Source organism: Oncorhynchus clarkii, chromosome 5 (assembly GCF_045791955.1).
Source record: "Oncorhynchus clarkii lewisi isolate Uvic-CL-2024 chromosome 5, UVic_Ocla_1.0, whole genome shotgun sequence".
NCBI classification, from domain to species: domain Eukaryota; kingdom Metazoa; phylum Chordata; class Actinopteri; order Salmoniformes; family Salmonidae; genus Oncorhynchus; species Oncorhynchus clarkii.
The window spans coordinates 23072715-23144620 of NC_092151.1; the positions used below are offsets into that span (position 1 = coordinate 23072715).

General features: G+C 41.6%; 4 protein-coding genes across 6 annotated transcripts in view; 3 read left to right on the top strand and 1 right to left on the bottom strand.

Annotated features, from left to right (window-relative positions):
• Positions 1-1322: 1322 nt before the first annotated feature.
• Positions 1323-29843, bottom strand: LOC139409658 (uncharacterized). The gene is made up of 10 exons (XM_071155076.1): positions 29806-29843; positions 19142-19535; positions 18617-18677; positions 14979-15287; positions 9858-11799; positions 9653-9709; positions 9234-9438; positions 6036-6169; positions 5850-5921; positions 1323-1749 (listed from the first exon to the last, which is right to left on the bottom strand). The coding sequence occupies exons 1-10, from the start codon at positions 29841-29843 to the stop codon at positions 1479-1481; spliced, it is 3483 nt and encodes a 1160-aa protein (XP_071011177.1). The 3' UTR covers positions 1323-1478.
• An 857-nt stretch (positions 29844-30700) lies between these two features.
• LOC139408549 (vesicle-associated membrane protein 5-like) lies at positions 30701-35955 on the top strand. The gene is made up of 3 exons (XM_071152566.1): positions 30701-30858; positions 32012-32155; positions 32397-35955. The coding sequence occupies exons 1-3, from the start codon at positions 30856-30858 to the stop codon at positions 32625-32627; spliced, it is 378 nt and encodes a 125-aa protein (XP_071008667.1). The 5' UTR covers positions 30701-30855; the 3' UTR covers positions 32628-35955.
• A 1657-nt stretch (positions 35956-37612) lies between these two features.
• On the top strand, positions 37613-45307 carry LOC139408548 (StAR related lipid transfer domain containing 4). 3 transcript variants are annotated; one of them, XM_071152565.1, is made up of 6 exons: positions 37613-40651; positions 40928-41052; positions 41287-41336; positions 41609-41735; positions 43394-43508; positions 44173-45307. In XM_071152565.1, the coding sequence occupies exons 2-6, from the start codon at positions 40948-40950 to the stop codon at positions 44409-44411; spliced, it is 636 nt and encodes a 211-aa protein (XP_071008666.1). In that variant the 5' UTR covers positions 37613-40651; positions 40928-40947; the 3' UTR covers positions 44412-45307. The 3 variants fall into 3 exon arrangements, with proteins under 3 accessions (XP_071008666.1, XP_071008665.1, XP_071008664.1); XM_071152564.1 differs by having other exon boundaries at positions 37615-40651; positions 40941-41052; XM_071152563.1 differs by lacking the exon at positions 37613-40651 and having other exon boundaries at positions 40706-41052.
• An 8453-nt stretch (positions 45308-53760) lies between these two features.
• The window catches only part of LOC139409659 (uncharacterized), a 22207-nt gene continuing 4061 nt past the window's right edge, over positions 53761-71906 (top strand). The window contains exons 1-14 of the mRNA XM_071155077.1: positions 53761-53863; positions 56208-56320; positions 57913-58914; positions 59160-59380; positions 60623-60658; positions 60813-60955; positions 62032-62203; positions 62676-62726; positions 64203-64317; positions 66145-66205; positions 67167-67268; positions 67633-68281; positions 68412-68579; positions 70573-70706. Of these exons, the coding sequence (XP_071011178.1) occupies positions 57930-58914; positions 59160-59380; positions 60623-60658; positions 60813-60955; positions 62032-62203; positions 62676-62726; positions 64203-64317; positions 66145-66205; positions 67167-67268; positions 67633-68281; positions 68412-68579; positions 70573-70706 (2837 nt within the window). The 5' untranslated portion in view covers positions 53761-53863; positions 56208-56320; positions 57913-57929. The remainder of the gene's footprint in view (positions 53864-56207; positions 56321-57912; positions 58915-59159; positions 59381-60622; positions 60659-60812; positions 60956-62031; positions 62204-62675; positions 62727-64202; positions 64318-66144; positions 66206-67166; positions 67269-67632; positions 68282-68411; positions 68580-70572; positions 70707-71906) is intronic.

A 71906-nucleotide genomic window follows, 5' to 3' on the forward strand; every position in this document is an offset into this window, starting at 1 on the left:
TTTCCATAGGTACTGAGTTCTTTGCAGTGAGCCAAGGGACTTAAACCTTGAGGCCTTTCAACCCAAAATGGCCCCGTAGTACGACTGTGTAGCTAGGTCAGGGAAAGGCAAACTTTTTGGCTTCAGGGCCACATCAGGATTTCGAAATTCAATGGAGGGCCGCACAGATTTTTTGGGGACGGAGGACGGGTTTGTTCAAATCAATTTGCGGCCCAGAAAAACTTCAGTTATTTGGAAATATATAGGCCCATTATAATTTCTACATACCATCTAGATTTAAATGACCAAGAGTGGCCTTGAGTATTTTATCTAACCCAAAATAATAATTTTTACTTTAAACTTGTATTACTCAAACATCCCGTGGGCCAGATTGTATGGGCTCATAGTTTGTCCAGTCCTGATCTAGGTCCTCAACACTGAAGTAGAGATAATATACCATCTATAGGAAAATAACATTTTCACATATGTATCAAATTGTGTTCGCACATCAGATGGACCGGATGATGCACATCAGGTGAAAAAGACTGTTAATCATGGACTTTTCCTTTTCTTTACAAATACTGCAAAATATATGTATTGTTTCACTATGATTCAGGATGGGAAATCCTCATCATCTAGATCCCAGTCGGGTTATCAGGGAGATGTACTGAACTGATGCCCCCACATGTAGCATCTTTCCCAACAATGCATGAGGAGGTAGAGAGACATGGGGCACCAATCCAGTTGGTCAGTTACTGCCATTCCTAAGGCCAGGCTAGCAGTGAGGCTGTCATCAGGGGAGTAAAGCTGCAAATATACCATTGACTCTGTCAGAAACGGTTGTGTCCTCACAAGGTCCCGTTCAAAACAACAATTTAATGAATGAGTTGATGAGAAATCTGAATGAGGTAAGAGGGAAAGTGCTCAGGTATGGGTTGTCAAACTTGTCTTCCATGTGTTCACAATGCGAATGTTCCATGTGTGTGTACGAACGCACACATCCAAGTATGAGCACCCACAATTCTGTTATCACAGGTTCAATTATAGTTCCTAAGAACAAAGTAGTAATTGTTCAACCACTATTCATTATCTATCATAAAAATCCTGTCTTTTCTGGATTGAGAAAAGGCACACATTAAGTCCATTTTTTCTAGCACTTCAAAGTCTGCCAGTTCTAAAACAAATCATCTGAATGGGCATTTCAGCGGCCCCGAAGTAGAAAAACCTAACACGATCATAGAAATCTCTTAACATGCTCTAATTATTAAAATCCAGTTTCATAAGCCCAATCAATTTACAAAACAAGCTGTCCAAAAACTGAGAATGATGAACCGTATGCAATGCATGTGTGTAGCATGTCACAAATGATAACTTGTTCACTCTATAATATGCTACTTTGACCCGATGGGCTTGGGTCAAAAGTAGAGCACTATGATGAATAGGGTACCATTTGTGAGAGTTTGTATTTGGATGTGAAATAGGGGGTATTGTGGGACTGCTCAGTCCTCCAGGCCTTGGCGGGTGAAGAAGTCTTCCAGCTCGCTCAGCCTCTCGATGAGCATGACATCCAGGTCGGCATCGTCAGGCCTCCCCCGCCGACTACGCCCCCTGGGGCCCTTTACGCGCAGGGGAGCCATGTTGGCCCGGACTTTGCGTTTGCGCGGCAATGTGAAGTCGGGGAAGTCCAGTACACGCTTCCTCTTCTGGTGGCCAATGCAGACCAGAGATCCGTTCTTCTCCTTGGGCTCCTCGAAGATGGTCTCCAGGCTCCTGGTATGGGAAAACAATGACAAACCATATACTAGACAATATGATAAACCATATACTAAACCATAATACTAGACAATATGATAAACCATAATACTAGACAATATGATAAACCATAATACTAGACAATATGATAAACCATAATACTAGACAATATGATAAACCATAATACTAGACAATATGATAAACCATAATACTAGACAATATGATAAACCATAATACTAGACAATATACTAAACCATAATACTAGACAATATGATAAACCATAATACTAGACAATATGATAAACCATAATACTAGACAATATGATAAACCATAATACTAGACAATATGATAAACCATATAATAGACAATATGATAAACCATATACTAAACCATAATACTAGACAATATGATAAACCATATACTAAACCATAATAGTAGAAAATATGATAAACCATATACTAAACCATAATACTAGACAATATGATAAACCATATACTAAACCATATACTAGACAATATGATAAACCATATACTAAACCATATACTAGACAATATGATAAACCATATACTAGACAATATGATAAACCATAATACTAGACAATATGATAAACCATAATACTAGACAATGATAAACCATAATACTAGACAATATGATAAACCATAATACTAGACAATATGATAAACCATAATACTAGACAATATGATAAACCATAATACTAGACAATATACTAAACCATAATACTAGACAATATGATAAACCATAATACTAGACAATATGATAAACCATAATACTAGACAATATGATAAACCATATAATAGACAATATGATAAACCATATACTAAACCATAATACTAGACAATATGATAAACCATATACTAAACCATAATACTAGACAATATGATAAACCATATACTAAACCATATACTAGACAATATGATAAACCATATACTAAACCATATACTAGACAATATGATAAACCATAATACTAGACAATATGATAAACCAAATACTAGACAATATGATAAACCATATACTAGACAATATGATAAACCATATACTAGACAATATGATAAACCATATACTAGACAATATGATAAACCATATACTAGACAATATGATAAACCATATACTAGACAATATGATAAACCATATACTAGACAATATGATAAACCATATACTAGACAATATGATAAACCATATACTAGACAATATGATAAACCATATACTAGACAATATGATAAACCATATACTAGACAATATGATAAACCATATACTAGTGCTGAGTGAAGTGCTTTTTTGAGGTCGGTCCAGTTTCGATTATTAAAAAATAAATTACTGTTTTCGATTCCTGTTATTTAAAAAAAAAAAAAACATTAAATGCACTATGCATTATATGTGTCGAATGCTTTAACACAGAATAAAACAATTAATAAAAGTCCCATGATGGTAGTGACTGCCCATTACTGCTTATCACTTAAATCAGAATATATTGACATTACTTAAAAAAAAAAAAATCAGTTGTGTATTACATTTGTTTTAGTTATTATTTCATTATAAGCCATCTCTATAGAGCTGCTGTCTGACAAAATCACTATTTTAGAAGTTCTTCAAAGTAAATAAGGCATTCTGGTATGACTGCTGAATACAAACTATCAATCACTAAGATCAAGTATTTTCAGGTAGAGATACCTCACAACTGCTCCCCTCATGATGACCCATTTTTCTGTCTCTTTTACATAACATGCGTAAAAGCTACACAGACCGAACAAGTAGGTGCATAATGGATTATGGTCATTGTAGTTAATTACCATGTTTTCTGCGCTAAACTACAAGCTCACAAAAAAAAGACCGAAATGGAATTCAAAGAACAACCAACATTAGTCAATAAGTTGTTTAAAAAATTTAAATAACAGAAATGTCAGTTAACTGCTAAGCAATACCACGCACTAAACAAAATGGTAAACCATATGATGAACAATATTAAAGCGGAAATTACACTGAGATCAAGATTTTTCCACATTAAAATGTATACCAAACAAAAACCATTGAAATCAAAGTTTAATAAACCATTCAACTACAGTGCCTTGCGAAAGTATTCGGCCCCCTTGAACTTTGCTACCTTTTGCCACATTTCAGGCTTCAAACATAAAGATATAAAACTGTATTTTTTTGTGAAGAATCAACAACAAGTGGGACACAATCATGAAGTGGAACGACATTTATTGGATATTTCAAACTTTTTTAACAAATCAAAAACTGAAAAATTGGGCGTGCAAAATTATTCAGCCCCTTTACTTTCAGTGCAGCAAACTCTCTCCAGAAGTTCAGTGAGGATCTCTGAATGATCCAATGTTGACCTAAATGACTAATGATGATAAATACAATCCACCTGTGTGTAATCAAGTCTCCGTATAAATGCACCTGCACTGTGATAGTCTCAGAGGTCCGTTAAAAGCGCAGAGAGCATAATGAAGAACAAGGAACACACCAGGCAGGTCCGAGATACTGTTGTGAAGAAGTTTAAAGCCGGATTTGGATACAAAAAGATTTCCCAAGCTTTAAACATCCCAAGGAGCACTGTGCAAGCAATAATATTGAAATGGAAGGAGTATCAGACCACTGCAAATCTACCAAGACCTGGCCGTCCCTCTAAACTTTCAGCTCATACAAGGAGAAGACTGATCAGAGATGCAGCCAAGAGGCCCATGATCACTCTGGATGAACTGCAGAGATCTACAGCTGAGGTGGGAGACTCTGTCCATAGGACAACAATCAGTCGTATATTGCACAAATCTGGCCTTTATGGAAGTGGCAAGAAAGCCATTTCTTAAAGATATCCATAAAAAGTGTAGTTTAAAGTTTGCCACAAGCCACCTGGGAGACACACCAAACATGTGGAAGAAGGTGTTCTGGTCAGATGAAACCAAAATTGAACTTTTTGGCAACAATGCAAGACGTTATGTTTGGCGTAAAAGCAACACAGCTGAACACACCATCCCCACTGTCAAACATGGTGGTGGCAGCATCATGGTTTGGGCCTGCTTTTCTTCAGCAGGGACAGGGAAGATGGTTAAAATTGATGGGAAGATGGATGGAGCCAAATACAGGACCATTCTGGAAGAAAACCTGATGGAGTCTGCAAAAGACCTGAGACTGGGACGGAGATTTGTCTTCCAACAAGACAATGATCCAAAACATAAAGCAAAATCTACAATGGAATGGTTCAAAAATAAACATATCCAGGTGTTAGAATGGCCAAGTCAAAGTCCAGACCTGAATCCAATCGAGAATCTGTGGAAAGAACTGAAAACTGCTGTTCACAAATGCTCTCCATCCAACCTCACTGAGCTCGAGCTGTTTTGCAAGGAGGAATGGGAAAACATTTCAGTCTCTCGATGTGCAAAACTGATAGACATATACCCCAAGCGACTTACAGCTGTAATCGCAGCAAAAGGTGACGCTACAAAGTATTAACTTAAGGGGGCTGAATAATTTTGCACGCCCAATTTTTCAGTTTTTGATTTGTTAAAAAAGTTTGAAATATCCAATAAATGTCGTTCCACTTCATGATTGTGTCCCACTTGTTGTTGATTCTTCACGAAAAAATACAGTTTTATATCTTTATGTTTGAAGCTTGAAATGTGGCAAAAGGTCACAAAGTTCAAGGGGGCCGAATACTTTCGCAAGGCACTGTATGTACAAGGACTACTTTTAACAATTTCCCCAGAAAATGTTACAAAAACACATTTACAGGAAGAACTGTGCAGATACAAAGTTTGGTAACAGAATAAAACTCAGGGAAATTTTACAGTAACTGTTACCAAACTTTGTATCTGCACAGTTTTTACAGTTAATGTTTTTTTATTTACTGTATAAATTGTTCAAAGTAGTCATTGTGCATAGAGGTGTATGGTTTGTTAAACTTTGAAATCAATGGTTTTTGTTTGGCATACATTTTAAAGTGAAAAATCTGAGCCTCAGCGTAATTCTGTTAACTTGGAATTGCCTATGCCTATTTTAATAGCCTATTGACTAACAACAAGCGGTCTCAATATACTGTCAATTGTCATTCTCCAACTTGAGGTACAGTTTGAATAATAAAAATGATGATGGCTGACCTGTTGGGAGTGGGTGATTTGTAATTCTTGTTGGTGTAAATCTCCTCCAAGCTGAACTCCTTCTTCTTCAGTCTGATGGGATGTACGCAAAAAACCATGTAAAACACAGTTGGCACTCTGTGTGATCACATGAGCTGTGGTATTTCAATAATCCCATTGTTTTGTTAGTTACTGAGTTTAACTTACCTCTTTGGTTTGGGCAGGCCCATGGGAGTGAGGTTGTTGTCTGGTTTGGGAACAGTCTTCCGAATGCGGATCTGGGATACCCTCTTGGAGCGCTGGCATGGCTGGGTTCCCACACTCGCATCATACAGACCACCCTACAGAACAAAATAAAGAAAAAGTGAGCAAGATCAGAACCAGAAAATAATTGTATTTTAATAATATAGCAAAGAAGTCACAAGGGAGCGGTACAACTAGCTGGATTGCAAGAGTTTGTGTTCAGACAATGGAAGAGGTGCTTCCTTGAAAAAGACTGCAGAGACTGCAACTAAGAATTAGCTAAATTGCTCAAATCTGGGTGGAACGTTCGTTGTGTATGATCCCTATAAATTGTAAGGATTGAGAGCCACACCTACAGGTAACTGCCAAAATAAAGGAAACACTTGAGTAAATGGATACAAAGTATATTGAAAGCAGGTGCTTCCACACAAGTGTGGTTCCTGAGTTAAGTAATCAACAACAAATTCTGTGCGGGCCATTATTTTGGCCCCCATAGGTTGACAATGCCCCCATCCACAGGGCACGAGTGGTCATTGAATGGTTTGATGAGAATGAAAACGATGATAACCATATGCATTGGCTGTCTCAGTCAGCAGATTTCAACCCAAATTAACACTTATGGGAGATTCTGGAGTGGCGCCTGAGACAGTGTTTTCCACCACCATCAACAAAACACCAAATTCTGGAAATTATTGTGGAAGAATGGTGTCTAGGGATGTGCATCTCTTCTTTCATATGCATCTATATACATGGGCTCCAATAGCAAACATTTTCATTTGGAACAATTTGGTTTGATTAGGGGAATGAATTTATGTGATTTGGATCAATTCAATACAATTACATGCATTCTTTTGCATAAACACATTCATTTTCCATTTATATCTGCTGCTGATGGGAGCTCAGGAGCTGGGCCTCTGAGCTGGATCTGTCTGAGCTTTGGATTTCTTCTCTAAGCTGAGTGGCCCTCAGTGTGTGTGTGTGTGTTCCTCAATGTAAATGGTGTGTGTGTGTGTGTAGGTACCTGAGCTGAACCATAGGGCAGCTCCGGTACCTATGCTTTTTGTCCCCCTACTTTTTTTTAAATCGGAAAACCACCAATTTGTCATTTTTGCAGATAAAATGTTGAGTTGACACAATGACAATACTAATCTTTAGAAATTAGAATGGCATTTAGCCAATTAGTATACTGCAGCTTTGGATTTTACCCAGTCTCAATAGCAAATGGTTTAGACCGATTGGAATTTTAAGGAGAGTTTTTCACTCCAACCAATTAATGTGACCATGCACAGCTCCAAAAAAGTATTGCTGTCATTTATAAAATTACCCTGTTCATGTAACAATGACCAAATACACTGACCGTTTAAAGCAAAAACTACCAAAACGATTTCTTATAGTGAACCTAAACAACTAAATCAAATCTGAATGATTGAAAACCCCAATCAGCTGTTGGATGGGAGTTGCATCCACTCCGGTAGGCTACACAACTCCGGTAAAACACAATTGGTAACATTTAGTTGAGTTACAATTAGTTGAGACAATTACATTAATTGTTCTATATAACTAGGCAAGTCAGTTAAGAACAAATTCTTATTTACAATGATGGCCTACACCGGCCAAACCTGAATGACGCTGGGCCAATTGTGCGCCGCCCTATGGGGCTCCCAATCACAGTCGGTTGTGATACAGCCTGGATTTGAACCAGACGCCTCTAGCACTGAGACGCAGTACCTTATACCGCTACATATATCATTAAAAATTGCAAACATTTCTCCCCACCTTATGACAAAATGTGTAGAACTGCAGGAAATTGGCTGTAAAACAGCTAATTTTCCTATCCGCCCCATGGCAAAATGAGTAGAATTGCAGCAAACTTGCTTTAAAACTTAAAACGTAAATGTTTTTTTCTAGGGCTGCACGATTTGGACAAAATATATCATTGCGATTTTTGGGCCAGATATTACAATTTCTATTATGAATTGCAACAAGTGGGTGAAAACTTGGTAATTCCATCAGACATGGTTAAAACAACTGTCTGGGTAGAGAACATCACTTCTAACATGAGATCATGTGAATTAACACTGTGCTAACTGAACACAAAACCAAATGAAACTCATCTTTCCCAACATTGTTATAGGCTACATATGATAAAAGATGGGATTATAATGCCTACATATTAACAAGCCAAAATATATTATTGATTCATTCATGAATAACATTATGAGTTCCTATTTCCCAATACGAGTTCTTAATTAAGTTAATTATTTATTCAAGCAGCCATGGGCTGCAGATGGAATATGAATCTAATGATTGTGTAATTATGTATAAATAGGCTGAAACATTATTATAAGTCAAAGTGCCTTTAAAAAATTGAAACACGTAGCCTACTGATTGCAAGGTGCAGTCTGTGTCCAAAACATTGGCGTCTGTTCCAGTCATTCAATGTGACATGTTTAAACTCCTCCCTTAATTTTGATATACAGTGTTGGGATGGTGATTTGGGAGAAATATGTATACTTCTTATCCAGCTTGTTAATCATCTTCTTGAAGCCATCTTTGCTGACTGTGTAAATAGGAACCATGTCTTTGGCTCTCTGATAGCCTCGGACTTCTATGCGGGGTGTTTTTTTGTAGGGTGTTACACTTGAAAACGCATCATCAACCAATGCATGTTTCACGTAGGCGGCTGGTTGTGGCTGAGGGGCTTTGCTGCTGTCGGGTGCTTTTTTTACTATTCAATCATCATAAAGTAGTGGATGGTTATTCTTCAAATTATTAAATCAATTGTCGAGACAACTCAGACAGTTTGAGGTTTGCATGTACCGAAATACTGCCATAGCACTGAAGATGCGCCCTTCTTGGCACCAAATTGACATTCTTGTTAGCACTAGCAGCACCGGACACACTGAGGTAAAGCCACAGTTGCTAAACCTCATACTGTACTGTCTTTGGTGAAGCCCTTTCTCTCCTCACCAGCATCTAAATGTGCGCTCTAACCAGGGATGCTTGTGATTGGCCAGCATGTGCATGCCATGCAGAGTGTGAGAGACACCCGCAAGCAAATGCGGCCCCTCGTGAGTGTGGCCCCCACACCCATCAAAGTTGCCCATCCCTGTCTAGTCAAAGTCCATTCTAAGACAAAGTTACTGTACATGCCAGGCTCACCTCTCTGGTTGGGCTGCGGCCATGCAGACCAGGGTATTTGACGTTGGCACTGGCGATGGCAAAGCTGGGCACAGGCTCGGGCTGGTTATCCAGACGCATGGTCTTGGGGCTGTGGCTATGACTGGTCTTGGGGCTGGAAAGGGCCCGCTCTGGGGGGAGTCTGACCCAACGTCGCCTTGTCGGTGAGAAGGTGAGAGACGTACTGCTGGGCAGAAAACAGAATGGAGACACATAGTTCGTGATGATATTCAATAATAGGCATAGGTTGTGCATCACTTATACATGCTGTTTATCCTTTGAGATGCCACTGACAACAGCAGTAACAGATGTAATGTAGCCAGCCCATATTCGTTTGCCAATCAATTATTACATTGCATTTCATGGACATTCAATAGTGCCATGTCTAGACATCTGCTCACCTTGCTGTGCTAGACATTCTGACAGAGGTAGCTTCTTGACTGCACGATTGAGCATAACTGCAATTACAAACCAACAAGCAAGCAAACAAGAAATCAGCAGAATATCTTCAAATGTTTACTATAATAAGTAAATATTTATTCTCTCTATTAACATATTGCTTATGAAAACGGCTCTTAGCACATGAAAATGCCTATCAATACTGACCTGTGGTCATTGTCCAGGCCAGGAGGGCCTGTGTAGTCCTTGAGGGGAGGATACATGTACTTCTTCTGTGACTCTATAATCTGACACATCACCGTCTCCACCGCTGTGGCCGACAACCTCATGAGGGGCATGGGGCACTTGTGTCTGAACCAGTGGCGGAAGGAGGCGGGGGAGGATGCAGCCAGCACGGTGCTCAGACCCGCCTTGGAGAACTTGGAGAAGCCCATCTGGCTGAAGAGGGACATGGGGAACTGGCCTGTGGCATGGAAGAGGCCGTGCTGCAGGGTAGAAGAGTCTCTGTCCAGGGCCTTGCTGCTACAGCATAAAGAGGAGAAGGTCTGGGCTAGGGGCCCTAGCTGCAGGGGGGACAGAGGCAAGACTGGGCTGCCCAGAATCACCAGGGGCTGCCAGTGGTGCTGCGACGTCTCCTCCTCCAGCTCCGGGAGAGACATGGCTAGAGCACCACTAGTGCTGCGAACGCCTTTCAGGGGCCTCTTCTTACAGGAGGACCGGTCCTTATTCCAGTGGTTCTTGAGCTTGGAGTTGAAGACGCACGGGATGTTCCCCCTTCTACTTTGACCACCATCCGGGGGTGAGGGGAGCTCCGGGGATGGGCTGGAAGGTACAAGCTGGCTGGCTGTGTCCGACAGCTGGAGTAGGAGGGCCTGGCCTTGGGGGTGGATGGATCTAACACCAACCATGAGAGATTTAGAAGAGCCATTTCGGGGAGAGGAGAGCTTGGAGGCTACGGAGGAGTCTAGAGAGGGGCTGGAAGAGTGGAAGTGCAGGAAGGATCGATCCGTGGCTTGTTTGCCCTTCTGAGGGTCCACGTAGCCAGACATGGGTGGGGAGGACAGAGGGGACCAGGAAGAGGGTGCAAAGACTGAACCTGATAGTGATGATGCTCCATCTGGAGACTTCAGCTGGGTGTGGGACAATGGATTGTGTTGCTGATGAGGTATTGTAAAGTTTAGAGTCTGCTTGTGTTGTTGACTCTGCTGCCTCTCCTCGGCTGCCTCCCTGCCCACACCAACCTGTGGTTGGTCCTGTATCTGAGCGGAGAAGCTACTCTTGACGGACTTAGTGGCGGAAGAGTTAAACTCATCGACCGAGTGTGCCTTCGCTTCCCTCTTGTTCCGCCTCTTCCTCTCAGGCTTCTGGTCTTTCTCTGCCTCTTTGGAGAACTGAGTGTAGGCCGTGTGGTCAGTGCGAGGTGGGCTGGTGATCCTAAGTTGGATGTTAGTTGAAGCAGGAGCTATTCTTCCCGTGTGCTCAGGCCTAGATGACCTTACAACTTCAACGGAATGTGGCGACAGAGAGAAAGCTCCTATAGGGCTCAACTGTACCCCCTCAGGAAATGCAGCCATAGTCCTACCCTTACCCGTAAGTGGACACTTATGGACCTCAGTGCTTTTGGACAGGCCTTGGGATTCAGTGGGGAAGTGTACATGAGGAGAGAGTGGATGGGTCTCTATACTCTCTCTCCTGTTCCCAGATTGTGCCTTCTGAGAAGGGGATGGAAGGGGCACTTCCTGGCTGTCACTAGACTCTGTGTCTGCCAGGGCAGAATTGACCAACCAGTTAAGAGCGTCCCGCCCCTTCTCGGCCGCCAGCTCCATGTCCAGATCTTCAAAGTCCGACACAGGGGAGTAGTTCCCTTGTTTGCACCCCTCAGTGACCGACTTAGAGGGAGCTTTTCCCATGGAGGATACGGACCGGCCTGACGCTGTTCTTTTCATTTTCCCACCTAACCCCTCTTTGTGGTCACGGCTCGGGGCCGGACTGTGGTTGGGTGAAAATGTCGTCGTCATCATCCATTGACATCCAGTGACACTCCCCTTGTCTAAGTCTGCTCCTGAGGAGCCCATATTGCGCAAAGGGTTAGGACTGTGTGGTAACAACTTGGTGAAGTCCTCTTCTTTCAGCACTATTGGTTCCTTTCCTGTACAACACAAGAAACATTACTTACCAACAAAATAATCTTCAATCAAGTAGTTAAACACTGGCAGCCCGCGGCCCCCATGTTTGGCGTCACTCAGAAATGTCCTTGTTTTTGAAAGAAAAGCATATGTTTTGTCCATTAAAAACACAGTGCAGACAGTCATTTACAACAAACAATTATAGCTGGAAACAGTGATTTTTATGGAATACCTACAGAGGCCCATTATCAGCAACCATCACTCCAGTTTTTCAATGGCATGTTGTGTTAGCTAATCCAAGTTTATCATTTTAAAAGGCCAATTGATCATTAGAAACCCGATTTGCAATTATGTTAGTACAGCTGAAAACTGATTAAAGAAGCAATAAAACTGGCCTTCTTTAGACTAGTTGAGTGTCTAGAGCATCAGCATTTGTGGGTCTGACTACAGGCTCAAAATGGCCAGAAACAAAGACCTTTCTTCTGAAATTGACAGCTTCATTAAATAGTACCCGCAAAACACACGTCTCAACAGCAACAGTGAAGAGGCGACTCCGGGATGCTGGCCTTCTAGGCAGAGTTGCAAAGAAAAAGCCATATCTCAAACTGGCCAATAAAAAGAAAAGATTAAGACGGGCAAAAGAACAGACACTGGATAGAGGAACTCTGCCTAGAAGGCCAGCATCCCAGAGTCGCCTCTTCACTGTTGACATTGAGACGGGTGTTTTGCGGGTATTACTTAATGAAGGTTCCAGTTGAGGACTTGTGAGGCGTCTGTTTCTCAAACTAGACACCTAATGTACTGGTCATCTTGCTCAGTTGTGCACCAGGACCTCCCATTAATCTTTCTATTCTGGTTAGAGCCTGTTTGCGCTGTTCTGTGAAGGGAGGAGTACACAGCGTTGTACGAGATCTTCAGTTTCTTGGCAATTTCTCGCATGGAATAGCCTTCATTTCTCAGAACAAGAACAGACTGACGAGTTTCAGAAGAAAGTTCTTTGTTTCTGGACATTTTGAGCCTGTAATCGAACCCACAAATGCTGATGCTCCAGATACTCAACTAGTCTAAAGGAGGCCAGTTTTAGTGCTTTTTTAAAAATCTGCACAACAGTTTTAAGCTGTGCTAACAATCTCAAAAGGGTTTTCTGATGATCAATTAGCCTTTTAAAATGATAAACTTGGATTACCTAACACAACGTGCCATTGGAACACAGGAGTGATGGTGGCTGATAAAGGCTATGTAGATATTCCATTAAAAAATCAGCCGTTTCCAACTACAATAGTCATTAACAAAGTCTACACTGCATTTCTGATCAAAATGCTGTTATTTAAAAAAAAAAAAAAGTGCTTTTCTTTCCAAAACAAAGAAATTTCTAAGTGACCCCAAAATGTTGGACATTAAGTGTGTGTACACACATACACCTTAGCCAAAAATATTTTGTGTATGTAAACCTCAGACTTCAACTGTATACACACACATATGTATGTATGTGTGTATATATATATACACACATACATGTATGTATGTGTATATATATATATACATGTATGTGTGTATACAGTTGAAGTCGGAAGTTTACATACACCTTAGACAAATATATTTAAACTCAGTTTCACAATTCCTGTATTTAATCCTAGTAAAAATTCCCTGTCTAAGGTCAGTTAGGATCACCACTGAAATGTCAGAATAATAGTAGAGTGAATTATTTATTTCAGCTTTTATTTTTTCCCATCATATTCCCAGTGGGTCAGAAGTTTACATACACTCAATTAGTATTTGGTAGCATTGCCTTTAAATTGTTTAACTTGGGTCAAACGTTTTGGGTAGCCTTCCACAAGCTTCCCACAATAAGTTGGGTGAATTCTGGCCCATTCCTTCTGACAGAGATGGTGTAACTGAGTCAGGTTTGTAGGCCTCCTTGCTCGCACATGCTTTTTCAATTCTGCCCACACATTTTCTATATGATTGAGGTCAACCTTTACTTTGCTGTCCTTAAGCTATTTTGCCACAACTTTGGAAGTATACTTGGGGTCATTGTCCATTTAGAAGACCAATTTGCAACCAAACTTTAACTTCCTGACTGATGTCCGGAGATGTTGCTTCAATATAACCACAATTTTCCTCCCTCATGAAGCCATCTATTTTGTGAAGTGCACCAGCCCCTCCTGCAGCAAAGCACCCCCACAACATGATTCTGCCACCCCCGTGCTTCATGGTTGGGATGGTGTTCTTCGGCTTGCAAGCTTCCCCCTTTTTCCTCCAAACATAATGATGGTCATTATGGTCAACAAGTTATAATTTTGTTTCATCAGACCAGAGGACATTTCTCCAAAAAGTACGATCTTTGTCCCCATGTGCAGTTGCAAACTGTAGTCTGGCTTTTTTATGGCAGTTTTGGAGCCGTAGCTTCTTCCTTGCTGAGCGGCCTTTCAGGTTGTCGATATAGGACTCGTTTTACTGTGGATATAGATACTTTTGTACCCGTTTCCTCCAGCATCTTCACAAGGTCCCTTGCTGCTGTTCTGGGATTGATTTGCACTTTTCACACCAAAGTACGTTCATCTCTAGGAGACAGAACGTGTCTCCTTCCTGAGCGGTATGACTGCGTGGTCCAATGGTGTTTATACTTGCGTACGATTGCTTGTACAGATGAACGTGGTACCTTCAGGCGTTTGGAAATTGCTCCCAAGGATAAACCAGACTTGTGGAGGTCTATACTTTTTAGGCCTTGAAATACATCCACAGGTACACCTCCAATTGACTCAAATTATGTCAATTAGCCTATCAGAAGCTTCTAAAGCCATGACATCATTTTATGGAATTTTCCAAGCTGTTAAAAGGCACAGTCAACTTAGTGTATGTAAACTTCTGACCCAATGGAATTGTGATACAGTTAATTAATCTGTCTGTAAACAGATGTTGGAAAAATGACTTGTGTCATGGACAAAGTAGATGTCCTAACCGACTTGCCAAAACTATAGTTTGTTAACAAGAAATTTGTGGAGTGGTTGAAAAACGAGTTTCAAGAACTCCAACCTAAGTGTACGTAAACTTCTGACTTCAACGGTATATAATCCATAATCCATCCAAAACATTAAACTTTGCTCCTTTTTTAAATGACTTAATAAAATGTAGCAGGGAGGCATGCACACACATTTCAGCGTGGCGCCTTCTAATCTTTAGTGCGTCAACTTCAACTCACCCAGACCATGGAGAGGTGACAGGTCCTGTTTGGCGACAGCAGCAGTCATCCCTCTTGCCAGCTGGCCCACCTGGATCCTGAGCAGAGCCAGGCTGTTGCCATGTGTGGTGCCCTGCTCACAGAGCTGCTCCATCCTCCTCTCCACCACCTCCAGACGCTGGCACAGGGAGCCGAGGGAGCCCGTCAGCAGCCGCTTCATCTCTGCCTGGTGGGCTTCCAGGCAGCGCTTCAGGGTCCCCAGCTGCTCTCCCGTGGGGCCAGCCGGGGGAGTAGGATCAGAGGGGCACACCTGAGGAGGGGAGGTAGGCTCTGTGCACAGAACACAGTCACAGATAGGGTGAGTTGGAACTGGGGAGGTTGATTGTCAGGTTTGGGCAGCTAAAGGAGACCTTTTCATAATTTCACCCGATCACTTCTCCTCGCGTTTCAGTCTGATCATTTAGATTGCTGCTGCCTCCTGTTAGCCTACTACTATGATAAATCAATTGGTGAGGAACATATATAGCCCTTGGTTCTCCCCAGACCTGACTGCCCTTAACACAAAAACATCCTATGGCGTTCTGCATTAGCATCGAACATCCCCCGTGATATGCAGCTTTTCAGGGAAGCTAGAAACCATTATACACAGGCAGTTAGAAAAGCCAAGGCTAGCTTTTTCAAGCAGAAATTTGCTTCCTGCAACACTAACTCAAAAAAGTTCTGGGACACTGTAAAGTCCATGGAGAATAAGAACACCTCCTCCCAGCTGCCCACTGCACTGAAGATAGGAAACACTGTCACCACTGATAAATCCACTATAATTGAGAATTTCAATAAGCATTTTTCTACGGGTGGCCACAGCAACTTGCCCAAGCCTTCCCCATTTCTCCTTCTCCCAAATCCAGTCAGCTGATGTTCTGAAAGCGCTGCAAAATCTGGACCCCTACAAATCAGCCGGGCTAGACAATCTGGACCCTTTCTAAAATGATCTGCCAAAATTGTTGCCACCCCTATTACTAGCCTGTTCAACCTCTCTTTCGTGTCATCTGAGATTCCCAAAGATTGGAAAGCAGCTACGGTCATCCCCCTCCTCAAAGGGGGGGACACTTGACCCAAACTGCTACAGACCTATATCTATCCTACCCTGCCTTTCTAAGGTCTTTGAAAGCCAAGTCAACAAACAGATTACCGACCATTTCGAATCTCACCATACCCTCTCTGCTATGCAATCTGGTTTCAGAGCTGGTCATGGGTGCACCTCAGCCACACTCAAGGTCCTTAAAGATATCTTAACCGCCATCGATAAGAAACATTACTGTGCAGCCGTATTCATTGATCTGGCCAAGGCTTTCGACTTTGTCAATCACCACATTGGCAGACTCGACAGCCTTGGTTTCTCAAATGATTGCCTCGCCTGGTTCACCAACTACTTCTCTGATAGAGTTCAGTGTGTCAAATCGGAGGGTCTGCTGTCCGGACCTCTGGCAGTCCCTATAGGGGTGCCACAGGGTTCAATTCTTGGACCGACTCTCTTCTCTGTATACATCAATGATGTCGCTCTTGCTGCTGGTGAGTCTCTGATCCACGTCTACGCAGACGACACCATTCTGTATACTTCTGGCCCTTCTTTAGACACTGTGTTAACAACCATCCAGACAAGCTTCAATGCCATACAACAATCCTTCCGTGGCCTCCAATTGCTCTTAAATACAAGTAAAACTAAATGCATGCTCTTCAACCGATCGCTGCCTGCACCTGCCCGCCTGTCCAACATCACTACTCTGGACGGCTCTGACTTAGAATACGTGGACAACTACAAATACCTAGGTGTCTGGTTAGACTGTAAACTCTCCTTCCAGACCCACATCAAACATCTCCAATCCAAAGTTAAATCTAGAATTGGCTTCCTATTTCACAACAAAGCATCCTTCACTCATGCTGCCAAACATACCCTTGTAAAACTGACCATCCTACCAATCCTCGAATTCGGCGATGTCATTCACAAAATAGCCTCCAATACCCTACTCAACAAATTGGATGCAGTCTATCACAGTGCCATCTGTTTTGTCACCAAAGCCCCATATACTACCCACCATTGCGACCTGTACCCTCTAGTCGGCTGGCCCTTGCTACATATTCGTCGCCAGACCCACTGGCTCCAGGTCATCTATAAATCTATGCTAGGTAAAGCTCCACCTTCTCAGCTCACTGGTCACGATAACAACACCCACCCGTAGCACGCGCTCCAGCAGGTATATCTCACTAGTCATCCCCAAAGCCAACACCTCCTTTGGCCGCCTTTCCTTCCAGTTTTCTGCTGCCAATGACTGGAACGAACTACAAAAATCTCTGAAACTGGAAACACTTATCTCCCTCACTAGCTTTAAGCACCAGCTGTCAGAGCAGCTCACATATTACTGCACCTGTACATAGCCCACCTATAATTTAGCCCAAACAACTACCTTTTTCCCTACTGTATTTATTTTATTTATTTATTTAGCTCCTTTGCACCCCATTATTTTTATTTCTACCTAGCACATTCTTCCACTGCAAATCTACCATTCCAGTGTTTTACTTGCTATATTGTATTTACTTTGCCACCATGACCTTTTTTTTCCTTTACCTCCCTGATCTCACCTCATTTGCTCACATCGTATATAGACTTGTTTCTACTGTATTATTGACTGTATGTTTGTTTTACTCCATGTGTAACTCTGTGTCATTGTGTGTGTCGAACTGCTTTGCTTTATCTTGGCCAAGTCGCAATTGTAAATGAGAACTTGTTCTCAACTTGCCTACCTGGTTAAATAAAGGTGAAAAAAAAAGATATGAAAAATAGCCTATCTAACAAGCGGTGAATGGGTAGGTAAATATAAAATGGCAAAGCGCATTATCTTTATATATTTTTTACCACTTTTTCTCCCAAATTTTGTGGTATCCAATTGGTAGTTACAGTCTTGTCTCATCGCTGCAACTCCCGTATGGACTCGGGAGAGGCGAAGGTCGAGAGCCTACGTCCTCCGAAACACAACCCAACCAAGCCGCACTGCTTATTGACACAATGCCCATTTAACCCGGAAGCCAGCCGCACCAACGTGTTGGAGGAAACAGCATGCACAGCGCCCGGCCCACCACAGAAGTTGCCGTAAGTGAGCCATGGGACAAAGACATCCCTGACGGACAAACCTTCCTCTAACCCGGACGACGCTGTGCCAATTGTGCGCCGCCTCATGGGTCTCCCGGTCACGGCCGGCTGCAACAGAGCCTGGACTCGAACAAAGAATCTCGACTGGCAAAGCTAGTACTGCGATGCTGGGCCTCAGACCACTGCACCACTCGGGAGGCCCCGAGGCGCATTCTTACTGAGTGACTGCAAATGTGTCTGCCCGCTGCAAGTTAAGGACAGACAGTCAGACACACACCTTCGAGCGCTACGCCTAATATGAAGTTTTTTTGGTCTTTAAACTTGTAGACTGATAAGTACATGTTGACAAAATAACTAGGCATATTACAACACTTCCGTGTTTTCTGAACATGAGTATCTTCCGATCCAATTCGGCTATCAACTGTCAATTTACAGATATGATCACGAGCATGGCCAGGTTGGCACCCCCTTAGTTTCTATGCACAACAAACTGATAACAACAATTGTACATTACCTAGTTGTTTTGGATGAACCCAGACATTGCCTTTGTTGCCGGTTCTTTGGGTGCCTTGGACCTGAAAATGACCACGCACAAATTTACACACGATCCAATACACAGACATTGGATACACATGCAGAAACATAAGCATACTCTAAGACAGGGTTCCCCAACCGGCGGCCCAAGTTTTATTTGGCCCTTTACGTTTTTTTGGGGGGTATTTTTATTGTTGGACATAAGACTGTAAAAACATTAGGAAATCAGCTCCAAGTGGCTTCAATTTAATAAATATGTTGCCAAGTATTCCCACGCATAATATAGACACACGTGATCATACACAAACGTAAACCAGGTTTGAAATGATTATGTTTTAGTCAAACATATATGTTAGGTCCAACAGATTGCGGTTAATTTGCAGTCTAAAAAGGATTTGTAATTATTTTACGGCCGCCCCCACTCACAAAAAATAATAATAAAATAGTCCTACGGCTGAATCTAGTTGATGATCGCTGCACTAAGAACACCACACACATTCCCCACCTGGTCTGACACTTGTGTCTCTGTTCTTCTGAAATCGGAAGAGCCTGCAGTCCCATAGACAGGACCTCTCAAACTGGAGACTGAACCCAAAGCCCTCTGCCTGTGCTCTGCCGGAGTCTGTCTCTCTCTCACACCAGAGTCCATCCCAAGACTACCATCTCCATCTCTGCTCTCTGCTGGTCTGTGAGACATAGTCACAGTCACCAGAGGTCCTCCATCCTCCGCAGCATTCCTCTGGTCCTTGCTAGTCTCTCTGCACCCTGTGGCCAGTTGTTCATGGTACAGCTGGGAGAGAGAAGGGCATGGACCCACCGACGTGGAGCCGGGGAGCTGCTGACCACCTCTTGGATCAGCCGAAACAGATGACAACATCATCACACATGGGCTGAAGGGCCTGCGGAGCAGAGAGGGGACAAGAGGGGTTCCTGGGTCAGATTCCGGTTCAGATAATTGTATTGCCAATACAACATGGTTGATTAACCAAGAGATGCCCAGTGATTGAATATAACACCTTATGATAGCTGGATAATCAACTACATTTAATAAAACAAATCTAAATTTTAAAAAATCTCTAAAATAAACATATTTCAATCTAATTATGGCATGCAACCTTGAGGCGAATACCAAATAATTTCTCTATTATTACCCAGCAGTGTGATACATTTAGTTAATCTAGCCATCATTACCTAACCCCACGCATAATCCCCGACTGCTGCAACAAGTAAACTGCCTCGCTACACGCACAAGCTAGCTTTGTGGTTTGACAGATCGAATCTACTACTAGCATGACCAAAACAGACACCAAACATAATAGCGAGTCTATTGAAGAAAAAAAACACTGATCAAGCGTAAATCAAAATCACTCACTCACTGCCTGCCTGGATTCCCAATACTCTCTACAATAACACGACTGTCTACATCTTTTATACTATCGCATAATGTAGCTAGCCACTGCGATCAAAACGTCGAAGGGCCCGTGTAACCACGAGTCGCGCTTTGTTGAAGCATTTTAGACGGTAGGTTTAGACAATTGTGATAACATACCTCGACCAGAGCTCTGCGCCCACTGTGGATATGTGGCTTTACCAAACTCGCCACAAGACGTGCCCTACAAACTCCTAGATAAAATTCCAATTTGCTGTTCCATCCAGACGTCCCGTACTAATGATTTCTATCTCAACTGCGCTTCCGGTGGAAAGCGGCTCTTGATGGGAAGGCGAAAAGGCAGTTTAGCATTACATTTCAGAACCTAGCTACTTTATAAGCCAGTATACAGAGATTGCAAGATGTCTCTTTAAAATCTAGCTAACCGTATATTTGCAAAATAGTTATACGCTAACTGCCAATGTTTTTTTTTGCAAGAAATACAGATTTGTTTACGAACAAATAAATAAATGAATCTCGCTCTCGGATCAGGGCGAGACAATTGGCCGGATTGGATCGTAGCCTACTTCCTTTTGAAGGACTCAGCCATTGGCGCAGACCAGCCGGGTGTAGCACTCTTCTCCTCCCATTGGTGCATCGATGAGAAACTGCATTATGGGTTACCAAAATAATGTACAGTATAGGCCTTGTTTGCATGACGTAATATTTACTATATATTCGTTTTAGACAAATCACATACACAAAACCAGTCTTTTTTTTAATTTCCTCAGTAGTGCTGTCATATTGGGGTCCATATCAATAAGATTATAAAATATTTTTATTTGGTCCCCAACAACAACAACAAAAAAATGTAGAACTGGCAAAGGGACAGGGTTCCGGTCTTGATGCACGGTTTCGAATACTCCTACAGTTTTGCTTCGGTACTGCACTTTAACTGACGGCCGGCCCTGAAATACAATTTCCAATGGTAATGGAGGCTCCTCAGAGGAGGAATGAAATAAAAATTGTAAAATATTGAAAAAGTTATACTTTTTAGATAAAACTATACTAAATATATGAATGTCACCAAATAACTGATTAAAACACATTGTTTTGCAATGTAGGTCTACAGTAGCCTCAACAGCACTCTGGGTACATTGACTTAAATCCAAAATCTAGGAGGCTCATGGTTCTCACCCCCTTCCATAGATGTACACGGTAATTATGGCAACTTCCCGGAGGACGTCCTCCAACCTATCAGAACTCTTGCAGCATGAACTGACATGTTGTCCACTCAATCAAAGGATCAGAGAATTACAGAAAGTACAGAAAGCATTAACTACAGCTAGCTAACACTGCAGTGCATAAAATGTGGTGAGTAGTTGACTCAAAGAGAGAGAAAGAAAATAGTTGAAAAGTTTTGAACAAATACATTTCTTCAAATATTATGGCAGAGCAAGAGAGAGAGAAAGCTAGCTATATTTCCTTGTGTTTTTTTCACTTTCACTTACATTGCTAGCAAATGCAGCTAGCCAACGTTAGTTTAGCACTCGGCTCAAACAGAGAGGGATAGTATGTTAGCTAGCTGACTGTGTCTATCCAACACTGGAACTCTTCCAAGTCAAGGTATTCATTTATTTCCACCGGGTCCCGCCGGTGTATCTGCTAAAACTGCTTGCTGACTGTACACTGTACTGCATGATTGTGGCGGGTTTACTAATGCGTTAGTTCTATTAGCTATGTTTACTATGATGTTAGCTAATATGGTGACAACGATGTGGGCTATGTGTAGAGGTTAACGGTTATGATATGATGGTTTGGCTTGGAAAGGTTTTTTCGCCTGGTCACAGACAGTTGATGTGTTGTGCGCTGAAGTCTACAAACAAAGGGAAAATGTGAGAGCTAGATGTAGGCTAGAGTGTGGAAGGCGGTATTGAATGTGTGCTGTCTGTTACCTGATTACTCAAATTTATCTCGACCTGTACACAAACGTTGTAAACTTGGCTAAGGTTGTAGCAACCTCACGATGTGTATAGGGAAAATGTGAGTATCATATAGTAGCCTAAACCTATCGATGTTATATTGTTGTACAATATGCGTTACAATATGCTGTAATAGAAATAAGGCGATGCTCATAAAAAATTAAAAAATGTCCTTCCTAATCTTAAATGGTACCGACTGCCACTGATTTCCAAAAATGGCCACATATAGAGAAATCAGATTTGAAAATTCCTAATAAGAAACTTTAGGTACATATTGTATAAACACAAACTCACTTCCTTGACAACTTCCTTGACAAGAAACATGGACAACTTTGACAAAAGGCTATCAGAATATGTTCACAAATAAAAACATTCTTATGAGTTGGAACTCCTGGAAAGAATTTGGGGAGGTATTGGGCGCAGGAGGCCGGTGGCATCTTGATTGGGATGACGGGCTCAAAGTAATGGCTGGAATGGAATAAATGCAATGGTATTGAACACATAAAACACATGGTTTCCATGTGTTTGATGCTGGATGCTGAATTGGTGCACATTTAACAAATCTGATACAATAAAGTGGATATTTGTCAAATCTGTCATGATTGATGTATTGTAACAGGCCCACAATGGGGTTACTAAAATCAGATTTTGATATTTGGCTGTTTTTGCTGCATAACATTTAGAAGTTGTCCCTTTTCAGGTTTAGAAAAAGTGACTGCTAAATGCTAACTCCTGTTCGTATAAGCTGGTAGCATAGCTAGCATACAGAAATCGGTGGTGGTAGTCAAAGTAGTTTTCAATTGTAATGCAGTTGATTGAGAACGATGACATTAATATGTATTTAGTTGACATCCATACAAGCATTATACTCCGAATTTTTGCTCAATAGAGTGTGAAATACACATATAAACAATAGCCTAAATGTGGGCAAAGTTTTGCTGGGGGGCAAAGGGGAGATTCGGGATAGAGATTGAGGTTGGAAAATGGTGTAGCCTTTTTAATTTATGTTATCTTGGCTGAGCTACTAAGTAAAGCACCCGGAAACGGACTCCAACATTTTAGAAGAGGTAAGGTCTTGTCTTTCGTTTAGCCAGTTGCTTGTAATTACCTGGATGGCTATAGCGATTAACCCTGAATCACTACGAGTGGTGCAGTACAGTACAATTTATTGGATACAGTATGACAGCTCCTCAAAGCACAAGAAGTATGAGAAATGCGGACTCCTGCAGAGGCATTGCAGTAAATGCTTTACAGCCACTGCAGATGTTGATTGACCATGAAGAGTCTTTGAGGCGCATGGTATCGCCTTACAGAGCTCGATTTGGCATCTGCAAGCCTCCAGAGGCTCCACAATTGTCTCACACTCTCAGTATGGAGCCTCCGGACCCCATTTTCAGATCAAGCATAAATAGTTTTTTATCCTCCTTCTGCTATCCCTAGTCAATCCTATACATATAATGTATTGTGCTGCAAAAGTGAGTATAATTTCCTAAATAAATGTACTCCACTGTACAAAGGTTTTGTATCCCTACTTGAGTTGTGTTGGTGGTTCTACCACAGGGTAAGTAGTTCGTCAAGTGCAGTTTCCAAGGGCCACAGCTTGAAACTAGATGTAGGAAGACTTCCCCTGACAGTAGCCTCTCCACCACCAAGACCCTTGCAGTGCCTCCTCATGGAAAAACATATGGTTACTAGCTTACTTACGAATTACGCAAAACTACTTGTGATCTTGCAGTAGCAGTGGGTCTTAGAGGAGTAATGTGCATGCTCACTGGAATGTGGACACGCCCAACCACTGCCCCAACTATGGGTTAATAGCCAGTTAAAGAGCTCCAAGCATCAAAGGGTGGAGTAGCTAAAACGGCCAACAACAAATGTCAGGAGGATCTGTTCCCATTGTTCTAATCTGATGCTCCAAGACATGGGGAGATTGAGGCAAAAATGATGACAACTGTTGCCTTATAGTTTTCCAATTGTAGAAAATATACATTTGATTCTTTATTTGTGTTCTTATATCCATTGATATGTCTGGTTTCTATCAGTTATTCATAGAGTCATGTAGGTAATTAGTCCAGACTCATTAAAGAGTAGGGTTATTGTAAGTACACATGCTTTATAAGGAAATTATTTATCTGCACATTAACATAAAACTATGGTCAATAAATACAATGTCATCAAAGGTCTAGACTTGATTGTATCAATACTAATATGTTGGGGTGTGGATAAGGCAATGGAACTTAGATGTAAGAAGCATGCGTTGAGCAAGAAATTGGGTTTAGGTGCAAGTTTGCTGCCAAGCTGATGTGTGGCAGTAAATTGCTGTTTTGTTAATTTACAACGACATGATATTCAGAAGTTGTTACCCTGCATCTCATTTTTTGTTTTAATCTCTTTTAAGCCATTACTTCTTCAGGATTGGTGGGTCCCCCATGGACAGTTGAGCGAATGTAGGCTAATGCGATTAGAATGAGGTTGTACGTAAGTAACAAGAACATTTCCCAGGACATAGACATATCTGATATCTAACTGCACTGTCCAATTTACAGTAGCTATTACAGTGAAAGAATACCATGCTATTGTTTGAGTAGAGTGCACAGTTTTGAACTTGAAAAGTTATTAATAAACAAATTAGGCACATTTGGGCTGTCTTGATACAACATTTTGAACAGAAATGTAATGGTTCATTGGATCAGTCTAAATCGTTGCAGATACCCTGCTGCCATCTAGTGGTCAAAATCTAAATTGCACCTGGGCTGGAATAATACATTATGGCCTTTCTCTTGAATTTCAAAGATGATGGTCCAAAAAAAATACAAAAAAAGTTATTTTTTTCTTTGTCTTTTACCAGATCGAATGTGTTATATTCTCCAGGTTAGATTTGGGTATGTCATTTTGGGCGGAAATTTAAAAAAAGGGTCTGATCCTTCCACAGGGAGGAATACACCTTTTCCCTCAAGAGGGTTTATAGCAAGATAGAGGAAGTGTTTTTTGCAGCTGACTAGCTTCCTGCAGTGGTGGCCTATGTCCAGCCTCCACCAGAAAATCTTTCAGCAGCAGGTTCTGAAGGACACGTTTTCCTGCGCTGTATGCAGAGGTGAGTGATCTCTGACCTTCTCAATGACTGCCATAATGAAAGCAGTGTGTAGGTCATACTATAGTCTTTTGGAATTTGCGTTTAATTTAGCTGATAGTCCTTGCTCATCCAACAGGACGTGTTACACACAGGTTTTTCAGCATTAGAGACAAGGACAATAGAAAGTACAGTACTTTGCCCTCTGGGGAGCATAAGGCAGCAACAAGCACTTGCCATGCCTAATGGTCCTTGGCAACATTTTCAGCTTCCCCCCAGACAGGCTCTTGGTCTTCATTCCTTTGTGATTGAATCAGAACTAGGGGTTAAGGTTTAAAAATGACATCAAACACATGTTGTCCTGTCTAATTTGGTAGGGACAAATCATTCACTAAACGCTAAACCTGAACAAAATATTGTAATAATTAAGGTGGAAATTGAGCAAGTTGAGGAGACAACTGCTTGGAGTAACCCTGGATTCTAATCTGTAATGGTCAAAACATAATGATACAACAGTAGCTAAAATGAGGAGAGGTCTTTCCATAATAAAGCACGGTTCTGCCTTAACGCTATCAACAAGACAGGTCCTACAAGCCCTAGTAGAGAGATAGACTTCATTACTACTTGTATTTGTGAGAAGTATTGACATGTTGAATGCAGCGAGCGGTCGGTTTAAAATACTAGCACACAGCTCAGACACCCATGCATACCCCACAAGACATGCCACCAGAGGTCTCTTCACAGTCCCCCAGTCCAGAACAGACTATGGAAGTCACACAGTACTACATAGAGTCATGACTAAATGGAACTCTATTCCACATCAAGTAACTGATGCAAGCAGTAAAGTTAGACTTAAAAGTCAAATAAAAATACACCTTATGGAACAGCGGGGACTGTGTACGGACACACACACAATAACATACGCACTATACACACACACATGGATTTTGTTGTAGATATGTGGTAGTAGAGCAGTGGCCTGAGGGCACACAGTGTGTTTTGAAATCTGTTAATTGTTTATAACTGCCTTCATTTTGCTGGACCCCAGAAAGAGTAGCTGCATTTTGCTGGACCCCAGAAAGAGTAGCTGCTGCCTCTGCAGCAGCTAATGGGGAGTCGTAATAAATACAAAAGGCCAGTTGAAAGTAGGCTCAGCAAAGTATCCCACTCAGAAACCAGATCATAGACATAGCATTACTTTAATTTATCGTTTTATTCATACAAATCTATGGGGTGATAAGAGCCAAAGCAAAGTAGCTGTTACTGAAAGTATAACACTCAAGGATAAAGTTCTTAAAAGAAAAAGCATGGAAAATATATAAGACATGAAATTGTATTTTAGTCACACCAACTGACAACTGTTGCAATCGCCATATCAACAGAGTTGATTGAAATTTGTTTAGTGCAGCCAATACAAACAAAAAGACCGTAAAAACAGTGTCACAAAATAAAAGACAAAACCTCCATAAAAGCGTTCATTTTTGATGATCAAGGGCCTCTGTACATACTAGTGTAACCAGAACAGTATTGTCCTCACTAAAGTGACAGAGGAAGCTATTATCTAGACTATTGAGATTCAGCCACAGTGTGTCGTCAAGGTGAGGAGGTGTTGAAGGTGCCCCTCGGGGGTCGGCGGGAGGCGAAGGGAGATATGTCTTCGTGGGTGAACATGAAGGCGTCGCTCGGTTTTTGAAGTAACAGGAACTGCAAAGTCAGCCATCATACCGTAGATCACCGGGTGCGTCGCAGGTTCGAGGCATGCTCCACCTTCAACTCCTCCTGTAACACACAGGTCCTGTTGGAAACTTAGGGGTTAGTGGTTTAAGTGTAAGGGGCTAGGTGAGAGTAGGAGGTAATGGTTGTCCTCCCACACCAGACACCTCTTCTCAAACACTGGCTTATTATCACTCACCTCTGACACACCACCAGGTAAAAAAGGGGAACATTCCTAAGTGTGTGTGTATGTATGTATTTGGGACACGAGAGCTCACATGCACTTGGCCAGGTGCCTAAACAGGATATGTCATCACACAGGGAGGAAGATGGCAGGAGCAGTGTGTCACATGTTCCCCTTGTGTAGGCCAGGTTACTGTAAAAGCACTGTGACAACTGCTGATGTAAAAAGAAAAAGGCCAAATATAGACTTTTGATTGACTGATTGTATAAGTAGATGTCCACTTACCCATCATGTGGGAAGTAGCAGTGCCAACACTGCCAAGTGGCTGGGATGTCCTCCACTGAGTCCACTGTCCTCTCTACCCCAAACAACTCCACCATCTGCACCCCAGCTCCCTATGACCAGTTTGACGCATTGGCCCACCAGACTAATCACACAGTTGGGTGGAAGTGTCTGGAAATTAAATCAAAACAACTGAGAGCACATAGAACAGTGAACACACTTACCTAGCACAAAAAAAAAGAGTAGGGCAGAGTGACTAAAACAACTGACACATGGAAGTTGAGATGAGTGTGTCCTGGCAAAAAAAATCTGGCAGCTGCTTCTGATTAAATTCAATTTTCACAGAACAGCTTGTTGCAATTTCGATGAGGCTCTCTTGTTCAGATATCAGTAAGTGGACTGGAGGCAGAGCATGAAAGGGATAACGAATCCAGTTGTTTGTGTCATCCGTTTCGGAAAAGTTCCTGCATAAATGTGCATCCACCTCAGGTGCTTCGCTATATCACATTTGACATTGTCCGTAAGCTTGAGTTCATTTGCACACAAAAAAAGAAAAGACCTGTGTTGTCCTTGTTAATGCAGACAGAGAAGAGCTCCAACTTCTTAATCATAGCCACAATTTTGTCCAGCACATTGAATATAGTTGCGGAGAGTCCCTGTAATCCTAGATTCAGATCATTCAGGCGAGAAAAAAATTATCACCCAGATAGGCCAGTCGTGCGTGATGACGAGTTTCTCACAAGCAGTCAGACAAGTGAAAATGATGGTCAGTAAAGAAAACTTTAGGCTCATCTCTAAAAAAAAGTGTCAATAATTTGCCCCTTGATAACCAGCACACATTGTACATTGTAAAAGCATTATATGGTCGCTGCCCATATCATTGCATAGTGCAGAAAATACACAAGAGTTCAGGGGCTGTCACGCCCTGACCTGAGTATTCTTTGTTTTCTTTATATATTTTGGTTAGGTCAGGGTGTGACGAGAGTGATGTGTGTTTTGTCTCATCTAGGTTTTTTTTTACTGTCTAGGGATTTTGTAGGTTTATGGGGTTGTTTACCATCTAGGTGTTTATGTAGGTCTATGGTTGCCTAGATTGGTTCTCAATTAGAGGCAGGTGTTTATCGTTGTCTCTGTTTGGGAACCATATTTAGGCGGTCATCTTCTTTGGGTATTTGGTGGGTTATTGTCTATGTTATGTTGCACGTTAGCACATTGTTTCATTAGCAGTCACGTTCGTCTTATCGTTTTGTTGAAGTTTTCTTCCTGTTCTTCCTGCAATAAAGAAGAATGTATTCTAACCACGCTACCACCGTTACCACCGTTACCACTCCACTACGTCTCCCTGTAAAGGCTTTTGCGCCATTAGTACAGATACCAACATGCGCAGCAGCTGCGTTTGGCTACATTTGAACCGTTAGTGGAATTCCTGCGAGAGAGTAATGGTTAATGTGATTGGATGTTAATTATTTGACTAGGCTACTTGTATTTGACATTGTGTGGTTATTTCACTGAACACCAGCATCAGCATCTCACTGGTCATCCCCAAAGCCAACACCTCCTTTGGCTGCCTTTCCTTTCAGTTCTCTGCTGCCAATGACTGGAACGAATTTCAAAAATCGCTGAAGCTGGAGACTTATATTTCCCTCACTAACTTTAAACATCAGCTATCTGAGCAGCTAACCGATCGCTGCAGCTATACCTAGGCCACCTGTAAATAGTAATCTACCTACCTTGTTTCCATACTGTTTTTATTTACTTTTCTGCTCTTTTGCACACCAGTATTTCTACTTGCATATCATCTGCACATCTATCACTCCAGTGTTAATTTGCTCAATTGTAATTACTTCGCTACTATGGCCTATTTATTGCCTTACCTCCTCACGCCATTTGCACACACTGTATATAGACTTTTTCTATTGTGTTATTGACTGTACGCTTGTTTATTCCATGTGCAACTCTGTGTTGTTGATTGTGTCGCACTGCTTTGCTTTATCTTGGCCAGGTTCCAGTTGTAAATGAGAACTTGTTCTCAACTAGCCTACCTGGTTAAATAAAGGTGAAATTTAAAAATACATTTAAAAAATATGGTTTAATTTTATTAAGGGCAGTGAAACTAAGCTACTCAGGCGAGAAAAAAACCTCACCCAAATGTATAGCCCTGTTGGAAAATATAAATGGACTGTTTGAAAATGTGAAGCAAAAAAGTTTTTTTTTTTTTTTTTTAAGTTTATTTTTTATTTGGGTACCCCTGTTTGGGAATACCTGCTCTAGTATATACGAAGCCATACCATGCAAGGCAATGAATGGCAGTGCCTGCCTGTACATGTGTAGTGTCATCGTCAACCAAACCAGCGTCAATCTCATGCAGTGGTGCAGGTGTAGTAGTGGCCATATGTAATATGCCCACCTATTGCTCTACAGATATACTCACGAACTACCATTGAGAATGATTGAACAATTGAACGATCCATTGTACTTCCTTAAATCTCTGCCATTATTAGGTGGAGGGAATTACCACCTACATATACCATACAGAGTAGACAATTGTTGATAATTAATTCATACTCACCTGATGGCAGAGAAAGGGTCATGGTCAAAACTCGGCATATCAAGCCGTGTTAGTTGGGGCTGGATAGTCTTGAACGATCTTTGTAACCTACCATAGACAGACATGCATACATACACAAGCACACTCACCTGTTTGGTATGATAGCTAGCTAGTTTTAGCTCAATGCTTGTTGGCTTTTAATATAATCTCCCTGTCTTGTCTGTAAAGCCACCAATAATTGAAGGCAGCTAACTAACAAACGTCAATTATTGGTGACTTTAATTTATAACTAACCTGCGAAAGATAGCTATCTGGATATGTTCAGGTAATATCAGTAACACAGCCTTTACTTTGAAAACAACTAGCGACGTAATCATGTTGCAGCCCCTCCTCTCTATGCCCACACCATCTCTGTTCAATCTTGTGAACGAATTAATTACTGCGGTCGAAATAATTATCCGTCTTGGTTGTATAAATTCGGAAATTGATTGAACGAACAGTACACGGATGACATTTGAACAAAGAAATATAAAACGATCATGAGAATATATCATGGGTAGCCATGGAAAAAGTCATTTATCAATAAACCTTGCCATTTACACTATAACGTGTAAAAGTTAACGTGAGTATAATAACTGTATAATAGATTAGAATATAATAACTGTTCCCTGAGATTCTTTCAAGCTGCAATAGAACATTTATGCAAAGTCAACCAGGGAGGAAGGTTACCCTCCTCTTCCTTCTACGATACGGCAGACTGCAAAAAGAATGTTGTAAACATAATGTGCAGAATAGTTCACTATCACGAACGAGGTGGAGTGAGTAATTCCACATTCACATGCTAGTCCTTACTAGGTAACTCGGAAATGTCCAAATGACTAAATGGTTGAAGTACACGTGCCGTCAACCAGTTAGCAAGTCGTAAATTTCCGAGTTCCAACTAGCACTTGAACGCGGCATAAATTCAGAAAGTCTTCACGCTCTCTCCCAACTAAAATAGTTTCTACTGGATTTTGCACCGACTCGGATAAATTATTTATTCTCGGGATAACAATAAGATCGTGCAGAAACATGGTAAGCTATTAATCCAAAGTAAATCAAGAAAAGGGAATTGTTTTGTGTGACATTCAAAAACGATGTATTATAATTTGGAATTTAACTTCAGATGCACGGGCTACTTCCACTTTCCTTTTGCCTATGTTGACGGAATAATGTTCTATGACATTACTTTTGAGACTAGGGAAGATTCATATAGAGCCTAGTCTATATTTTATGATAATACAGAATACTTTGTAAACACCATTGACAAGTGGTTAATTAAATGCGTATTTGAAACGCTGCTTTGTTTGAGCATTCACATTGGGTGCATCTCAATAGATAAAAGTGGGTTCCTCTGCTCGTCCCTCTCCATTCGCCTGTAGTCTAGTGATTTCAAAGAACATGACAAACAGGTAAGATTAAATTCCACATGCTATGTCGGGATTTATTTTACAGTTTAGTTTTCAGATATTGCGCAGATGAGACGGAGAGAGGAAGACAGTATACTTTGAGACATACCCCAGCATATCCTTGCCTAGCTGGAGGTCGTTGACACATTTTATTGCACCTACAGGATAACAATTTAACATACACCTCTGAAATATGAATAGGCCTATCATAAGATTTACTTACTGTAAATCAAAAGACAACATATTGTAAAATAGATATTCATTTGAGTTTTCAGAACAACACGGTTCAATCAAATGTGGAATTGATTTGACAAATACATTATATTTGAAAGGGTATCATATTTTGTTGAATAAAAACATCCATGAATACCACCCCATGCATTATTTTGCTGTAGCCAACAATTACAAAAAAAATATACATTCCTTGACAGCTGCTTGGTTTACAGTTCTTCCTTTTTAGAGTGCTACATTTCAGCCTTGACCTCAGGGTGAAGTTGCCCCTATAAATGCTGATCTGGGGCCAGTTTAATGGTTAAGGTTAGGATTGGGGGAGGGGGAACTGATCCTAGATCTGTACCTAGGGGAAACTTCACCCTGTAGTGAAACACATTCTACCTCTTCCTCTGGCTAAAAAAGAGAATCTCTAGGGATTTTTGTTTCATATTTTATATTATATTTGTTAGATATTCTGTTGGGTTTATCAACATTAAATCAACACCAGCACTTTGACAGAACTGTAGGAAAATATTTGTATTTAATTCACGTGCCATCTCTCTCAGCCTGACAAGAACAGTCGGCTGCGTCAGGCTCAGGAAGAGGCGGAGGAGGTGAAGGTCATCATGATGGACAACATGGAGAAGACCGAGGAACGCAAGGCGAAACTGCAGGACCTTGACAAAAGGGCTGAGGAACTGAAGTTAAAAGTGAGACTGGGATTGCTTTTTAATTATTATTATTTATACACACACACACACACACACACACACCATTTTTATTCTGATCTGATCCAATTCAGATGCATCACTTTTTAATATAAAAGCTGTTCAGACCTCACTCTGGCCAAGCCTTCCACAACCGGAGGTCCTTTTTGGTGTTCAAGATAGACAGTGGTGTTTTATCAGAACGGTGAATTGACTTTAGTGCTTGATTGGTTTGTTTGTTTAGAGCAAGTCCTTCCACAAGACCTCAATGAAGGTGAAGGAGCAGAAGAAATGTGACAACATCAAGGCCAAATGGAAGCTCATTGCTGTTGTTGCAGCCTCTGCCATAATTGTCATTCTAGTAGCTACCTTCATGTTGGTCAACAGATCAAGCCCTGAAAACACACATGATATAGGCAGTATCCTAATGAACGAAGGAGGCATTACACCAACAACCATTGGGCCTGGGAAGTAGGCTATAGCCTAGAATCAATAGGGCTGAAGAGGAAACAAATAGTGGGCACTACTTGAAGGATACTAATATCGGTCAAAAGTATTTTCTAGCATCTGTTGTTGATACTTTACTTGTCCTTGTACACCCATTGGAGACTACCACAGATCCATCAGGGAAGATAAATAACTTATTAGGTGCATAACTTGTTAAAGAACTGCATTATTCAGAATCTTGTTGGGATTACCAATTATCTGTAAAATATTACATCTGATAATATTGAAATCAGAAAAGGTAAGACATTAGGGGTGATGAGATAGATTTGATCTATTTCCTTTCAACAGCATTTATAATGCATTACTGTACATCTTGGGATACATAACTAAGGTTAACCTGAACATAAAATAGTTGTATTTTGTAGTTTATTTGAAAATACCATCTTTTCAAATACTCGTGGCAATAATTTCCTTTGATATTCAAATATAGGTCTCAGAAAAAAATTATGTATTTTGAATACTTCTTTCAGAAAATACTGCAGAGAAATAGCTATTTTTTGAAGAAAAATATTTTATGGTTGCCAAATATTTTATGAAAAACCAAAAACTACAACAGTTGCGTTGAAATATAATGACCATAAGCACATGGTTTGGAGGGCTCCTAGATATGAATCTTAATATAGCCTAGAATTAAATAAATGAAGGACATGGAATCCCCTCAACATTAGAGTAGACCACTTTTGCAGCTTAAAAATGACCAACAAATATACAGTATTTTCATAATGATTGAGACAAGGTAATACAGTAACACTTGACATCAAGTTCTTATACATGTGTAGTAATTTTGTGACAATAGCGACATTGTTGTTACATAGGACCTTGGAAATTGCTTTATAATTGCACAATGGAGTTATTACACAAGTGGAATAAGGACAGTCATTATTCCTTGTGTACATGAGTTAAAAATGCAGCTGATTGCTATGCAATTAAAATGCAATTACCAATTATGTAACATGCTAATAAAATGTTTAAGTTTTATTACACAGGCACAAGAACAGTTGTTAAGTGGAATGCTAATGGTTACAAAATATGGCTATTAAGTTTTAAAAGGAAACTAAATATCTCAAAACTTAAATAACTATAGCCAAAATCATGTTAGTTTGTATTCTGAGTAAACTGTCTCTTTAAATATGTTATAGTGTGTGTTTGAAACAACACTTACCCACAGATGGACAAAGAGTTAAGTTGTTTTTGCTAAGCATCCAACTTGCTGTTTGCAGATGGCTTTGAATTTCTCTGCAGTAATTTCAGGTGTCATAAAATTAATTGCAACTTTCTACCTTTTCAGTGGCATGTTGAGTCAGTCGAACGTCAACTGATTTATACTTATCTTTACAAAATATCATTGGTTTGACTTGATTATGTACTCCTATGGCAATGGACATTCACAGAATGTTCAGATATAAATGTGTTGTGTATATCAAATATGACTGTCAAATAGAATGGTATAGTATAGGAGATTGTGTGCGAGCACTATTAATTATTTATATCTTCAACATGCAGTTGCAGATAAAGTTTGTTAGTTGAAGGCAGACAATCCAATAGTTTCTTAAAAAGTAGCCACTTCCTGAGATCGGTATTGAAATATAAAAACAAGGTACTTGCTTTATCAGTTGCGTATTGAAATGGTTTTAGAAAATAGTCATTTTTTGGGATCTGTATTCAAATACTTTGTCACCTCCAAAGTAACTATTTGTTCCCCCTTAAATGGTTACCTTCCACAAAGCATAGTTAAAACTAAAGTTCTCAGATCTGAACCTGAATAACCTCACATTTTCAATGACACCATTCATTTCCCAAAGATATATCCAGACAAAAATGTGTTTATATTTTACTGAAGGTACACCACCATTTACTCTGTCATCCTTGAAGGACTAGTTGATAGACATCACGTGTTGACAAAACAAGGCATTCCATTGTCAAGATCAGGATTTAACTGACAATATAATTCAATTTTTAGAAATGAGTGTAACGTCCCTCAATGCTGAACAACTGATTGAGTCACATTAAATAGGCAATAGCCAAAATGCCCTTGCTTGCTAAATAACTGACGTTTGTAGTGTAAACACAATGGGATTATGTTTTTGACAATGACACCTGTTCAACCCTTTTATAAACAGTCAACAGGAACTCCCCAATAGCCAGCTGTGTCTAGTTCATTGACCAGTTGAATGGACATTGAGTCAAAAATATGTTTTGTTATCTTGCAATTGCATTATTGATTTATTTTATCCAGTAAATTAGATTTGTTTTTAAAGTACATTAACCCTGATTGCTCATTATTTCAACACGATTGGCTGGCAATTACCAATAGGCTATTTTGTCTAAGTGATTTGAATGTATCAACCTTACTGCATTCCAAAGGGGAAATAATCTCCTTTCCCTCATCACAACTCTGCCAGATGGTTTAGAATGTTTAAATTCCCTTAATACATACTTTGACTCTCCCCTTTCAACCTATCCAATCATTTGGAAAAAGTCAAGGACAAACTAAATATAACGTTTTTTTAATGGAATTCAGCCAGAATTACATGGCATTGGTTTTGCATGCCAGTTTACCCCGATGAAGGGATTTTGCACTTGATTCAAAAACCTGCATCTCCAGGAGTGACATCGAAAGACAACTGTTCCACCCAATGAGATGTAGTAACCGTAAATGGCTGAACGGGGTGCTCGTTTGAAGAAACTGTGCATCCAGGGGCGTCATTTCAGCAAAACAATTAAGCTCATTTACTGCATTTCTACACAATTTAAAAACTAAAACAAAGACATTATCACCTTGTTTCTGTAGTTTCATTCACATCAATAGGAGACTTGCCTAAGCATCAGTGTAATGGGTGCATGTCCGTGGCAGTGAAGTCAGAGGCGCAGGAAAACAAACTTGGTATAAAACGGCGTCGTTTAATAAGTGCTAATAAAACTCAAAAAACCAAAATAATAAGTGGGTACAAAACCCGTCACACATCGACACATGACTTGCACATAACATACAATAATACATATCCGACAAGGACATGAGGGGGGAACAGAGGGTTAAATACACATGTAATTGATGGGATTGGAACCAGGTGTGAAGGAAGACAAGACAAAACCAATGGAAAATGGATCAGTGACGGCAGAAGGTCGGTGACGTCGACAGCCGAACACCGCCTGAACAAGGAGAGGGACCGACTTCGGTGGAAGTCGTGAAAATCAGACAGTTACCATATAATATTCATTCTGAAATAAGTATGCCTAAAATAGAAGAAAGTCTCTACAAGCCAGAATGGCGAATAAAATGATATTTACAAGTACTTTACCGGTTGTCTGTGCCTTTGATCCTTTTGACGGTAGGAGGTGGAAATAGGGTATCCACAGTAAAGTGTTTCCCCGACTTTTTAGTAAATTCTGTCTCTTGTATTTTCAATCTCCCAAGTCATTGCAGGTGATGCACAATATGTTAACAGTAGCATAATGTAAAGGAATGTAATCAGCTAGAAGTGTTTGAAATCTACCTGCTGATTGCATGGGCCAACTTTCAGTCTGTAGTTCGGTAGGCTCAGCCATATTGTGCAAGTGTTTGTCACAGTGCGAATTGCAAACCAATAAACAGACCAGCGTACTGAAGGTCGGGTTGATAACACTTCCCTGTGGATATTTTGTCTCCGAAATGGGGACAAATCAGCTGACAACATGTAAAGTGAATTGAAATTAAACATTCTGACTGTTCGACAATGCTGCGCTATATGTTGGAGAGGTGAGTAAGTATTTCAGGGTTCTAAAATAGGCTAATAGGTGACTTAATATTCCACACACTCATGACATTAAATAATTAACTAGTTTAGCACCGGGATTAAAACGGTTTGATTTGACTAAACTAGCAGTTACCCTACCTACTCAAAGCCATCTACTTCAGCCATTTTACCTCTGCACTGCTTGGAGAAAAAGTCATGCTGTTTCGATAAGATATCCATAAAGCCAGTCCGCCCGCCGGCATACAAACAGCCTTCCCTCCCGCTCCCAGGCATCTACATGGTCCTAAAGTCAGTCCTTTTATATCGCTAAACTGCATTTGCCTTCGGGATTGGAATTATTTTATAATAAACGCAACATGCAACAATTAACGGTTCTGAGTTACAGTTCATATAAGGAAATCAATCAATTGAAATGAATTCATTAGCCCTAATCTATGGATTTTATATGACTGGGCACAGGCCCAGCCAATCAAAATTCATTTTTCTCTACAAAAAGAGATAAATAATATTCTACAATGTAGAAAATAGTAAACAATAAAGAAAAATCCTTGTTCCAAACTTCTTCCATTTCAGAATGATGGAGGCCACTGTGTTCTTGGGGACCTTCAATGCTGCAAAAAATGCTTTGATACCTTCCCCAGATCTGTGCCTCGACACAATCCTGTCTTGGAGCTCTACCGAAAATTCATATGACCTCATGGCTTCGTTTTGGCCCTGACATGCACTGTCAACTGTAGACAGGTGTGTGCATTTCCAAAACATGTTCAATCAATTACATTTACCACAGGTGGACACCAAGTTGTAGAAACATGTCAAGGATGATCAATGGAAACAGGATGCACCTGAGCTCAATTTCGAGTCTCATAAGCAAAAATGTCTGAATACTTACGCAAATTAGGTATTTCTGTTTGTTTTTTTATACACTACCGTTCAAAAGTTTGGGGTCACTTAGAAATGTCCTTGTTTTTGAAAGAAAAGCACATTTTGTCCATTAAAATAACATCACATTTATCAGATTTAATGTTGTAAATTACTATTGTAGCTGCAAACGGGATGATTTTTAATGTAATATCTACAGTGCATTTACCAAATTATATTTTGAAAGAGGGAGCAAAATATTTTAAGCATATGTTTTCTTTTCGGTCTCCTTAATTTCTCCTATATTTCTTTTCAGTCTCCTTTATTTCTACTGAATGTAATTCAGGATTTCTTTCCTAGTAATAATAATAATAAGGGAAATGTAATAAATGTACAGAAAGACCAGTGTGAAGGCCAACTTACAGAAGAGGAACTTTTTGAGGCAATTGAATATTTTCAGTCTTTAAAAACACTAGGACTTGATGGTATACCAGTAGAGTTATATCATACCTTTTTTTGATGTACTCAAAGATCCATTATTAGCATGTTTTAATTACTCCTTTAAAAATGGTAGACTTTCAGGTACTCAACAATAAGGTCTGATTTCATTACTACTAAAACAGAATCCAGGTGGTAAGTATAAAGATCCAGTCCATTAAAAAAACTGGAGGCCTCTAACACTTCAATGTTGTGATTTGAAAATCCTGGCGAAATGCATAGCATGTAGAATAAAAAAGGTTTTACCAGATATTGTTCATTCATTGGAGATAATATACGACAATTACTTGAAACAATTGAACATTGTGAAGCATCAAAGATACCATGCCTGGTCTTCATAGCAGATTTTGAGAAGGTGTTTGATAAAGTATGACTAGAATTTATATTTAAATGCTTGGATTACTTTAATTTCGGTGAATCTCTTATACAATGGCTTAAAGTTATGTACAGCAACCTCAGATGTAATATTGTAAATAATGGTTACTTTTCAGAAAGTATTGAGCTTTTAAGAGGAGTAAAACAAGGCTGTCCATTGTCTCTATATCTATTTATTATGGACATTGAAATGCTAGCTATTAAAATTAGATCCAACAGGAACATCAAGGGGTTAGAAATACAGGGGATAAAAACAAAAGTGTCAATGTATGCTGATGACTCTGGATCCCTGCACAGTCTCATTGAAGATATTGATCACTTTTCTAGCCTCTCTGGACTAAAACCTAATTATGACATATTACGTATTGGATTGTTAAAAAACACAGTGTTTACACTACCTTGTAGTTTACTAATAAAATGGGCAGATTGTGAAGTAGACAACTTGGTATTCACATCTCAAATCATATAAATGAAGTTACCACAATCAATTTCAATAGAAAGTTTGCAAAAATAGATAAGATTCTGCAACCATGGAGAGGTCAATACATGTCTATTTATGGAGAAATCACATTGATTAACTCTTTGATCGTATCACAGTTTACTTACTTACTAATGGCACGCCTACTCCAGAGGACTCGTTTTTTTTTATCATATGAGCAAAAAATCATTTGTTTTATTTGGAATGCTAAAATTAAATGTGCCTATTTATATTGTGAATATGAGTTTGTGGGGATAAAATTATTAAATATTAAAGCTTTAAACCTCTCACTAAAAGTATCACTCATACATCAATTATATTTAAACCCAAAATGGTTCTCCAGTAGATTATTCAGAAAGGGTCATCCATTGTTCAAAAATGGCCTTTTTGCCTTTATACAGATTACAACTTCTCATTTCCAACTAATTGAAAATGAAATTTTGTTGAAAGTATCTTCCTTTTTTAAACAAGCCATATAAAGCTGGTTACAATTTCAGTTTTATCCTCCAGAAATGATAGAACAAACATTACAACAAATGTTATGGTTAAACTCAAATATACTGATTAATAAAAAAACATTCTTTATGGATTTATTTTTATTGTATTATATTTATTAATGATATTATGAATACAATCGGTGAAGTTATGTCAAATGTGCAGCTATCGAAAATATATGGGAACGTTTGCTCAATCCAAATTTATAACCAACTGATTGGAGCATTAACACAATAATGGAGGAGGCAAGTGAAAAAAGGAGAAGGTGGGGAATTTATTTGCCTGTCATATATTAACGATACAAATTGGCTGAAAGGTATTGGCATAAATAGAAATACATCTACCAGTTTTATTTGAGGACAGAAATGTTGACAGCTGCGCCATACAGGTTGCAAAATAAATGAGAAGATATTTTTGATATACCGATTCCATGGCACATGGTTAATGAACTGGTCCAAAAAACAACACTTGATTCAAATCACAACATTAATTTAAAATGTACCTTACAAATAGCAGTGTTGGGTGATTTGGAAAGCCATAGTCAGTCAATAAATAATATAATTATACTTGTAGGGAAGTTTTTCATCTTTAGCTCTCAATCTGTGGATACTATACGATTAGAAAGGTTAAAAATGTATGTAAAACATCACAGCACAATTGAAAAATATATGGCACATGGAAACCAAACGAGGGTGGTCTATGGTGATAGGTGGGATGGGCTGAGAGTGGCTGAGGGGTGGGATTAAAGAGTTTCTGTAATGTATTATTGTTATATGATTGCTTTATATAAAAGTACCATGAATGTAAAATGTGTATACAAAATGTGTATGTAAAATGTATATGTAAAATGTATATGTAAAATGTATATGTAAAATGTATATGTATATTTAAAATATATGTAGCAGAAAAGCTGTAAAAAAAACAAAAACAAGATATGTGTCCTCCGAAGAGGGGTGGTGGTGCATGGGTTAATAATAAAATGTAAAAAAAATAAAAAAATAAAAAAATAAAAAAAAAATGTTTGGCAAAGCCTCTCCTTGGTGCAATCCAGAATCCTTGCGACTAAACCCTAAACCTTAACCCTTACCCTTACCATGACCATAAACCTTACCTAACCCTGACCTTAATCCTAACCTTAACCCTTACCTTAACCATTTTCAATTTCAACTTCATTGGGTAGGGATGTCCCATAGATAGCGTAGACCATTGACCAATACAATACATAGCATCAGCAATCCAGGGTTTATACACATCACTGGTTCCACCTGTGTCGTTTAACACATTAGCTTTCAAAAGGAGCGCACCTATTCATGCAGGTTCATATAAACTCTCCACCCTCTCCTACTGCTCCCACTCGATGGTCCGATATACAGTAACGCATCTGACCAATAGGAACACGGAACATATCAAACACAGGAAACGACTACACTTCTGATTGGGTGATAGAGGAGCTCTCACATACAGGAACATAATTTTCGCTCACCGTTTGCAGATGTGTTTACTATAAATACATGAAAACTGAACCACTATCGTAAATTGCAACACCATTCAAAGGTAAGGACTATTCGGTGAAATACCTTATGTGAGCTGAACGATAATTGTCTGATTTAACTGTGCGGTATTGGGGTGTCAGATTTCAACAAAATGAACCGGCTTCTAAAGGGTCGGGCAAACTGTGCGGCTGTTTTCTCTTTTGAAATGAGCATATCAGTTAAAAAGCATACAATATTCTGGTAATTGAGCTGTGCTAAATAAGCCATGAATATAGATTTGCTCATAATTGCTATATTTAATTGTTTCATAATATACAATGCGAATTGATGTTTGAAGTTGTTTTGAAAAGGATCAAAATGGGAACCTTGCAAGAACCCAGTGCTTTGACAGCCAGACTGCAGAACACTCTCATGTCTTACCATAGCCTGGATGAGAATGAGTGGAGGGTAGCCAAGAAATCGGTGGGTGATACAGTATTTTCACAGTCTATTTAATCACCTCCTATACTGTAGGCTCAAAAGTTAATTGATTGGAAACGATGTATACCACACACCATATACTGTCTTCACCCACTTACACTTTCAATTCCTTATAAGCTCATTTTGTTTGTGCAAAACTGCGCTGGCACCAGACTGTTTCTTCTGCGTCTATGGGGTTTCCACTATCTTGATGTTTTTTGTAATCTTACATTGTAGAAAGATGTCACGGTATGGAGAAAGTCATCAGAGGAGTTTCGTGGCTATCTGTAAGTATGGGCCTTCTTTCAGTAATGACCCTGGGCATGAAATCACAAATATCATGCCTATATTTTGTGTTTTAGCCATATTGCAGTCAATGCATTCCCTTTTATTGATGAAAAAGGAACCCACTGGCCACATACATAAATTAAACGTCTATTCCACGTTGGTTTAACATCATTTAATTGAAATGACGTGGAAACAACGTTGATTCAACCATTGTGTACCCAGTGGGAAGGTTTATTTGTCTGATCTGATGTGTGATGGTTTTATCTTGCAGGTATAAATCCCAGGGTATGGTCGACGATAACCCCAATAGAATAGTGGATTACATACGCCCTGGGCCTTATCGATTAGACTGGGATAGTTTGATGACAGCAATGGACATAATAGAAAACCTTGATCAGGTAAACCCATCATCCCTTAAGTGTTCTTTGATTACGTGATCAAATGACAAAAGTACAGTGGGGCAAAAAAGTATTTAGTCAGCCACCAATATTGTGCAAGTTCTCCCACTTAAAAAGGTGAGAGAGGCCTGTAATTTTCATCATAGGTACACTTCAACTATGACAGACAAAATGAGAGAAAAAAAATCCAGAAAATCACATTGTAGGATTTTTAATGAATTTATTTGCAAATTATGGTGGAAAATAAGTATTTGGTCAATAACAAAAGTTTATCTCAATACTTTGTTATATACCCTTTGTTGGCAATGACAGAGGTCAAACGTTTTCTGTAAGTCTTCACAAGGTTTTCACACACTGTTGCTGGTATTTTGGCCCATTCCTCCATGCAGATCTCCTCTAGAGCAATGATGTTTTGGGGGTGTTGCTGGGCAACAAGGACTTTCAACTCCCTCCAAAGATTTTCTTTGGGGTTGAGATCTAGAGACTGGCTAGGCCACTCCAGGACCTTGAAATGCTTCTTACGAAGCCACTCCTTCGTTGCCTGGGCGGTGTGTTTGGGATCATTGTCATGCTGAAAGACCCAGCCACGTTTCATCTTCAATGCCCTTGCTGATAGAAGGAGGTTTTCACTCAATCTCATGATACATGGCCCCATTCATCCTTTCCTTTACACGGATCAGTCGTCCTGGTCCCTTTGCAGAAAAACAGCCCCAAAGCATCATGTTTCCACCCTCATGCTTCACAGTACGTATGGTGTTCTTTGGCTCCAACTCAGCATTCTTTGTCCTCCAAACACGACGAGTTGAGTTTTTACCAAAAAGTTATATTTTGGTTTCATCTGACCATATGACATTCTCCCAATCTTCTTCTGGATCATCCAAATGCTCTCTAGCAAACTTCAGACGGGCCTGGACATGTACTGGCTTAAGCAGGGGGACACGTCTGGCACTGCAGGATTTGAGTCCCTGGCGATTTCTTCAAACAAAGCTGCTTACCTATTGCAGATTCAGTCTTCCCAGCCTGGTGCAGGTCTACAATTTTGTTTCTGGTGTCCTTTGACAGCTCTTTGGTCTTGGCCATAGTGGAGTTTGGAGTGTGACTGTTTGAGGTTGTGGACAGGTGTCTTTTATACTAATAACAAGTTCAAACAGGTGCCATTAATACAGGTAACGAGTGGAGGAAGAAGAGGAGCCTCTTAAAGAAGGTCTGTGAGAGAAATCTTGCTTGTTTGTAGCTGACCAAATACTAATTTTCCACCATATTTTGCAAATAAATTCATAAAAAATCCTACAATGAGATTTTCTGGATTTCTTTTCTTCTCATTTTGTCTGTCATAGTTGAAGTGTACCTATGATGAAAATTACAGGCCTCTCCCATCTTTTTAAGTGGGAGAACTTGCACAATTGGTGGCTGACTAAATACTTTTTTGCCCCACTGTATCTTATTTCTCTCTTGAAGATACATGCAGACTGCACAGAGGTTTTTTTGTGTAATTCCTATTTTACCACACTTAAGTAGACCCACTGCCCTAAATATTACTCAATTTGTCAGAATAATGATATTCCATCTTCTTATTAGGTTATATAAAAGAGCTTTGTCACAGTTAGCATGTTATCCCAAATGAATCAATGGCTAAGTTTATCTCTGTCTGTCTGCAGGGCTGTTGTGTGATGAGGTACACAACTGCAGGCCAGCTGTGGAACATCATAGCTCCCAGAGAGTTTATTGATTTCTCCTACACCACAGACTACCAGGATGGACTATTGTCCTGCGGTGAGTAGCAATGTGCAGTGATGGAACCACAAGGGAAGGTAGCATAATGAATACAAATGTGTTGTGTGTAAGACGTCTGGAGTTCACTGCTTTCTTCTAACTACAGTATTAGTATCTAACTAAAATGCTGAATCCCAAACAGCCTCACAGGTTTGATATTTAAAGATTGTGATCCAGGAAATGTTTTCTGTGTAATAACTCTGTGTAGGTGTGTAATAGCTCTGTGTCTGCGACTGTCTATGTGTGTAATAGTTCTGTGTAGGTGTGTAATAGCTCTGTGTAGGTGTGTAATAGCTCTGTGTCTGCGACTCTGTCTATGTGTGTAATAGTTCTGTGTAGGTGTGTAATAGCTCTATGTCTGTGACTCTGTCTGTGTGTAATAGTTCTGTGTAGGTGTGTTAAAGTTATCTGTAGGTGTGTAATATCTCTGTGTCTGTGTGTAATAGCTCTGTGTCTGTGTAGGTGTTTCCTTTTCTGTTAAATTTCCAAAAGTGGTGTTTAACTGAAACATTTCAATTGTTCTAAACTTTAGGGAGTCAATTTTTGTTTAATCTTTCCTTTCCACAAGGTCTATATGCAGGGTCAACTTATTTTAGGGAGACCCGGAAGACCACTCCAGGAAGTTGTCTGACCACAGATTTTGTCTGTCTCCACTATCCACCAGGTATCAGTGTGGAGCATGAGGAGCAGCATCAGAGTTATGTCCGGGGCTTCAACCACCCATGTGGCTGGTTCTGTGTGCCCACCCCAGATAGCACCACCGCCCCAGCCCAGAGCCTCCTGACAGGGTACATTCAGACAGACCTCCGGGGTATGATCCCCCAGTCTGCCGTGGACACAGCCATGGCCAGCACCCTCATCAACTTCTACACTGACCTGCGCAGGGCTCTGAAGAAAGCCTAACCAGTACTAGCCCGGTTGCCAGATTGGTTTATGCTTTAGCCAACTCTGTCGTATTTGTTGTTATACTGAATGCATGGGATGGCAAGGGAAGTAAGAGGAGTTGGCTAAAACACGTTCAAATCTGGCGACTAGGCTAAACCAGTACATCCTAACAGCACTCCTTTTTTAATACACCAGTCGATTGATCAGTCAGTCTATACTCCACCCTCATAGAGGGCTATAGAGATCCAACTCCAATTCACACCAACTCAGGGCAGGATCCAGTTTAGGTTGAAACAGGGTAGGAGTTAAAGGACATGGTCTGACCTGGTCTGCTGCTCACTGGACTTTGGAGTTGTGACTTGTTATTTGTCTGCTCTTTAAATCATTATATAATACTGAAAATTGCTACGAGATTAAGGTATTACACAAACACTGAAGCACTTGATCAAAGTCGATGTTTGCCTTTTTTGTTGATCTCTTTTGCTGATTTCGGACAAACATCGAACATACCCAACAAATTAAATCGTTGGGGGTAGATAGATACAAAAATATAGGTAGACAGACAGCCAATACAATCAATGCAATGTTGCTTTTAGTTGAAGTTACACGTGAAAGTGTTTGCAGGGTTATACATTGGAATTTGACTGGTGTGTCACGCCCTGATCTGTTTCACCTGTCCTTGTGCTTGTCTCCACCCCCCTCCAGGTGTCACCCATCTTCGCTATTATCCCTGTGTATTTATACCTGTGTTCTCTGTCTGTTTGTTGCCAGTTGGTCTTGTTAGTTCAAGTTTATCAGCGGTTTTCCTGGCAGCGCCTATCGTTTCCCAGCCTCTCTTTCCTCGTCATCCTGGTTTTTGACCTTTGCCTGTCCTGACCCTTTACCCGCCCGTCTGACCTCTCTGCCTGACCCTGAGCCTGCCTGCCATCCTGTACCTTTGCTCCACCTCTGGATTACTGAACTCTGCCTGTCCCTGACCCTGAGTCCGCCTGCCGTCCTGTACCTTTGCCTTACCCTGGATCTTCGACCCCTGCCTGCCTTGACCTGTCTTTGCCTGCCCCTATTGCTACAATAAACATGGTTACTTCAACAGTCTGCATCTGGGTCTTACCTTGATCTTGATATGGTGCTAATATAAATTGTTGATGTCCATCAAATGTCTTCAACGATAGCTACCGATAACAGTATCCAGCCAGACATGCATCTATCTGTTTATGTTTTTATAATAATGATTAACTGTAACTCTTTGGACTATAATAGTAGATATCAGACACTGATTTGACATTCATCCCAAATATTCCTCGGTGAGAAAATAACAAATGTCACTGCCAGACAAAATCCATGATAAAAAGAACTACAACAATATGAGTAGGAAAGCTAAAAGCCTCATGTAAAAGAGTTTGCGAAACCTTTTTGAATTATTTTATAACCAGCTCAATATCAAGTACAGCATATTATGTACACTGGATTGATGCATTCTTTCCAATTTCATGTGTGTTTTTATTTGTATCCCTTCTTGCCTTTCTTATTGTTCTGTAATGTAACAGAAGGAAGAAATTGGATGCCACACGTACCTTTTTTGATCCTTCACACTTCTCCCTATTGTTCCTTGCCTTAGGACTAAATGAACATGAGAAGACAACTTAACAATTCTATACTGAACCAAAATATAAAAGCAACATACAACAATTTCTAAGATTTTACTGAGTTACAGTTCATATAAGGAAATTAGTCAATTGAAATAAATTCATTAGGCCCTAATCTATGGATGTTTTACTGTTGTTTTATTTCTTTACTTACCTATTGTTCACCTAATACCTTTTTTGCACTTTTGGTTAGAGCCTGTAAGTAAGCATTTCGCTGTAAGGTCTACACCTGTACACCTGTTGTAAGGTCTGGGCCTGTACACCTGTTGTATACGGCGCACGTGCGCACGTGACAAATAAACTTTGATTTGATTTGATGGGCCATGGGTGAGCCTGGGAGAGCATAGGCCCACCCACTTTGGAGCCAGGCTCACCCACTGGGGAATCAGAATTAGTTTTTCCCCACAAAAGGGCTTTATTACAGACACAGTTTCATCAGCTGTCCTGTTGGCTGGTCTCAGACGATCCTGCAGGTGAAGAAGCCAGATATGGAAGTCCTGGGCTGGCGAGGTTACACTTGGTCTGCGGTTGTGAGGCCAATTGGGCGTACTCCCAAATTCTCTAAAATGATGTTGGAGGTGGCTTATGGTAGAGAAATTAACATTTAATTCTCTGGCAACAGCTCTGGTGGACATTCAGCATGTAAGAGACATCTGTGGCATTGTGTTGTGTGACAAAACTGCACATTTTTGAGTGGCCTTTTATTGTCCCCAGCATAAGGTGCACCTGTGTAATGATCATGCTGTTTAATCAGCTTCTTCATACGCCACACTTGTCATGTGGATGTATTATATTGGCCAAGGAGAAATGCTCACTAAGGGATTTAAACCAATTTTGACACAAGATTTGAGAGAAATAAGCTTTTTGTGTGTCTGTAAAATTTCGGGGATCTTTTATTTCAGCTCATGAAACATGAACCAACACTTTAAATGTTGCGTTTATATTTTTGTTCAGTATATTTTCTAAGTTTGATAAACAATAAACAATAAACAAAAAACTAAAATTAAAGATATTCTTTATAGGACAAGCAGCCCCTAGGCAGATATTAGTAGGGTTATTTATTTTAAGTTATTGTTAGAGTTTGTTATTGTATGCTACTAGAAAGGCTGTAATATTTAATCAGGGTTGGAATGTAATGGATCCCTTGTAGTATTTATTTTATAGTACAATACTAAAAAACATGCTCTGCTTTGCCCCTCTTATCATTTTGGAATTCTTCATACATTTTCTCATGTGATTCAAGATGTCCATTGTTATGTATATTAAAGTTAATTAAAGTACGGTCTTCATGTCTCACTCACCCCATCGCCCTTTCTTGGTCTAATGTTGGGTATGAATCTATGTCATTAAAGGTACACTCCTTTTACTTTTGTTTCCACCACTGTAAATCATTTGTTTGTGAAATGGTAAACACAAAGGTTATCAGTCAAATAAAATGTATTTTATTTAGCAGTTCTTTACAGATACCTAGCCTTAAACCCCAAAGAGCAAGCAATGCAGAAGCAGAAGCACAGTGGCTAAGAAAAACTCCCTAGAAGAAACCTAAGAAGTAGTGGAGGCTGCTGAGGGGAGGATGGCTCATAATAATGGCTGAAACGGAGCAAATGGAATGGCATCAAACAAGGGGTAAACTTTGGTTTTAGAAGTGGGGGAGACATAACTTTTTTATTCAAGTACATCATTGCCTCGGGGCAAAAATTATATTTTTGTCCCCTCGGGGGAACATGTTGTGCCCCTGGATATAATTGATACCATTCCACTAATTCCGCTCCAGTCATTACCATGACCCCATTCTCCCAAATTAAGGTGCCACCAACCTCCTGTGCTAAGGAGAAACCTAGAGAGGAACCAGGCGCCAAGGGGTGGTCAGTCCTCTTCTGGCTGAACCAGTTGTAGATTTAAGAGTATATGAGGTCCTTAATGCCAGATCGTTTTTCAAGACGTGTAATTGTTTATAGATGACCAGCAGGATAAAATAATAACTATGATGGCTGTAGATGGTGCTCAACACTTTTTTTATTTAACCTTTATTTAACCAGGCAAGCTAGTTGAGAACAAGTTCTCATTTACAACTGCAACCTGGCCAAGATAAAGCAAAGCAGAAAAAATGGCATGGCATGAAGAGGTAGGCAATAAATAGGCCATAGTAGCAAAGTAATTACAATTTAGCAGATTAACACTGGAGTGATAAATGAGCCGATGATGATGTGCAAGTAGAGATACTGGTGTACAAAAGAGTAGAAAGTAAATAAAAACAATATGGGGGTGAGGTAGGTAGATTGGGTGGGCTATTTACAGATGGACTATGTACAGGTGCAGCGATCGATTAGCTGCTCAGATAGCTGATGTTTAAAGTTAGTGAGGGAAATATAAGTCTCCAGCTTCAGCGATTTTTGCAATTCATTCCAGTCACTGGCAGCAGAGAACTGGAAGGAAAGGCAGCCAAAGGAGGTGTTGGCTTTGGCGATGACTAGTGAGATATACCTGCTGGAGCGCGTGCTACGGGTGGGTGTTGTTATCGTGACCAGTGAGCTGAGATAAGGTGGAGCTTTACCTAGCATAGATTTATAGATGACTTGGAGCCAGTGGGTCTGGCGACGAATATGTAGCGAGGGCCAGCCGACTAGAGCATACAGGTCGCAGTGGTGGGTGGTATAAGGGGCTTTGGTAACAAAACAGATGGCACTGTGATAGACTGCATCCAGTTTGCTGAGTAGAGTATTGGAAGCTATTTTGTAAGCGACAACGCTGAAGTCGAGGATCGGTAGGATAGTCAGTTTTACTAGGGTAAGTTTGGCAGAGTGAGTGAAGGAGGCTTTGTTTGCGAAATAGGAAGCCAATTCTAGATTTGATTTTGGATTGGAGATGTTTAATATGAGTCTGGAAGGAGAGTTACAGTCTAGCCAGACACCTAGGTATTTGTAGTTGTCCACATATTCTAGGTCAGAACCGTCCAGGGTAGTGATGCTAGTCGGGCAGGCAGCGAACGGTTGAAAAGCATGCATTTGGTTTAACTAAGAGCAGTTGGAGGCCACGGAAGGAGTGTTGTATGGCATTGAAGCTCCTTTGGAAGTTAGTTAACACGGTGTCCAAAGAAGTGCCAGATGTATACAGATGGTGTCGTCTGCGTAGAGTTGGATCAGGGAATCACCCGCAGCAAGAGCGACATGATATATACAGAGAAAAGAGTCGGCCCGAGAATTGAACCCTGTGGTACCCCCATAGAAACTGCCAGAGGTCTGGACAACAGGCACACTGAATTCACACACTGAACTCTATCTGAGAAGTAGTTGGTGAATCAGGCGAGGCAGTCATTTGAGAAACCAAGACCTGTTGAGTCTGCTGATAAGAATACGGTGATTGACAGAGTCGAAAGCCTTGGCCATGTCGATGAAGACAGCTGCACAGTACTCTTTTTTTATCGATGGCAGTTATGATATTGTTTAGTACCTTGAGCGTGGCTGAGGTGCACCCGTGACGAGCTCGGAAACCAGTTTGCACAGCGAAGAAGGTACGGTGGAATTTGAAATGGTCAGTGATCTGTTTATTAACTTGGCTTTCGAAGACGTTAGAGAGGCAGGGCAGGGGGGGCAGAGCTGTTGGCTAGGGTTGGGGTAGCCAGGAGGAAAGCATGGCCAGCCGTAGAGAAATGCTTATTTAAATTTTCGAAAATCATGGATTTATTGGTTGTGATCGTGTTACCTAGCCTCAGAGCAATGGGCAAATGGGAGGAAGTGCTCTTGTTCTCCATGGACTTTACAGTGCCCCAAAACCTTTTGGAGTTAGAGCTACAGGGTGAACATTTCTGTTTGAAAAAGCAAGCCTTTGCTTTCCTGACTGACTGCGTGTATTGGTACCTGACTTCCCTGAACAGCTGCATATCGCAGGGACTATTCGATGCAATTGCAGTCCGCCTGTCACGTCCTGACATTAAGTTCCTTTTTTATGTCTCTATTTTAGTTTGGTCAGGGCGTGAGTTGGGTTGGGCATTCTATGTTTTGGTTCTATGTTTTGTATTTCTGGTTTTGGCCTGGTATGGTTCCCAATCAGAGGCAGCTGTCAATTGTTGTCTCTGATTGAGAACCATACTTAGGCAGCCGGTTTTCCCACTATGGGTTGTGGGTAGTTGTTTTCTGTTTTGTGTTGCTGCACCTTACAGGACTGTTTAGTTTTTGTTTCACTCTCTTTGTTATTTTGTTTAGTGTTTCTGTTCCAATAAATAACATGAACACTTACCACGCTGCGCATTGGTCCGATCCTTCGTACTTCTCGTCAGAAGAGGAAGAAAACCGTTACAGAACTACCCACCAAGAAAGGACCAAGCAGCGTGGTAACGAGAGGCAGCGATATCTGGAGAAATGGACATGGGAGGAGATATTGGACGTCAAGGGACCCTGGGCATAGGCTGGAGAATATCTCTGCCCCCCAAGGAAGAACTGGAGGTAGCGAAAGTTGAGCGGCGGCGATATGAGGTAAGGCAGCGCAACAGGCACTAGAGGCAGGGGGGCACACGGGGAGATTGGCGGAGTCAGGCGATAGACCTGAGCCAACTCCCCGTGCTTACCGGAATAAGCGTAGTACTGGGCAGGCACCGTGTTATGCGGTCAAGCGCACGGTGTCACCAGTACGTGCTCACAGCCCGGTGCGCTATAGGCCAGCCCCCCGCAAGTGCCATGCGAGAGTGGGCATCTAGCCAGGGCGTATTGTGCCGGCTCAGCGTGTTTTTGTCTCCGGTACGCCGTTTCGGCCCAGGGTATCCTGTGCCGGCTCTGCGTGCTGTGTCTCCGGGGCGCTGGGAGGGTGCAGTGTGCCCTATGCCTGCGCTCCGCCCGTGCCGGGCGAATATGGGCATTGAGCCTAAGGGAGAGGTGCGAGTGGTATGCACCAGATCTCCAGTGCTCACCCACAGCCCGGTTCAACCTGCGCCTGCACTCTGGAGGGTCCGGGCTAAAGTGGTCATCCAGCCAGGAGGAGAGGTGCCAAGGCTGCGCACCAGAGCTCCAGTGCTCCCCCACAGCCCGGTCCATCCGGTGCCTCCTCCACACACCAGGCCTCCTGTAGGTCTCCCCAGCCTGGTGGGTCCTGTGGCAGCCCCACGCACCAGGCTGTCTCTCAGTCTCCTCCCTCCAGGTTCTCCCGCCTGTCCGACACTTCCAGAGCCTCCCTCCTGTCCGGAGTCCCCCGTCAGTCAGCAGCTTCCAGTCGCCCGTCAGTCAGGAGCTGCCAGAGTCGCCCGTCAGTCAGGAGCTGCCAGAGCCGCCCGTCAGTCAGGAGCTGCTAGAGCCGCCCGTCAGTCAGGAGCTGCCAGAGCCGCCCGTCAGTCAGGAGCTGCCAGAGCCGCCCGTCAGTCAGGAGCTGCCAGAGCCGCCCGTCAGTCAGGAGCTGCCAGAGCCGCCCGTCAGTCAGGAGCTGCCAGAGCCGCCCGTCAGACAGGAGCTGCCAGAGCCGCCCGTCAGTCAGGAGCTGCCAGAGCCGCCCGTCAGTCAGGAGCTGCCAGAGTCTCCCGCCTGTCCGGCGCTGCCAGAGTCTCCCGCCTGTCCGGCGCTGCCAGAGTCTCCCGCCTATTCGGGGCCTGCTTTAAGGGCCCCCAGTCTGGGGTCGGCGGCGAGGGTCGGCGCTCCAAAGGCGCCACTTAAGTGGGCCAAGACTATGGTGGAGTGGGGTCCACGTCCCGCACCAGAGCCGCCACCATGGACAGACGCCCACCCAGACCCTCCCCTATGGGTTTAGGTTTTGCGGCCGGAGTCCGCACCTTTGGTCCGATCCTTCATATTCCTCATCAGAAGAGGAAGAAAACCGTTACACCGCCACAGGATGTTTTTGTGCTGGTCAAGGGCAGTCAGGTCTGGAGTGAACCAAGGGCTATATCTGTTCTTAGTTCTACATTTTTTGAAAGGGGCATGCTTTTTTAAGATGGTGAGGAAATTACCTTTAAAGAACGACCAGGCATCCTCGTCTGACGGGATGAGGTCAATATCCTTCCAGGATACCCAGGTTGTTTGACCGCGGACCCATAGCGGATACAGGCAATAAGGCAGTGATCACTGAGATCCTGATTGAAAACAGCAGAGGTATATTTGGAGGGCAAGTTGGTCAGGATAATATCTATGAGGGTACCCATGTTTACGGATTTAGGGTTGTATCTGGTGGGTTCCTTAATGATTTATGTGAGATTGAGGGCATCTAGTTTAGATTGTAGGACTGCCGGGGTGTTAAGCATATCCCAGTTTAGGTCACCTAACAGAACGAACTCTAAAGATAGATGAGGGGCAATCAATTCACATATGGTGTCCAGCTGGGAGCTGAGGGGGGACTATAACAGGCGGCAACAGTGAGAGACTTATTTCTGGAGAGATTCATTTTTAAAATTAGAAGTTCGAACTGTTTGGGCATAGACCTGGAAAGTATGACAGAACTTTGCAGGCTATCTCTGCAGTAGATTGCAACTCCTCCCCCTTTAGCAGTTCTATCTTGACGGAAAATATTGTAGTTGGGTATGGGCTCATTGTGGGTGAAAAGATACATTAATATGACATGACTGTTCTAGTCGTGTGTGTCAGATTAGCCTGAGAAATGCTCATTACTCTCAATATTCACATATTTAAAATGCTCTATAATGTCTAAAATACAACCTCTTATTGTTTTGTGCAGCATGTCTGCTCCCTGGTGGTCAGCTAATGGATGTTCTGCACTTTTCAGTTGTGCAAGTTCTGTACTTGTCAAATCTCTGCTACTCCATCTGCAATGAATACCTGCAGGTGTGCTTGATTTAATGTATTTGATGTGTGGATGATAGCAATTAAATCGGTAAGTGATACAGTATTTTCACAGCATCTTTGTCGTGATCCCTGTGACCACTGTCAGGGGGTCCTTTAACATCAGTGAGGTGAAGGTTTTTTTCAGTGTTTGATAGTCACGTGCACAGGGTTGCAGGTGTGATTGCAGGGTACAGTGAACAGTGTGTGTGTGTGTGTGTGTGTGTGTGTGTGTGTGTGTGTGTGTGTGTGTGTGTGTGTGTGTTTGTGAGGCAGACAGGCCCCTTCAGACAAGCTGTTGCTGTTTAACGGCCTGACACGTCTATCGCTGCTGCAACCTGGTCCTTATGAGTGTCACATAACAACATTGGTCTGGGTGCCGGTCTTTTTCTGCTTTAGCCAATTTGCTGTTGTCTTTCCAAACTTGCTAAACATAAGGCAAGACAACAATGTGATGTTTTACTGTTGAGTTTAGAAACAATCGGATACCCAGACTATCGCATCAGGGATTATGTTTAATCAGTAACAGATCTTCTACTGGGTTGTGTTGTACTCTGCTGTATTCATTATAATGTGTCCTTTGTCAGTTTATTTGACCGTAGGGAATCACAACATCCCTGCAGAGAGAGAGAGAGAGAGAGAAAGAGACTGAGAATTAAGGGAAAGAAAAAAGAGAGAGATAAACAGTGATAGACCACCTCTAGGCTGTGCCTACACTTTCGATACCCAGTCATAAATTAGTCATCAGTATCACTTCCCTGTTGTGATCTTATTTCCACACAGTCCTCTAGTCTAATTGCAGGTGCGCTCGATTTTGCTGATCTGACCTGGCAATTGGGAGGACAGTGCACTGTAGGACAAATAAATGGGTCATGCGGTGTGCCGGGAGAGCTAAATCGGCGAGAAGCTACAGGTAGATCATACTTTTTCGACTGACGTCACTCCCAGGGATGGGCTTGTCACGTGGTTAAAGTCTGCGCTATCTTGTGGAAAACAACCTCTGAGCTTTAAGGGAAAAAACTGGGAGAAAAACTACTGGAGATAACAAGCTAATTTAGCAGGGGCAAAGGTAAGCCCAAACTATTTCAACAAAGCACTCTAATAATCACAATTTTTGTAAATGACCACGTAGACCGAAGTCTATAGCTTTACCATAACATATTCAGAAGCTACTTTTCACTCCAGTGTTGCCGGAGAAGGGAGCCAAGTTTCTAATTCGTCGCAACGACTGCATTCGAATAGCTTATTTCCGATAGCCTTACCAAATGCACAATCCACTATTACGTCCAAGTAGGTTATGCACCTGTGTTTATTATTAAATGCGACAAACTAAATCCAACATTCACAGACAGTGAAAAGGTAGGCTGAACTGCCATTACAGCGAACGTGCCCTTTGAAACAACCGAGTCAGGGGTGCTGGATACAATATAACGTTACTGTATTAAGTTATATTTTGTTTCAAGTCAAGTGATAGTGTAATAAGCAATAATATAAAGATTCGTATAGTAGGCCTAATTATTCCCGTCTTTCAATGGTTGTTTTACTTCACCTGTGAAATACCCTTATGTTTTTGTTAATAGTATTATAGATAATTTGAATGGTTTGCTTTCACAAATTGCAGGGCAATTTAAAATGCATTTTGAACAATTAAAATGCATTGTTTTATTTGTTTTATCAGTAGGCTATAATGATATAGTGCTTTAGCCCCGGGCTACTCTTTTCTTTTACCACCTACAGTGGGACAAACAAGTATTTAGTCAGCCACCAATTGTGCAAGTTCTCCCACTTAAAAAGATGAGAGGCCTGTAATTTTCATCATAGGTACACTTCAACTATGACAGACAAAATGAGAAAAAAAATCCAGAAAATCACATTGTAGGATTTTTTATTAATTAATTTGCTAATTATGGTGGGAAATAAGTATTTGGTCACCTACAAACAAGCAATATTTCTGGCTCTCACAGACCTGTAACTTCTTCTTTAAGAGGCTCCTCTGTCCTCCACTCGTTACCTGTATTAATGGCACCTGTTTGAACTTGTTATCAGTATAAAAGACACCTGTCCACAACCTGAAACAGTCACGCTCCAAACTCCACTATGGCCAAGACCAAAGAACTGTCAAAGGACACCAGAAACAAAATTGTAGACCTGCACTAGGCTGGGAAGACTGAATCTGCAATAGGTAAATAGCTTGGTTTGAAGAAATCAACTGTGGGAGCAATTATTAGGAAATGGAAGACATACAAGACCACTGATAATCTCCCTCGATCTGGGGCTCCATGCAAGATCTCACCCCGTGGGGTCAAAATGATCACAAGAACGGTGAGCAAAAATCCCAGAACCACACGGGGGGACCTAGTGAATGACCTGCAGAGAGCTGGGACCAAAGTAACAAAGCCTACCATCAGTAACACACAACGCCGCCAGGGACTCAAATCCTGCAGTGCCAGACGTGTCCCCCTGCTTAAGCCAGTACATGTCCAGGCCCGTCTGAAGTTTGCTAGAGAGCATTTGGATGATCCAGAAGAAGATTGGGAGAATGTAATATGGTCAGATGAAACCAAAATAGAACTTTTTGGTAAAAACTAAACTCGTCGTGTTTGGAGGACAAAGAATGCTGAGTTGCATCCAAAGAACACCATACTATATTGTGTAACATGGGGGTGGAAACATCATGCTTTGGGGCTGTTTTTCTGCAAAGGGACCAGGACGACTGATCCGTGTAAAGGAAAGAATGAATGGGGCCATGTATCGTGAGATTTTGAGTGAAAACCTCCTTCCATCAGCAAGGGCATTGAAGATGAAACATGGCTGGGTCTTTCAACATGACAATGATCCCAAACACACCGCCCGGGCAATGAAGGAGTGGCTTCGTAAGAAGCGTTTCAAGGTCCTGGAGTGGCCTAGCCAAATCTTTGGAAGGAGTTGAAAGTCCGTGTTGCCCAGCAACAGCCCCAAAACATCACTGCTCTAGAGGAGATCTGCATGGAGGAATGGGCCAAAATACCAGCAACAGTGTGTGAAAACCTTGTGAAGACTTACAGAAAACATTTGTCCTCTGTCATTGCCAACAAAGGGTATATAACAAAGTATTGAGAAACTTTTGTTATTGACCAAATACTTATGTTCCACCATAATTTGCAAATTAATTAATTAAAAATCCTACAATGTGATTTTCTGGATTTTTATTTCTTCTATTTTTGTCTGTCATAGTTGAAGTGTACCTATGATGAAAATTACAGGCCTCTCTCATCTTTTTAAGTGGGAGAACTTGCACAATTGGTGGCTGACTAAATACTTTTTTGCCCCACTGTATATGATTTTGGAGACTTGCATTTTTAGTCAATTACATTGTAGAATGTGTATCCATTTAATGTGTGTATAAACCCAAATACTAATCTTTGTGTCTGCAGGTGATTCCTGGATGTATGTATGATCTGTATGTCCAGACAAGGTTTGCACTCTGACCTGCAAGCCAATGTAAGTCGTGCTGAGTGACTGCGTGTGAAAGAGGTATTCCAACACAGTATGTTCATTTATCATAATCTAATAAAATAATTTATCCTCTCCAATTGAAGATGGCATGCTGGCTAATGATCATCAATAATATATTTTTGTGTCACTACTGCTAGTAATTAAAGCAACACACTGCTGACTATCCAACCCTTACAAAAAAAGATAGCGGTTTTGAAACTGCAGTAAAAGTGTAGTAACTGCAGTCGACTGTGGTATTTTGGACACAGTATTTGCAGCAGTTGTACTGCACTCTAACTCAAATCTAATGTTATTGGTCAATGCTTACATACAAGCCCCTAACCAACAATGCAGTTCAAGAAATAGAGTTAAGGAAATATTTACTAAATAATGTCAAGTTTAAAATCCAAAAGTAACAGAATAAAATGACATAACAATAACGAGGCTATATACAGGGTGTACCGGTACCGAGTCAATGTGCAGGGGTACAGGTTAGTTGAGGTACTTTGTAAAGGGACTATGCATAGATAATAAACAGTGAGTAGCAGAAGTGTATAAAAAAAATGCAGTTATACTGCACTCTGACTGCAATCTTTTTTTGTAAGGGAAATTACTCTAGTACTCAATAGTCCAATGTAGGCTAGCCTATTTGCCCACTTCCTTATTTAGTTGTGGCACAAAAATGTGTTCCTGACTCAACTTGCACTCATTCATTTGTACTTTTAGGGTGTTTTCACATATTGTCGTCTTTAAAATAACTGATCGCAGTCCTCTTTAAAGTGCTAAATAACTCAGTTCACTTCAACTATTTTGTCCTCTTTGCATTGGCATTGCTATGTTTAGAAAGGAACCAAGATATTTCTCCAACATGCACTCTGGATTTTTTACATAGAGCAGGACAAACCATCTTTTTTGGGGGGGAACCTGAACATCATCATATTCTCTCTTTTGTGGCACCTATGTGAGGGTTTAGGGCAGGGGAAAAGGTGTTGCAGTAGTCTAGTGTGTGGTGCGGGAATAATGACACACAAACCTGGGGAGTGTGGTGTTCACATTGTCCTAAAAATGGGAACCTGACTACGGAATTCAAGTGAACCGGACTCCGATCACCTCTTGATGGTCTCAGTTCGGTTCGCTTCAGGGGATCTTTTGAGGGGTCTGAGTTTCTTTGGCGTGTTCACACTGCTTAAAAAATTAAGCAAACCGTAAAAAAAAAGGCTGAAAGGGACCAAGTGTGAAAACACCCTAAGTGCAGCTACTCCAGTTCTCTACCATTCTTGATGACCTATGGTTTAGGGTTAATCTTCTATGGTGCTTGGGTCAGCATATAGTTTTGGGCTGGTATCTATGGTTTGGTATACCATTACATTGTGCATGTTTGGTTGACGTTATCAGTGGTGTGCCTGTTTTTTAAGTTTGCGATCTGGGATTTCTGATTGTTTTGACACATTTCCTGCTTCTGCTTTCCTCATTTATTGTGCTCTTGTAATATCTTCTTGCTGTACCTATTTCATCATCATGCCATTCATCCTAAAAGATTTTTAATACTTTTGTGAAATATAAAAAGTTTAGATATTTAGCTGTTTTGAAAAGGGCACTATAACTTTTGTGTGTGTGTACTCGTGTGTGGGTATGTGTGTGCAGGGCTCATCTCTTTCCCCATGACCTCTGGAGGAGGTCCCTGCGGCCGCACTGAGCGTGTCCGTCATGAACCCCATTACGACCAGGTCCCGCCAGGCTCCCTACGCCGAAACGACCCCTTTGACCTTCAACCCCTGAGGTACCAGCGGAGCACCGAACTAGCCCTGAGCTCTGATCCCCTTCCGCCCCCTCCCCTGCCCGACCAGCCCCCTGTGGGGCCCGAGTATGACCCCAGTGTCAGTGAGGACAACCCTGACCCAGATCCACACCTCGAACTAGACCCTGCCCTCGACATCAAACCGGTCCACCGTTTCATCCCTGACTCGTGGAAGAGCTTCTTCCGAGGGACCAGTCTCCGCAGCAGCAAGCCCTGCCCCATGCCTGCCTCCTCCTCCTCCTCTAACAACAACAACAGCACCAGTGGCGGGGTGCGCTGCTCGCCCCCACACTCGCCCTCCCTGCCCAGATCCTACCGGGACCCCTATGGGGGGTCGGGGGGAAGCAGCTACAACTCCCGCAAGGAGCTCCTGGGAGTGGGTGACCACCAAGAGTCAATTTCGGGACGCACACTCCACACGGCGCTCACCTACAGCGAGCGGGTGGAAGAGTACCACGAGCGCTACGGCTACATGAAGTCCTGGGCGGGCCTGCTGAGGATTCTGGGATGCGTGGAGCTGCTGCTGGGTGCAGCGGTGTTCGCCTGCGTGTGCGCGTACGTGCACAAGGACAACGAGTGGTTCAACATGTTTGGCTACTCCTCGCCTGGAAGTGCATACGGAGGCTACGGAGGGGGGATGTACGGAGCGGGCACCGGAGGGTCCTACTACTCGGGTCCTCAGACTCCGTTTGTGTTAGTTGTGGCGGGGCTGGCCTGGATCGTGACTGTGATATTGTTGGTGATAGGGATGACTATGTACTACCGCACCATCCTACTGGATTCCTCCTGGTGGCCCCTGACAGAGTTTACTATAAACCTGGCCATGGCCGTGCTCTACATGGCTGCAGGTGGGTGGGAAGTGAACTACACACTTTAGAGAGAGAATGCAATGCTATGTCAATGTAAACTATGATGATGGTTACTATTATTCGTGGTTCTTCCAACTGCTTAGCTGGTTATAGCATGATACTTGTAACACCAGTGTTGTGGTTGACTCCAGCATGGGCCATACATTTTATAATAATATACAGTAACTGTGTTGACTCGTTGGATAAAAGTATTTACTAAATGACCATACTACTATCATTATTAGCTGTAGTCTACGTCAGGGACACCACGCGGGGCGGTCTCTGCTCCCTTCCCATCTTCAACAATGGCATCAACGGGGCTTTTTGCCGCACCGAGGCCGGACAGACAGCCGCCATCATCTTTCTGTTCGTCACCATGGTGATCTACCTGATCGGGGCCATTGTGTGTCTGAAGTTGTGGCGGCACGAGCAGGCACGCATGTACCGGGAAAAGTATGGCCTGGAGGTGAGATTGTGGGTGTGTGCCTGAGGCACGAGGTTAAAAGTTAGGACTGAGAAGAAAGTTACATTTCTGTGAGGATGTCTAAGTTGCAGGTATTATTTGCATTCATTGGTGTCTGATTCAGAAAATCCAACAGTTGATGCAAGCTTGGCAATGAAAATAAAGCTGTCTGAACCACTACACTAATGAGAAAGGGTGAGAGGGGTGTGAATGAGTGCATGTGCGTGTTCACACTGCGTGATGGTCCATTGAGAGAGCATTGTTCATTAGTGGATGGGGGTTGCCATGGTAGCTTGCTATGTTCTATGTTAATTGCTAGGCGGCTCAGGTACCACTTGTTCTATCGCTTTCATTCAGTTCTCATGTGAGGAAGAAAATCTGTTCTAGTTATGAAAACATTGGAGCAATAGTTTTTGGTAACATTTTATTTGGATAGTCCATCTGTAGATGCTCTACAGACTCAGTTTAAATGTTACTATCTACTAACCTTAACCCTTATTCTAGAACTAACCTTAACCCTTATTCTAGAACTAACTTTAACCCTTATTGGAGGACTAACCTGACCCCTTATTTTAGAACTAACCGTAACCTTGCTTATACACAGATAATTTGACCATCTGTACAGCATCTACAGATAGACTTTCCAAATCAAGTGTGACTTTGTCTTTCTGTATGCTGTATACATTGAGTGTGCAAAATATTAAGAATGCCTGATCTTTCCACGACAAACTGACTAGGTGAATCCAGGTGAAAGCTATAATCCCTTATTGACGTGACTTGCTAAATCCACTTTAGTCAGTGTAGATGAAGGGCAGGATTTTTAAGCTTTTGAGACAATGGAGACATGGATTGTGTATGTGTGTCATTCAGAGGGTGAATGGGCAAGACAAAATATTTAAGTGCCTTTGAACAGGGTATGGTAGTAGCTGCCGGGCGCACTGGTTGTATCAAGAACTGCAACACTGCTGGGTTTTTCATGCTCAACAGTTTCCCATGTACATCAAGAATAGTCCACCACCCAAGGACATCCAGCCAAAGGACACAACTGTGGGAAGCATTGGAGTCAACCTGGCCCAGCATCTCTGTGGAACGCAAAAGGGGGGGTGCAACTCAATATTAGGAATGTGTTCATAATAATTTGTACACTCAGTGTATATGCAGTCTTATATTACATAAATATAAGCTCTTTTTTTTTGCAGAAGTGTCATTTTAGACTTACACAACTTCTGTTTTGTTATTACGCAGATGCATACGACAGATTCCCCTGCGGCGCGGTCTTTGGTAAGCATTTACTGCTGAGCTTAATGTTTTTATTTATGGCTTAATGCCAACAAAGAAATCTATGGTGTTGATCAGCTCCTTAGTATTACACATACTCCAGTTACATCCATGGTCTATATTTCTATGGTTCTGTCTTTGTTCTTCTTTCTCCCAGATGCCGGTTCCAGAGCCAATTCAGGGTTCTACTGTGGTTCCCATCCAGGCTGCGGTACCCAAGGCAGGGCCACCGAAGGTTCTACAGGGAGCTATCCCTTCTGGTCACATCCCCAAACCAGTCATCATGCCTGACTATATAGCGTGAGTGGCACCTTCACACACAGGGCAGTGGGAGAGTAGTTGATACAGGGGTTTTATTGATAGAATTCAACCACCATGTTCAAATCTGAATTTAGTTTATTTGAAAGCTTTCAGGGAATGCACAGAGATTGCATTGGTGCATGGAATTATGCTCAGTATGTTAAATTATTAGGACAAATATCTGCCCTGTAATGTTAAGCGGGTGTAAAAAAAAAAGGACAGTCAATCTAGCACAAAGGTAGAATGTGCAATGATTACTGAGTCCTCTGGCAGGATTGTAAGTAGAATGTCATGTGGGCTGATAAACAAAAACCATGAGCCATATGCAAATTCAAGCTCTGCCTTAGCAGCCTAGACAGGAATTGTAATTTATTTCTCTGGACATTTTGGGGGCAAATCCTAACTTCTTTAGAGGCAAATCCTAACTTCTTTAGAGGCAAATCCTAACTTCTTTAGAGGCAAATCCTAAGCGTTCAGGAGAAAAATAGCTTCTTTGCTGTTTTTAATTCTACACATTTTCGCCACTCGTAGTGAGCACAATGTTGAATTTTCGGCCTTCCTGATGTAAATATCCTTTGTTGTTTTTATCACTCCCATAACAATGACCCTGTTTGTTCTTATCCCTCCTATAATCATTAAGCCTGTTTAAGTTTAACACTTTATATTGAGTTGCCCTAATGCCTTGCAACTATTTTAGTACTCAGTCACCCAGTTCTGCATGGTATGTACATATTAGGTTACATTGAATAGTAATAAGACAGGAAAATTGTGTTTTAATTAGTAAAGGGTGTAGTAACTGTGTATTTACATTGACAACAATAACTGTATACCTTAATAAATATAAATTTTGTAAAGTAAATACATTAATACCTTGCAGTAATACATTTTATTTATGTAAAGTGTGACTGATCTCTGTTTCACTGTAGTAAGTAGGCTACCCTGTGTTCTTTCTAGACCTGTTGTTGGAAGTAAAGTTACACTGTCTGCCATGGAGGAAGCCCCCTTTGCTTTCTGCCTCTCGTGTTGTAATAATGAATCCTCTGTTCCTCCGCTGCCCACTCTCTTCCCCCCTGCAGTAAGTACCCAACCATCCGTACGGTCGATGAGCGGGACCAGTACCGGGCTGTGTTCAATGACCAGTACTCTGAGTACAAGGAGCTCCACGCTGACGTGCAGGCCACCACCAGGAAGTTTGACGAGCTGGACGCCATGATGCGTGCCCTACCCCAGCACCCCAACAGTCAGATGGTGATTGGCCATGTCCTGCTGTTACGCAACCACACATTCACTTCCTGTTTATTATTTTTGTTATTTTCTTGTTGATTGCATCTATTTGGTCTAAGAGTCTTCCTCTCTCTTTGTCTGCTGTAATTAACACTGATATTAAAAGAACTGGATAGGTGACAGGAAATAGCATTATAAACGTCAGCCATATTGCTTTCACCTAGCATGTTTTCAGATCAGTGCCGATGGAGACAATGAGAGGAAGCCATATTGAGAATATCAACACTAAATAGTTGTTCGTTCTGCTCTCATTGTGGTGCTCTGCCCCCCCCCCCCCGTCCTCAGACTTCCTTGAATCCTCCCCCTCTATTTCCTCTCCCCTGTACTTCTCCTCCACCCTCCACTTCCTCTCAAAACCATCAAACTGTACTTTCGATTCCTGAAGTTTCCTGATTTTTGAACTCATTACAATCTTGCATTATCTATTTTTCACCAGGAGTATGACCGCGTAAACAAAATCCTTCAGGAGTACCAGAGGAAGAAAAATGTGAGTTTGTCCCCTGCCTTTCTCTCAATCATTCAGCTGCCCATATTGTAACAGTTGCCAACTCCAATTGGCCCTATATTCAGATTAAAAGACCTAGCCTATCCTTGTAAATGAAGCACCATTAGCAGACAGGGTGTAGTAAGTCACCTGTGTGCCAGTGGTTGTTAATCTATACTGCCACTGTGGGAAAGATGAATCGAGCATGAGTGGGCAAAGAGAGGAAGTGTGTGTTCTTCTATCCTTGTGGGTCCTTAAAATCACCAAGTTCCCACAAGTAAAACAAGGAAAATTCTCCTTTGTGGGGACATTGGTTATTTTAAATTCAGGGTTTCGGGTTACAATTAGGGTTAGGTTTGGTTTAGGGTTAGGGAAAATCTTTTGACATTTTTTAAGGAAATGTATTTTAGGTCCCTCGAGGATAGAAGAACATAACGTGTGTGCTTCTGTTCCGGCATGAGGAAGTATTGAATTTCCTTGCAAACCTTCTCACATGAATGGGCTCATTGTGTTTTCTCGAAACCTAGAGGTAGAGGAAACGGCATCACTTCATATTCAGCACAGTGCTGATGGTCTCTATCCTTCTTTATTTAAAAGGAGTGGGGTCAGGGAAAACACACAAGCTGAACTTGTATAAAAAAAAGTAGTACTAAACTTCTTCTCCCTGGCACACTCTACTAACTCACAATGCTGTTTAATATCACAATTATCCATGCTAAGCTTCTTTTCCCTGGCACACTCTACTAACTCACAATGCTGTTTAATATCACAATTGTCCATGCTAAGCTTCTTCTCCCTGGCACACTCTACTAACTCACAATGCTGTTTAATATCACAATTATCCATGCTAAGCTTCATTTCCCTGGCACACTCTACTAACTCACAATGCTGTTTAATATCACAATTATCAATGCTAAGCTTCTTTTCCCTGGCACACTCTACTAACTCACAATGCTGTTTAATATCACAATTATCCATGCTAAGCTTCTTTTCCCTGGCACACTCTACTAACTCACAATGCTGTTTAATATCACAATTGTCCATGCTAAGCTTCTTCTCCCTGGCACACTCTACTAACTCACAATGCTGTTTAATATCACAATTATCCATGCTAAGCTTCATTTCCCTGGCACACTCTACTAACTCACAATGCTGTTTAATATCACAATTATCAATGCTAAGCTTCTTTTCCCTGGCACACTCTACTAACTCACAATGCTGTTTAATATCACAATTATCCACACTTGAGTTCTACATGTGGCATGTTATTGGCCTTACATTGTCTTTTTGACATTTGACACAGAGCTAATTCATATGCATTATGCTTAGGCCATAAGACGTTTCTGCCATGCAATGATGCATATGCCAGTAACTCTTTAAACTGGATTTCGATTTGCCAGAGCATTGCAGGATAACTGATAGGTTTGGTTAGTTTGAAAATTCAAGAAATCTGAAACTTCTCTTCTCTCTTGCTGTTAGGATCCTACGTTCCAGGAGAAGAGGGAGCGCTGTGAATACCTGAAGAACAAACTGGCCCACATTAAACAGAAGATCCACGAGTACGACAAGGTCATGGAGTGGAACGATGGCTACGGCTAAACCAGCATGGCCTATCTGTCTGGGGAGACCACTGGGAACCAGTAGGAGACCAGTTAAAACTAGTAGGGACCAGTTTAAAATAAAGGAAAACAGATGGGGACCAGTGCAAACAGATGGGAGCCATTTTTAGTTTAAATTTGATTAGGAATGAAACCGGTTCAGGCTGGTTGGAACGGTGGTTTAAAATGGTGTCCCTTTCCTTTCAGAGACTGCACTTCTTTTTGAACCGGAACATTTTCTTAATTAAACCCCAAAAGAAACTGGAGTGTGTGTGCGACTGTGTGTGTGTGTGCATGATGGAGAATTGACCAAAGGGGCATCTGGAGCAATGCTTTACTTTTTTACTGAAAATGACCTTGATATGCAAACAAAGACCAGTATGGTACTGTAACTGGACATACCACTGTATCTAAGGCCTTCTAATCCATTTCACCATACTCACGCAACACCAGCTGCTCAAGTGTTTCACAAAGGGAGAACAGGATTAGGCTGCAATCCTTCAAATGGATCATGGAAATTGTTGCATGCGTTTACATTTTACATGCTTTTATCAATCACTTTTTTCTACTCCCTCCATTCCTTGACTCCTAGCTCACTGACTCATTGGAACACTAGAGTGATGACGATTGTCATGTTGCAATCCATTTTGTTTTTACTCAACCACTGTTCAACCACTATCCAAAGTTAACTTATTAGGTAACCGTGATACTATGGCTCACTTTGGGTATGGTTTACTACCTGAACTCTTCAACTGCTGTATCTCAAGACTGTCTGTGTTATACACTGACCATCTGGAGGATTTGTGAATTTCCAAATCATCATATTGTGAGAATCAGGTAACATACAGGTGTCCCTCCTGAGTGATGATTATGCTTTTTGGAAAGATCACACACAATTTCTGATATATTTAATGACCACACTGATTTCTGTGTAGTTTTAGTACCATGTTCTACCATTTCATTAAACAACTACTTATTTCCTCCACTTGTGTTAGGCTAGCAGTTTGTAGTAGTGAATAACCTTTGCATGTGCCTTGGTGTGTTAATGTAAATAAATGACTGTTATATTTATGTCTTGTCTTCTATCATTTTGTGACTATGAACAAACATACGTTTTTTTGCATTTAAATGTTGTCTTCCTGTATTAGACCAAATGTGATATTTAGAAAGGTTCTTTCGAAAGTTATCCATGATGAATTGGTGCTTGCTGTCTTCGAGACTACACCTCTGCTATTGCATGTCTGTTTTCGTATTATTTAGTAGTAGGCCCTACAAGCAGGCCTGTCAGTTTGCCACTCTCCTTAAAAACATACAGTAAAATGTCTGAAATTGAAAAACAAGCAATTGTTGTTGATAGCTCACAGGGTCTGCAAATTACATGGTCTGCATACACTTGGCAGTTTACTTTTGTCATTGATGTTACAGTAAAGTATTTTTGCTGATGGAAAATCCATCGATTACAGTCTGCTTTATGCAAACTTGTGTGAAATAGGCCTACTGCATTTGCAGGTATTCAATGACACTTGTAACAAACTAGATGTTTTCCATTATATGTATACCGCAGGGATGTATATAATATGTTTGTAGTTTCTGGCTTCTGGCACTTGCTTACCACCGAACTGAATGGAAGACATACAGGGGAAAGAAAAAGGCTAGCCTAGGCTACTCCCAGAGGAAGCCTCTTGTAGGCCTACCAAGCAACCAAAATAAAACATTAGTGCACGTGCATTTGACTTGGATTATTTTCGTTTTGTTTCACTTCTGTTGACTTTGTTTCGCTTCAATACATTTTTCGTTGTAACAACTCTTCATTGTGGTACAAGCCTGCCTGATGGAGATGAGAGGAGGAAACCAGACACCCTTCACATTCGGGGGCGGGGAAATGTGTGTGTGTGTGTGTGTGTGTGTGTGTGGTGGGGGTGAAGGGGCGGGTCATATTTTGACGATGCCACACCTGAACAAGGTGTGGCCTGTTATTGAGAATCGGACGGAATTTCACCAGAAACCACTGGTGTCAGACGCGCTGACTATTTTCCAACAGGTGAGTGGTTCGGCTTTATTTTGTGGAACATTTGTTTCATTGTGAAATCGCGTTTGTGGTAAGATCACATTATCTTTTTTCGTAATGTTATCTTAATTAAAATGTCGTGTTGTTGGAAACGAAACAAAAGTTTTTTTTTGTTGTTGTATCAACATTTGTTCAGCCTAGTTCAAACGCTTTACTGATATTATTTTATTGGTTATGAGTAGCCTATGATTTAACAACGGGATCAACAACTAGAATAATTCAAGGACCGATCCCCCCCCCCCCCCCTAATTACAAATAGTTTGTCGATTGCAAATTTACTTCAAGAATCTATAACATGTTTACCTAAAACATAATCATTTCAAACCTTGCTTATATTTGTTTTTACAGTCTTATGTCCAACAATACAGCTTGGGGGGGGGGGGGGGGGCAAATTAATCCACCCGCAGGTCAAATTCGTCATGTGGCAGCCAGTTGGGGGAACCCTCATTTAAGAAATCAGTAATGCATGTCAGTTACTGTGTCATTATTCAGGTTCAAAATGTTGCAGATATAAATTTAACCTGGTTGACAAACCATATGGCTTATGTGGATTAGAGAATAACACAGATAATTGTCCTCATTATTTGAAAATGAATACCCCACTGAAAACACCTCTTTGTTGACTGTTTTTTTTTTGTTGTCACACCTGTTCTCACTGTTTCCCTTGGGGAGGAAGCCTTGTGTCATTATTCACTGTGTTTTGTAACTCTCCTGTAGACACTGAGGCAGTGAGCTGTATGTTTCTTTGCTTTATTCTAATGTTTTTTTCTCCAACAGAGCTCAAACAGTTTTAAAGAGAGAGACCCTTTGGGCACCTGTGGATTCAGGAATGTCTTCCAAGCACAACGGGAGTCCGCCTCCCTATGAGTCAGATGGATAGTGAGTCGTAACTTTTACTTTACCCCTACTATATCTTTGTCAAAAGGTTTATGACCTTCCTGACCTATACATATTTGATATACTTGTTGGGTGGAAAAGGCATGAACTTTTACCTAAAGGTTTGATCTTGTATTATGTTTATCGAAAACCATAGTAGTGCAATAACTCATACTATATGAGGTGTTTGCTCAATAGAGATTGTAGCTTGTGTTGTTGGCCCACGGCAGTTTATAGCTCTCCTCTATATGTGTCTCACACACAATTGTCTTTGCTAACTCGCTCATCCTACAATTTATGTTCCTACACTTGACACCCCCACTCTGTTACAATCCACGTTTAATCGGTTGTCTGTCTCCCTCTGCAGTCATGAGCCACCCCAGCCGGCGTACTCCTACTACCCCGACGATGAGTTCCAGCACTTCTACAAATGGACATCTCCCCCGGGCATCATCAAGCTGATGGCCATCATCGTCATTGTCCTCTGTGTGGCCATATTTGCCTGTGTGGCCTCTACGCTGGCCTGGGACAGCCAGGGGGCCATGTCTGGCTTCGGTGGTTACGGGGGCAGCTCGTATGGGGGCAGCTCGTACGGAGGCGGTGGTTACTCCGGTAGCTTTGGTGGTGCTGCCTATGGTGCCGGTAACAACTATGGCTACGGCGGACTCGGAGGGAACTACAATGACCCTCGCACTGGCAAAGGATTCATCATTGCCATGGCAGCATTCAGCTTCATCACGGCCCTTGTCATTTTCATCATCGTGGTGTCGAGGCAAGGCCTGTCGGAGTCTAGAAGGTTCTACCTAGCTGTGGTGATCATCTGTGCTATCCTGGCCCTGCTGATGCTCATAGCGACTATAGTGTACCTGGTGGCGGTGAACCCCATGGCTCAATCTACAGGGTCGATCTATGGGAGCCAGCTGGCAGGCCTGTGTGCCCAGTACCAGGGCCCCCAGGTTTCAGGAATGTTGGTCAACCAGTATCTCTACCATTACTGTGTGGTGGAGCCTCAGGAGGTGAGTGTACTTTGTGTGTGTTTGTGAGAGAGGGGATGTATGTATGCCTCCTTTTGCCGCATACTTCCTCTCATCTCTGTGGTGGTGTCTGGGTCTGTGTGTCTCACCCAACTTCCCCATCCTGATCCAGGCCATAGCGATAGTGTTTGGCTTCCTGGTGATGGCGGCTCTGATCATCATGATGGTGTTTGCCTTAAAGACACGCCAGAAAATCAGGAATTATGGCAAGTCCAACGTCCTGTGGAGGAAGGTGAAGATCATCAACGAGGAGGCCCCGCCCCAGGACGTAGAGGCATGGGTGAGTTAGGGAGTGGATGGGTACACATGGGGGATGAATGTCAAATATATTTTTTTAATTCCTTGTGTCTTCTCCTGTCTTTCACTTGCTTCCCTCTGGGGTTTTGTGTGGAATGCAAGGAGAGGAAATGTGGAAACAATGATCAAAGGAAACACACTTGTAATAAGTGAGACAATACGGTTTCATATTGATATCACCTGTTAGGCGCTAACAGATCAGTGATCATGAAGGATAGGACATAAATTATTGAATACATTTTACACTATTGAAATGCTCTCAGATTCTATTCAAAGGTAATGCTTCCTCTATACATGTACAGCTAGAGTTAGGAAATCATATCTGCAGAGTTTGTCTGACCCTATAGTTTCTTTCACTTTCTGAAGGCTGTATGAAAGAAGGAAGAAAGGAGGGGACATTTTTTGTTGTTGTTGACTGTTCCAGTTGTTATGAATGACAGCCTACACAGAATTGTAGCACTTCGTTCACCTTAACCCTTCAGGGTTTTCCGTCTCTGAACAAACTGCTGCGGTCAGAGTTGTTGTTGACCTCTGGTGGTTTCAGTGAAACCAGGTACTGTGTTCTCATGCATGGAGAAGGATTAGTCAGGCCAATATGTCTGCCTGTTGACTGTTTTGTTCTACAGCAGTAGTCTGATAGGTAAAGTAGTAAGACCTGTTCTCCCAGAGTCAGCAGCATTGGAGGTTTGAGGAGAGAGCTCTCTCACACTCAGTTTCTGGGTGTGGTTTGTGTATGGTGGTTTCACTCCCAGTCAGTAAAATGGTGTGTAGAATAAGACCTTCAAAAACAAAAATGGCAGTTGGGAGGTATATTATTTCAAGAGGTTCTCTGTTGAATGAGGACAGTAAGCAGTTAAGGAAAAACATGGTCAGTGCTCAAAAGTAAAAAGAGGAGTCAACGATGAATACCTAAATCATGATAATGAAGTGGGAGTTCAGTCAAGATAGTAAGTGGCTCATAGTCAAGGTAAGTTTCAGTATGGTCCAACAAAATTATTTAACATTTACACACTGCAGCTTTTTTCACCAAACTTACAACTGGTATTTGAGTTTTGCACTAGAGGAAAATGTGAAAGAGGAAGATCTGGTCTAACTAATATTTAAACCCATGCTGACCAATACAAGCAAAGTAGACGCATGCACAACATTACAGAACAGCAACATGACCCTGAGAAACTGAAGAGGCGGAGAAGTGCTGTGTGGCTCGTGAAAACCTTTCTGAAATTGCTGAGGCAGTGTTATTGCATGGATGAGTGTGTCTTCCCTGGTCTACTGATTACACTGATGGGAAAATTCTGTCTGTCTACAAATGACACCTACTTAGTACCTACCCCTTATGCACTTGTGGAGGTCTGAGAGGAGTGGATAGATGTAAACCATACTGTGAACATTCCACTTAGCCTGTCAGAGGTACTACCAAATTGCTAGCCTTATGCAATTAGCAATTTCAGATCTGAACAAAGTCCCAACACCAACGCTCCAAGCATTACTATAGTGGCTGGCTTTGCTCTGGGAAGTATTTCTGCATATGTTTTTCAGTGTAAATGTGTCTTACTATCAAGTTGGTACAACGTCATCAAATACAGTATGTCATTGTTCTGATGAGGATTCACTCTAAGCATGATGTGGCATTTCACTCCCCAGAGGAAGCATACTTCTATTACTGTACATCTGCATTTCAATTCCCCCTTCACACACATAGGCCTACCTGTTCAGATGACACTTTTTCAATTTGTATCTCAAGGCGGTTCTGTTGCCACAGTACAAATAGTATGATTATCTTGTCTGCTGTGGCTCTCTCAGCTGCTGTGGCTCTCTCAGCTGCTGTGGCTCTCTCAGCTGCTGTGGCTCTCTCAGCTGCTGTGGCTCTCTCAGCTGCTGTGGCTCTCTCAGCTGCTGTGGCTCTCTCAGCTGCTGTGGCTCTCTCGCCTGCTGTGAGTTAGGTCACTGAAGTATATGTTGTATCCCCTCTGCAGGTGAACAATGTGTCGGGTTTTCCTGATGAAGATGTGGTGCTGACCGACTACCCAGAGAAGTTTGGAGGATCCAGGAGTCACCTGGACGACACCAGCACCAACTACGACAAACCTCCCTACAATGACAGCCCAGCGTGAGTACAGACAATACAGTACAGTTCCAAACAGGCTTACACTACAACTACAGCCCACTTTAGTACAGACGAGATTAGATCTGTGGAATTGATCAAAGAACAATGACCTTATATTGTCTTATCATCTCATAATGTTATACTGGGAATTAAACAAAGAGATGTTAACTACCAAAGGGAAGGAAAGCTATCTACATGGGTGCATGGAACATTAGGTCATGAAACAAGCTGGTGGTGGGCTATTAAGTTTGCAGACGACACAACAGTGGTAGGCCTGATCAACGACGAGACAGCCTATATGGAGGAGGTCAGAGATCTGGCCGGGTGGTGCCAGAATTAACAGCCTTAACAGCCTATCTCTCAACGTAACCGAGACTAAGGAGATGATTGTGGACTATAGGAAAAGGAGGACCGAGCACACCGCATTCTCATCGACGGGGCTGTAGTGTAGCAGGTGGAGTTCCTTGGTGTCCACATCAACAACAAACTAGAATGTTCCAAACACACCAAGACAGTTGTGAAGAGGGCACGACAAAGCCTATTCCCTCTCAGAAAACTAAAAGGATTTGGTATGGGTCCTGAGATCCTCAAGGTTCAACAGCTGCAACATCGAGAGCATCCTGACTGGTTGCATCACTGCCTGGTACGGCAATTGCTCGGCCTCCGACCGCATGGCACTACAGAGGGTAGTGAGTACGACCCAGTACATCACTTGAGCTAAGCTGCCTGCCATCCAGGACCTCTACACCAGGCGGTATCAGAGGAAGGCCCTACAAATTGTCAAAGACCTCAGCCACCCCAGTCATAAACTGTTCTCTACTACCGCATGGCAAGCGGTACCGGGGTGCCAAATCTAGGACAAAAATGCTTCTCAACAGTTTTTACCCCCAAGCTATAAGACTCCTGAACAGGTAATCAAATGGCTACCTGGACTATTTACATTGTGTGCCCCCCAACCCCTCTTTTTACGCTGCTGCTACTCTCGGTTTATTATATATGCATAGTCACTTTAACTATACATTCATGTACATACTACCTCAATTGGGCTGATCAACCAGTGCTCCCGCACATTGGCTAATCAAGCTATCTGCCTTATCCCTCCTCCCTCCACCCGCCAACCCCTCTTTTACGCTACTGCTACTCTCTGTTCATCATATATGCATAGTAACTTTAACCATATCTATATGTACATACTACCTCAAT

Coding starts and splice junctions, on each gene's coding strand:
- LOC139409658 (XM_071155076.1), bottom strand. CDS start 29,843: ATGCCGAGTTTTGACCATGACCCTTTCTCTGCCATCAG. Junction 9,710..9,857: donor GGCCTGGACAATGACCACAG/GTCAGTATTGAT, acceptor TTGTAATTGCAG/TTATGCTCAATCGTGCAGTC. Junction 6,170..9,233: donor GCCGCAGCCCAACCAGAGAG/GTGAGCCTGGCA, acceptor TTTGTTCTGTAG/GGTGGTCTGTATGATGCGAG.
- LOC139408549 (XM_071152566.1), top strand. Junction 32,156..32,396: donor CTGAGGAACTGAAGTTAAAA/GTGAGACTGGGA, acceptor TTGTTTGTTTAG/AGCAAGTCCTTCCACAAGAC.
- LOC139408548 (XM_071152563.1), top strand. CDS start 40,918: ATGTTTGAAGTTGTTTTGAAAAGGATCAAAATGGGAACCTTGCAAGAA. Junction 41,053..41,286: donor GGAGGGTAGCCAAGAAATCG/GTGGGTGATACA, acceptor CTTACATTGTAG/AAAGATGTCACGGTATGGAG. Junction 43,509..44,172: donor GGATGGACTATTGTCCTGCG/GTGAGTAGCAAT, acceptor ACTATCCACCAG/GTATCAGTGTGGAGCATGAG.